The following is a 54,801-nucleotide window of genomic DNA, read 5'->3' on the forward strand; positions in this document are numbered from 1 at the left end:
AGTATTTGCATCTGCATTTGAAGTTGTAATAAATCAACCAATTTCAATTATCTGTTCATTTTCTTAGTTATCGAAAATGTCAATTTTAGTCTATCGCCTTTACGTGTTGGCTCTGTTTCAAAGAAGCTTGCTTATTCAGATTTATCAAAAACATAACCCCCAACCATTTAAACCTAAATTTTGCTTCACTGTATATTCAAAAGATGTAACTTCATTTAACTTTTATAGAGTCTCAATCCAAGAACAGGTCTTCCAAACGGCTGCTTGTGTTGGTTATATTTTGCCGATTCGTGGTAGCAAAACATAACGTGAGCCAGCAGTTTTTACCCGTTTCCCTGAACTTTCTACAGTTTTAGAGCCATGTTAATGTGAGACGCCTCCAGAATAACAATACAGACTTGAATTTAAGGCTCTATTTATTCTCTGTAAGTCTCTCAACGGTCATGGCCCAGAAAATAGTAGATATGTTTACTGAGTGCAAGCCAGTTAGGCCTCTCTTGTGGAAATATTGGAGGGCTGTATATTGTGCAAAGGGTTCACGCTCAGAATTTAGATAGTTCAGTATGTGGTAAAAAAAAAGTGAGGAAAATTAACTTAGCTCATTGTTATGTTACAGTGATTAGCAGAAGTTCACACACAGTTCAAGCAAGTGATGTATGAATTCGGATTTAACTGTTTAAATTGAGCACCTGGTTTAGGACCACTCATGGAAGTGGCACACATTAGAACTGAAAAGTCCATTTAAAAGTTGTGCTGTTCGCACTGTTGTGAGAAAACTATCGAGCCAATGTCACGGAAAGTCAGAGAAACACAGCAGGCCAGGATAAAAGAGAATAAACTTTATTGGTACAATAGTATAAGCAGGGAAGGAGGATGAGGGCCGGAGAGGGAAGTAGAAGTAGGAATGATTGGGACTACACTGGGGAGCAAGGGACACAGCGACCAAGAGTAATCACAGAAACTATGGAAGCCTATGAGGCACAATTGAGGTAGGGCAGGGGTGTCCAATCCTGGTCCTCGAGAGCCCCTATCTAGCATGTTTTAGATGTTTCCTTCTTCCAACACACCTGATTCAAATGATCAGGATGGTTATCAGGCTTCTGCAGGGCTTGATGATGATCATTTGAATCAGGTGTGTTGGAAGAGGGAAACATCTAAAACATGCAGGATTGTGGCTCTCAAGGACCAGGATTGGACACCCCTGAGGTAGGGTTTAGAAGACAGTTCAGACTTTATCCTAAGAATAAAATTTGAGTACAAGACAGAGGAACTAAACAGAACCAAGCAGTACAAGAAAGATTACAGTGAACCAGGGACTGATTACAATTGAATGACCGTCACATACCAGCAAAACCAAATCTGGTGCAATACTGTATTTAAATTGAGACACTACAAGGTTTTGAGCCAATTTGCCAAGTTTTTATGATTTTTTTAAACATGTTTTCTATTGGAAATATATGCAAATATGTGCTTTTTTAAAAATTATCATGTCACGTATTTAACTTGTCCGATTTTTGTTATTTATTTATTTGTCATTTTATTGTTATTTATTATTATTATTATTTTATTTTTATTTATTATATTTATTTTTTTATTTTTTTATTTTTTTAATTGAATTTCCCTTCTGGGATAAACAAAGTATTTTTCATTTCATTTCATTTTAGTTGACAAATTTACAAAGTCAAGGTTGTTCCAGGACTGACCTGAAGTTATTAAGATATCAAGCTAATTTTATGAAGTGACAACATCTTGGATTTAGTTTAAAATTACACACAATGTTAAGTTGATGCAACATTATTGTGTCGCCAAAGAAGGTTTTATCTAAACATTTGAATTAGAATTTTTTAGTTAGCAACCATGCATTTATTTAGGAAGTGGAAATAGACGCCTTGAATGATCTGGTGTGTCGAGTGTGCTACAATGAAAACACGTGCCATTTCTTCTTTTTCTGCTCCAGACACTGGCAGCACCGCTACAAGGATGAAAGAGTGCTGTACAGGTGTAAACTATCCAACCTTAGTGGGTGCAATAAAGCTAATGGGACATAGAGGGAGCAAACAAACACACACACTCATCAGCCAGAATCAGTGAAAGCATCTGTTTGGGTGAGCCATGCTGTGTAAAGAAGTATTCTTTAGGAAACAACAGAAAAAGTCATAAATTTTGGGCCAATATAGTAATTAGCAGTTACATTTACGATCCATTTTGGACCACGAGGGAGGGGAGAGAGAGGAAAAAAAAAATCCTTGACAGGCTGAGGCCCACCAGGGATGTTCATCGGTCACTGATGAGTGCTCGCCACAGGACTGGAGCAACAGCCACTGAATTATTGAACATAGCGGCGTCCCTAAGGTGAGACGCCACATGGAAGTCTTCAGTCTTTGGCCCTGACAAAGAGAGAAGAAGGCTTGATGAAACATGGTGGGATGCTTACAAGCCATCCGTCACGGTACCACCCCGGTCACACGGAGGCGGGATTGGATTTCCGGCCGGGGGGATTTGTCGTGTCAGGCAGGGGAGCGGGGATTGAGCAATACTTCAGCGAGATGGCGCGATACGAGGGGGGGCCGTGATTGTTTCTAGAGTTTTTGGAAATCTTCATGAATTATTTTTTTCAGGAAAAGACGCGTGTCAGTTTTCCTCTTCTGGTGGAATAGAGCTCACACAGTGTCTGTTTCTGTGGATCAGCATCTATATTATGACATGCACACGTGGGTAAGTTATGCGTCTGAGCCTGCGAGGCTTATGCCTGACCCAGCGCACCAGTCGTAATACTATCAGAACTCTCCCACTGTGCTCCTATTTTATTACATTACATACCCCAGATCCTCAAGCTGCATATGAAAGCTGACAAGCCGCAGCCTTTTGATTTAACAGCCGATTCTTATCGCGCTCAGTGTGTATAGGGTGATTTGAATTAGCCGCCACAGGTTAAACCTACACATCTGTTTATTGTGATTTTGTGTCTTTACAAAAAAAAAAAAAAAGCTAGGAGGAGATCAGCTGAAACCAATTCACACGTTTTTTTTCTTTTACGCTCCCTGAAGTTGTCGTTTCCCGAGCAGACACCGATCACCGCGGTTTATAGCAAACAAGGTGCTCTCGCAACATTAACAGCCCAGAAAATGTTCCTGGTAATGGAAAGTGAAAGGAGAAATGAGGGGAAGGCACAAAAGAACGGCCGATTATATGTCTGAGACCCTTTTAGTGTTGCAAAAAAAAAAAAAAAGAAGAAGAAATGGTTTTACTATTTGTAGCAATCATGAGTTGTATTTTTAAAACCCAGTCGTCATAATACAGATCATTTTGATAAACAGACAGTATTGAAGTTTTGTAGTGATTTTCTGACATGATATCATATTTATAGCTTTGCATGGGGCTACTACAACTTCCGAAAGGGGAATGTTGAGATTCAGATGTTTTACTTTAAGGTTGAACAGTTGTCGTTTTAAACCTGGGAACCATCTATTTGCCTACATTTTCTCCTGTTACATGGATCTTGTCATGCATCCTCCTGCTCTTCTTCCTCCTGGAGTGAAACTTCTTCCATGGTCGTGGTGTGGACCCATACTGATCAGCATCTTGAATCTCAATGTTTCTCTTCTAGCGTTGATTCTAATATCCAAAGATGAGTATCTAAAGTCAGTAATTTGGGGTAAATGTGTTCTTGTTACTGAGCTTTACAGATATTGATTTATCTAGACATTTGTTATAGTTGCCCCTTGATGAGGGGTAATCGATCCCAGTCTTTACTTCGAGTGCTGATGTCGAACAAGCTGATATTTTACACGTGGACTAGGAATGGCCTCTCCTCGAAATGACTAGATTTTGGGGTCAATCGGTGGAAAAACAGCTCTGCTAGAGGTCAAACGTCACCTTTACAGAAATGCCACATACCTTCAAAAGGGTGCAAAGTAGAGTTATGGTATTTGGTGCAGATGAGCAGCCATGTTGGGGCTTTCCATTGGTGATGTCGCATTTGACCTTGGATTATATTTCAAGGTCATACATTTTGACTGCATTGTAACTTGAAAACAGTGCACGATGGACGTTTGTATTGGAAACCATATATAGGAGGTTAAAAAAAATGTGTTCGCGGTGTGCCACGATCAGCCAGTTGTACTTGTTTAGACCCCAAAAAATAATTTTTATACAACGGCAGAAGCTCCTGTGACATCACCAGTTGGTTTTTGGACCACTGTTAAAACCTTGAATTTGGCCATTGCCATGTTGCACTCATACGGTAGCAATCTGTCAATTATAAATGAACCCTGCCCTGAAGAACACCCAACTCGATCATATCGAATACTTTTTTAAAAAGACCATAACTTGGAAATTGAATAGGATGCTGTGTTGAGCGAGACTTAAAACTTGCGATTAAACCCAGTAACTCTTTGGGAAAATTTCACTGAGGTGATAATTTAAGTCAGAAGTAGGGGCATTCTATGCAATTGGATGCATCTTTGCAACCAGAGGAGTCGCCCCCTGCTGGCTACTTGAAAAAATGCAGGTTTTCTTCACTTTTGATGAAGTGGCTTCACTTTTCAGACCCCGAAAGGTTCTATTTATCTTTTATAGTCTGTGAAAATGGTGGACTTTAACCCAAACTGTGCCATTTATTTATTTATTTAACCATAGCCATGTAGTTTTGGCACCTAAATATAACGAAATAGCCAGTGAAAATAAAACCATGCTCTGTTGGGTAAAAAAAAAGTCATATCCAACTCCAACTTCCAATCAAAGAATTTAGTTTAATATATGAAAGGAGCATAATTTCTGCCAGACAGGGTTGTTGTATTTGTAATTTCTGTTGATTGTGCAAGAAAAGCAACACAAGAACTTTGGCAAATTATATTTTTGTGTCCCTTCTCCTGATCACAAAAACTGCTATCGAGGACACCAGCCTGCATTCTACTCTGATCGGATGGCGTCGCACATATGTATATAGTGCCAGGATGCTGCCTATTCTTCAGCCTTAACAGATGCATGCACCCACGCACACATTCATACCTCCTGGTACACACTTAGCACAGAGAAACAGACAAAAAAAAAACCCCTCCTGTTCACACATGCAAACACCTTCCCCAGCTCCCCCTTGTACTCGTGTCCCGTGTGAGTTGTTGCATCAGCAGCGGGGCCTCTGACTGTTGTCATGGTGTGAAACATCCCCGTAGCCCCAGCGGATTAAACCAACCTTTCCTCTGCCCGCGCATGTGATGCAAAGCACCCCGCTATCCAGCCAGCTGCTTTCCACAGGTGTTGTCAACAGATACAGGAATACGAGCAGGAGGAGGAGGATGGGGAGGAGGAGGAAGCAGGGAAACAAACACTCGCTGACCTCCTCTTACCTGTGGCTCACTGGAGCTTACAGATCGCCGCAATGGTGTGTATTTTTCAGCAGCCCATCTCTACCTGCTCGCTCTTGCAGGCTTTGCAGTCGGCTGCGTCACGAGTCGCCTAGCAACCGCACCTGGCGTCATCATCGTGACCCATAGGAGAGGATTGGGCTGTGAACAAACACCGGCTAAATAGATATATAACCAGCAGGGCTGGAAACACGGAGATATAACCGGGGTGGGGGAAAAAAAAGGGTCGAGTTAGTAGATCAAATCAGTCGTTTGGTGAAGTAGGTGGGCTTGATGATGCAGAAATGATCCTCAGATATGATAAATTTGTTGGAGGAAGTGCAGCAAAGTAACTTCTTGCGGCGTTGAGAAAAGCCCTGATCTGCACAAAGCCTTCTGATTGGCGGATGAAGGGAGGGGGGGGAGAAAACTGCATTGTGTGCAAGCGAACAAAAGAGCGAGGTTAGGAAAAATAGATGTAGATAGAGACAGAGCAGGAATCAGCTAATGGTCAAAATGGGGGCTGGCTGCTTCCTGAATTGTTAATAAACCCTCTCAGAGACCCTGATGAGTGTGATTGATTGGTACTGGCCTGTAACAATGTGAGCCTCTTCAGTGCACTCAAACTCATTTACCTTTCACCAGCTCTGCCTTTCAATTCCTCTTTGTCTGACTGCTGCTTTATCAGCGCCGATCCTCAATAAGCCTTTATGCATCACACTTTTGAATATTGCAGCGCAGCTATGCGGCCCGAACGCGACATTCATCACCGCGTGCTCGCCCAGAAGAGTCACTTAAGCGCCTTCGCGAAAATGGTCAGTCATGGTACGAGCGCGGCGAGATCGCTATCGGAGGCTGCGGGTAGGATAACCATCGCCGTGGCGTGTTCTCGTATGTGCTAAACGGACGTCCGCCGCGTGTACTGTTAACTTAAGGGTTTCCCAGACAGACAGGTAAACATCATCCTCCCCCCCTTCCTCCTCCGCTCGGATGCCGTCTCTCATCTTGTTGACTTCACCTAAGCCCCCCAGATTGTATTTTGACAGCGCCGATCATCTCGCGCCGCTTCCTGGCATCCAACACCAGACACGATGCCGCCGCCGCCGCCGCCGCCAAGATCTTATTAAAACAGAGATGGAGACAGAGAGGAGGAAGTGGTGCAGAATGAAAATGGGAACAGACTTCCACATCAGCATGGAACACGAGGAGGAGATGGGAGCGGATTTTTAATAAAATAATAAAAAAAAAAAGAGATGCCCCTTTGGTGGAGTTTTTTGTTGTGGGGGGAGGTCAGTTTTGCTTAAAGGAAGAGAGGGAAAAGCAAAGAAAGAGAGGCATGTTCGGCAGCAAAGTGCGGGCTAATGTGTTGTCAAGGCTGAAGCGACACGCCTCAGACTGAGGAGATAAGATAGGAAGCCCTGGCAGCATTGTGAATGCGGTTGCCAGGGGAGCCTCGCGAAATAATCTATGCATACCGGAGACCGGGGCGGATGAAGCAAACATTATTCAAACACAGGTGAGGAAATGAAAACGGTCAGTAAGAAAAGGAGGAGTGTATCCTTTTGTAATATATTCTTGATTTATTCAGCCGCTCGCTGGAAAGCGAGTCAGAAAATGACCCATTTGGCAGCCTCTTATCAAAGTGAAGACTTTTTTTTCTTACTTTTCCGTAATGCAACCACTCGACTAGCCTAGCATCTTTTTTTCTCCCCTCCTCCTCCTCCTCTACCTGAAGTCTTTACCTGCCTTCCACTACCCCTTTCTCATTTCTTTTCTGCTGCCTCTTAGGTGTACTAAAGCCGAGGCCAATCTGTCCCCCTCGCCATCCATCCACTTCATCCCGCATCTTCACTCGTTCTTCACTCCTCAGCTCCTATCACTCCTCCATCTCATCTTCTTCTCCCCCCCTCCTCCTCGCCTCTTTCACTCTTGCCTTGCCATCTCATTCCTTCCCCCTCCTCCTCCTCCTTTCTCCCTCTTTGAAATGCCTGTTGCTGATCCATCAGGCTCGCTAGCGGAGTATGTTCCCACTCGTTTCTCACAGTGAGTAAAGTCTCTCTCGGAGGACTCGGCGGCGGCGGCGCTGGAAGGTAGCCTCCACTCCAGTCGGGTACCAGCCAGTTATTAATTACTCCCCGATTCCTCATCTGTCTGCCGAGGGAAGTAATTACGTCTCTCTGCCCGTTTCTCCCCCTCATCGGCATCAGAAATGACGCGATAACCAGAAACCCAAATTACTCCCGCTGATGAGACAATCATTGAGCGAGAGAGAGGGAGGCGAAGATTTTTCAGCCCCATCGTTGCCTCACCCACCGGGGGTAATGGCACCTTGATTTGGTTTGGGATGTCTCCCCAAATGCATTCGCGGGGCGTTTCCAATTTCCACCTCGCAAAACACTAGAAGATGGGTAGAGAGAGATAGGCAGAATGAATTACATGAGGATTTTTTTTTCTTTCTGTTTTTTTTTTTTTTTACCCTTGCTCTCAATAAGAGTGCAATCACGAGGAGGTTCCAGCTCCAATCAGCATTTTGCAGCTGGAGAGGAGCGATGATGGAAGAGGGACATTAGTACCGGATACTCATCTGCCACAGAAGACAGAGGGAAAGAAAAGGGTGGAAAAACAATTAAGGATGCTTTTCTTTTTCTGTTTCTGTTTTTTTTTTCCCCCCCCCACCAACCCTCTATTCGGAAAACTTGGTAGCAACCAGGTGTCCTCACAGGTGTAAGCAAATGTATTTTGGCACAGTTTCCAGAACAGCCAGTGTGTGCCGTGCACTTCCTCTACAAGGGCTCTTCTTAACCCCTTTCCCCTGCACACCTGTTTTGGTTTTTCCTGAAAAATCAACAGATTTGAGCATCTTATCAGCCATGTGAAGCAGATTTCCTGCGATGAAATACCAAAAAAGAGTTTCAGAAAAGCCTGCAAACATGTTTCTCTTTTATGGGATTAGGTTAAAATCAACTTTGGGACCAAAACTAACTTGTTGTTGCAGCCTCCTCTATAGGAGCCCTGTGTCAGGACCAATCAAGACATCTCCAAATGCACCTCCACCCCACTCTGCTCCCCTCCTCACCTGTCAAACTGCAGTTTAAATGGAGCAGAAGAACCAGCAGGCTAGTGCAGCTCTCTATATTGTATTTCAGTACCTGTCAAGTGCTTATTGATTGGCTGCGGTGGATTAGGATGGCTACATTGCTGCAGAGACTGCGAGTGTGCAGCGTATATAAATATGGGAGAGTTCATGTGCGCTGTAGGTCCTCCCAACTCGCATCCTCAACAAAAAAAAAAATCACCGCCGCTGCCGCCGCTCTCTCCGGCTCCATTTCTTCCCCCCCTTCGCTAACTTTCTCTTAGCCTCGTTGTCGTCGGTCCAGAATGATTTGGATCCTAATAGTCTTTTTACAGCCGCCGGCTAATGTTGCCACGGGGGAGTGTAACGGGGGGCCATAACGAGACAATCCCAACCCCATATGCAGAGGATATGAGGGGGGAATTTGTCTGCTTCAACGGTGACAGGAGCAATCTGTACTGTGGGGCAGTTCCAATGAAGAGCCCATCGAATGAAAGAAAGAAAGAAAAAAAAAACTCAGTGTATTCAGGATTATGGTGTAGGAGCCCATTGAAAATCTAATGGACTAGTCACATCAAATAGACTCGGTCGGAGCATGCTCAGATGAATACATGTATGCCAGCGTGCACGGACGCTCACACACAGAAGGAGAAGCCATTACCACCATGGGTTGGACCATTACTCTCTGTCCAGTATGCCAGTGCGAGTGTGTGTGTGTGTGTGTGTGAGCCATAATGTGTGCAGTCCCAGAGGGGTCTCAGTACAGTATGGCCCTCCTGAATAATTACAACGGGCCTCTTTGTATAAAAGGCAATAAAGAGACCTACGATATTGCATTGTGCACGCGACGCCGATACCGCCTGAAAACATGTCAGGTGGTAAATTTAATAGGCCTCCGCTGAACACAGTTTTTGCAGCGCTGCACTGTCACACGCTCCTTTTTTTTTGAAGGGTCTCCGAAAGAAAGTGATTCAGCGTCTTCAAAGTAACAAAAGGAATCCCGGAAACTAGAAGAGGCATGCGTGCAGGGTTTTGGTTTTGAACCTCCGACATCCACAAGAAGACGTGCCGTCGAAAAATTATTACATCGCTAATTAGAGCCAGACACTGTAGGATTGTCGCTCTTGAAAATCCTAAAATGTCATACAAATCACTTTATTTAACATTTGGCAAACCAAATTCTGCAAAAAAGGGAAAAAAAAAAATACAATTCTGCCATGAAACCAAGAAGTAACTCAGCTGCAACCAACAATCAAATGAGTGTAATTAGCTAAACTGCATTTAAACAGAGCAGATTGAAGAATGGAAACAGTACCGTAATTTCCAGACTACAAGCCGCTACTTTTTTTATTTTACATGCTTTAAACACTGAGGCTTAAACAATAATGCGGCTAATTTATGGATTTTTTAAACTTTTATTTATACCAACTCCAACGCTGAAGACTTTAATGGTCTTCGTGCAGGAGGAAGATGAAGATAGCGAGCAATGATTTTATCTGGTCGGCTAACCAGCCATGTGACCGGCAGTGTTTTTGTGTATTTTACCGGTACGTATTTAATTAAAGGTTAAAAATCTCATGTTGCAACGTGGACACCTGCAGCCTGTATATGTCCATCCATCCATCCATCCATCCATCCATCCATCTTCTCCCGCTTATCCGGAGTCGGGTCGCGGAGGCAGCAGCCTTAGCCTGTATATGTACAAATTTTTATATTCTTATATTCATGTGCGCTCAATCGTCCGAAAATTACGGCACTAAAATTCCACCATGTTGAGTTCCCCCTACTTCTACCCACAGCTGAGGTGCATTACTTTATATTGCGGTGAAAAACGAGCCCTTGGTAACGCTCCAGGTGTGTCACGCGATTGCTCAGCAGCCCCGTTTACTCTGAAGATATCCCAATTTGCACGACCCTCATGCCCTCATGTGAACATTCCTTTATTTGTTTTGCTGTATATTGTCCATAAACTGCCTTTACACACCAATAATCCACCTCCCTCCACCACCACCACCACCACAAGTGTTTCGATTCATCCACTTGATTAGAACTCCTCTCAGGAATGTGTGTGCACCTGCAAAGATTTATTGCAGCTCAATCTTCCCCCCCCTCCTTTCCTTTTTTTTTTTTGTGTGTTTTTGCACCTGTTGACGTGCGACAAATTGCACCTTTGTCGCGCCGATCCAACGAACCGTGCTCCAAATTCTTACTTATCCGAGAGTCTGGAACCCTGACGATTTTGTTCAATTTGCGCTTGAAGGGAAAGACAATTAATTTTCAGCCCGCTGATTAATCAGTTCATCAAACAGTTGCTCCAGCTCTACCTCATTGACTCTGGTGACCTAACATTACTTTTTTTTTCCCCCTCCTCCCTTCTCCTCTCACAGCTCAAAAGCGTTGCTCTATAGCAGGACACGCGGAGGTATTACTAATAACATTAACGACGCCTCTGTTTTGTCTGAGCGCCCCGGGAAGCCGTGGCAGTGTGACAGCGAGCCAGCATGTGCAATTTAAACCTTTTCTTCACAGCAGACAGTCTGTCATTTCATCGCAAGGAGAAAAGCACAGGTGTAACTGATAATATTAAAAACAAGTGCGTTTCATTTGGGCGAGTTAGTTCCGGGGTGCATGCTGGGTCACTGGCATCGCTTAGCGGGACAGCTGATGGAACTGAGCCATTGTTGATGATTTTTTTTTTTTCTTTCTGCGATGACAAGTGCGAAAAAAGGAGCTGCGTCACCCAATTACAACCTGTTTAAATGTTCGACTGCAAAGGCAGCTGATGCAGCTTTCAGGGTTTTTTTTTTTTCTTCTAGTTTTAGTGATTTGTGTGTCCAGAAACGAAATAAAAGTGGCTGAAACTTTCATGGGACAATCAGGAAGGGAAGGCAACACTCAGATTTATACACTCAGAGCTGATTGGGGGAGACGAGACACAGGTGATCAACAAGACGCAGGTGAAAATCATCAGGGCAATCTCAAAGGAGGGCAAGAAACACACAGTCAGACAGTCATTAAACACAAAAAAAACACAAAACCATGATGCAAATGAGGCTAAATTTTAATTTTAATGACTGTATGTCACTTTGACCCGCTATTCAGTGGTGTTAAAAGAAATACAGATGTCTAAAAATGCTTTCATTTTCAGTATATCATGGTAAACGTCATTTTATATAACAGAATAATGCATTGAAATCAATTGTGATATGCATAGATGCACTGATAATGCAGGGTAATGGTCTCATCTCTGTTGTTTAGTGGCATGCTTTTGCTATTGTGCATGATTTTGAGATTAGAGATGAGGCAAAAGCCAAATAAGATCCAAATAAATAGTCATTTGGTCCACTGCCGACCACATCCACACTCTATAGGAGCGTCCTCAGAGCGGTTTCAGTCAGCAGCTGTGTCCAGACAAGAGAACTGACAACATCACAAATGGACCTCCTTCCTTTTCATTCTCTTGTGTTGCATCGATTCCGTAACTCATTTGTCAAAAAAATCTGATATGTTGATGTCTAACAAAAGTGTTTCTCAGGTTTGCAGAAACCTTACTTGACCTACTGAAGTCCTCATTGTTGCCTTCAGCCACTTTAAATTTAACAAATACCTGCAGAAACAATAAGTAATTCTTTAGATTGAAAGTGACACAAGCATTTATGCACATGGACACACCAGGAGTAACTTACTTAGCACAATATCTGATGGGAAAGAACGTTAGGTGGTCATCTGATGGTGGATTAGGTTCAGCTGTTTGTACTAAAGTGAACCAAGATGAATCCTGAGCTCCATCAGAGTGTGCAAAAATACATTTTTTTAATTGTAAACTTTTTAGCAGTTCAGATAAACCTGGATCTCCCTCCTAGCCTCCACAACATTATGTTCCTACTCAACTTAAATGCATTCTCAATTAAGTTTTGGTAGAACAAATGTGTTTCTAATCAACATTGCCAATAATTGTATTTCTTTATTATCGCTTCTTCTCAGCCAGCCAATAAAATATTAGCTACAGGGGGGATTTGTCACATTGGTAATGCAGAAAATAAAGAAAAAAAACACAGACATGTCGCGAAAGGGTTTATTTTAACCAAAACTATACTACTTTTTACTAAATCTAGCTGAGTAATTTTAACCTTAACCATGCTTTAAACATGTACTTATTGTTGAGGAACTGTCAACCAAAGCGTGGTATTTTTTTTGTATGGTGCCTAAAACTAGTCCTGTATTGCTGCAAACTGGTTTGGCTGCACCTCATTATCATTAAAAAAAAAAAACGCTCAATCTTGCTTGTGTTTATTTTCTAACCAATCAGAATTGTCTTGGGTGGAGCTAAGCCCAGGATGTAGTGAGGTTGTCCCCTTAAAAGGGTGATGGGGGAATTGTATTAATGGAAAAAACCAACTAACATGCGTGAAGGGTTTTTGAAAACTGTTATGTCTAGATAGTAGAAGAGGAGGAGATAGCCATGTGAAAAGCATTCTCATCCCTGCAGTCTACATTCAGAGACAAACCCGACGAACGAAAACCAAAAGTGAGCAATAAGTGAGAAGGAAATAGAAACCTATGACGAATGGTTCATCATGGAACGCATCATCCCCTCTTATCTTCTTACATGAACGGAAGGACATCCCCCAAAACGCAGAGAGAATGTAGTTTACTTGAGACAGGGTGGTCCTGGAAGTATATTCAGAGGGTCTTTATTCGGAAAGTTGTAACTGTCCAGGTGAAGAACAGTTTCGGAAACTGTTGCGTCCATATTAATTAGATGGGTTTTCTATCCAAAATATGGTAACCACGAATTACTAAGTGTCCCCAACCCTCATGTCTGAATGACGATAACCCCTAACCCTAGTTTTGGAAACATCCCCAAAACTAAACACCTCATCCTGACCCAAACCCTAATCAATCCCTAAATATTCTAAAAAGTAAAAATAAAATATTACAATAATAAAATAAAATATCTAGAACCCACCGCTACCTATTTTCCCATAACAACCCCTCCCCACCTCCATCCCTTAATTAACTTACCCCTTTCCATCTCTCTCCCCCACCTCCCCCACACCTTCAACACCAACTACCAGAACCTACCAAAACCAGTTCCTGAAAACAACCCACGCACACAAGAAAAACCAACCCACCTTTTCTCCTCAATCATCTTCACCTATGCAGAAGAGAAAGCATACCTATTTAGAATCAAGAAGAAAAATCTTCATTCCAAAAACCAAAAGTCAGAAAACTAACACCCAAGGGTGAACAAGATGACACTATCCTACAACAAGGTGAACGGAGAGCTTTGACGACGTGCGACGGCCAGTGCCTTGCCTTTACTTCCTACCCCAAACTGCTTTGTCGTCGGACACGGCAGGGGAAGTTATCGAGACAGATTTGAAAAACCTAACTAAGCTAAATTTAGTCCCGTTTTTTTTATTTTTTTATCTGAACCAACCTTAGAAAGCTGTCCAATATGAACTAATACAATGTTTTAGAGCTCAACCAACCTCATGTGTGAAATTATATATTTGGAAGAAATGTGATAGTGTCATATTCTTACTGAAAGTGTTGTTATTTTGTTTGCTTAACCAGCCAGACAAGGACAGACAATCAATTATGAACACACATTTCCTTCAGTGCTGAGGTTAATGAAGTGATCTGCTTCATTTCGGCACATCTGAGTTTCTCGGAATCAAATCGAGCATCGCGTATCATTTCCAAAGTTTTCTAAAAAAAATGCTCACAATCGTACGGAAGCAGAAGACGGACGCTCCTCAGCAGCACATGTCTCAAAACGTCAGGCCTCGACGTAGCTTTAAACATCCATGCCAAGTCTCCAGGCCACATTGGGAGGAGAGATACGTGCCTGCCGGCGTGGCGCATAGGCTGTCTGTTCTTTCAGATTCCTCCCCCCACCAGTCATAATCTGCGTAAGTCATCCTTGATTAACCCCTGCTGAATGACTCTAATTAGAGCCAATTAGCCTGGGCTAGAACGAGACGCTCTCCATGCAGATGAACACGATGGAGAGGTTGGAAGGATGGATGGAGGGATGGAGCGGGGTCGAAGTGGAGGTGTGGAGAGGGATGGAGGTGCTAGAGGGGTCTAGAGAGAGCCGGGATACGTGGTGGGAGGTTGAGAGGAAAAAAATAATGAGGGGATGAAAGAAGAGGTAGAAGCTAAAGAAGCCGTTCGATGACTACCCAGTCTAGCAGTCACCAATAAACACTTGTAGGGGGGCGGATTAGCGGTTAATGAATCAATCGCTAATATCCTCGAGATCATATTCAGGTTGCCATCAAAAAATCTGATTAATGAAAGTTGTCCAGATCGGCAGGCGAGATGACGAACGCCGCGGTCGTAGCTAAGAGAGCGTCTTAAGGTTAAATATTACCTTCAGGCTGAGTTCAGGTTTGTTTGCTGTTGGTTCCACGCAGCACTTTAATAGAAAGATTAGTGCAATTCAATTACTACATATCAATTCGCCAGTGTTGGGGGGCAACTCATTACTGTAATTGCATTACATGTGTCTGTAATGCTGTAATGTCATGCATTACTGTTCCTGAATCCAATAATGACGCTACAGTTACTTAGAGGCAGCGTAGCCAACTTGTGTTCATACGTTAAAGAAGGATCTCGTCTATGTCGTCCATATTCGCATGTGTTTTGCTATCATGCGGACACATTGTTAAGTGGGAGGTATGTTAAGATGCAATGCTTCAAACTTTTTACATCCTGTGATCTCAGATGTTCCTGTTCACAGTCTTTGGTGGGCGGTTTTGGCCATCGGTTGGCCATGAAGTAGCCCTTCCGCTGCCTTCATCCACTTCCTGTTTTCTGTTGCTCTTCATTTGTTTCTGTTTGTAAACAGAGTCTGGTCATCTAGTTTCTGTGGTTTTTGTTCGTTAGGTTCGGGTAAACTGTCTCGATATCGCCCCCTGCGTTTGTCCGTCGACTCGGCAGTTGGACTGGGGAGCCAACTCAGTTTCCAACTCAGTGTCATGGTTGGTGCCGTATTGTTTCCTCGAGGGGGTTTGGTTTCTCACTTTTTCCATTTTGTTTGGGTTTGTTCTGGTTTGTGCTCTTGAGTAAAGATCGTGATCTCCTTTTGGGCATCTGCCTTTAAACTTGGTCTCGTTTTCTTTAGTGGTTGATTGATACCCTTCTCTGGTCGCGTTGTCATGGTGAGTGTCGTATATTGTTAGCGTTAGTTGGTGCCCTTTTTTTTGTTGGGTCATGTGGCCTTGTTCTTTCTAGACTCCACATGGACACAGGTTTACGTGGAAACTTGCAGTTGATTTATAAGTTGGGTGGCCGTAATGTATTTGGTAATGGTTGTTAGGGTTAGGGTTAGGGTTTAGGGTTTAGGGTTAGGGTAGGTAGTTTGTCTCGTTTCAGGCTTGTGTTAAACATAGTGTGCTGCCTATAATAGAGTGAACGAAGGGCGGTGAGGCTTCTTGGGGTTTTAGTCCTCACTCATTTCATTTGTATTACCACTTAAAGTTATGCATAAGTAAGTGCATGGCTGCTCTGAGTGACATGTGAATTAGCTGTGAGTTCAAAGGAGTCAGGCGCTGCCAAGACGGTGACGGCCGGAACCACCGCGCCGAGCTTCAAACCAAAGGGGTGGCGTCGCAGAGGGTTTGCTCACCTTCTGCTTCTCTACTTGAACGTTTGACTGCTTTTCCAAACCAGATGTTGAGTCTTGAGTCATGCATTTAAGTCCTGCATCTGTTGTTACCCGTGTTTGAGGTGCAGAGGAACAATGGGGGTGTGTTTGTGGAGATTCTTAGTCATCCAGGTAATTCTAGAAGCCTCAGCAAAAAGTGGCTGGATTTTTTTTTTTTTAAAGATGTTTCACCTCTCCTCTAAGAGGCCACTTCATTATTCAGTTAGAACTGAAGAAGCCCGGATGAGCGGGTAAAGCATCTTCAAAAACCTAAAAGAGAAGTCTGGTTGGTTTTTGCTGAATTTCCTCGAAGGATGGACGTATTTCCAATGAAAGGAGTCGCAATTTACCAATGAAAGCATCTAGAAATGGATTAAAACTAGAAGTCAGGACATCTCAGTCACTGCTTTTCCAATTTCGATTGTTCTCGTTTCTTGTTTCCGCTGTGACAACCCCTTCAAATCCCATCGGAGGAAGTTCCTTCGCTCCTGAAATTTGTCAGTTTGGATACAGTAGAGGATTTACATCGGACAGCAGCCAAATACATAATACAATAATAAGATTAGCTCTCAGATTTGGTTGTTAATCCTGCTCTGGTTGTGTGAGAATACAAAAAAAAAGGAAATTACAAAGAACTTTCTGTCAGAACCCAGTGTTGACTTCTACAAATATGCCCCAAAGAAACTAACTTTAATAATAAATATACTGTCTTCCAGCCACAGTAATTTTCCTTTATTTTTTTGGTTACCTTTACCCTTCATGTGTATCCGTTCTTGTCTGCCAGCAAGGCAGCTCGGAGGCCTACCTACCAGATACCAGTGCCAGCCTCCCTAGGCCCTCCCCTGCTATCAACCAGCAGCAGGGGTGGAGAGGCCAGACTGAAGAGCCCACTCAGCCTGCCCAGTGATTGCCTCAGTCTATCATCAGCCAGAAGATTTCTATTATTGCAGATGGATGATTGGTCTGGCTGGCTGCCGGCCTGGCAAAGCAAGCTCATTTTCGAGCAGTTTGAAGTGCGAGCTCCAGTGTACTGAGGCAAGCGGGAGGTGGTGGTTTGGGTGGGTTGTGTATGGGGGGGGTTGGGACGGCAAATCGAAAAGGGGGATTTGGTGATTTGGTGTTGAAATAATGGAGCAGAAATGGTCGTAATGACAAGGCACGCTGATGCTGGGAGCATTATGCACAGAGTACGAGGTTGTTAATGTGGACTGCCTCTATTTCCGACAACAATTTAGACGCTAATGGGGAATGCTTTCCCGCTAAATAAATAGACGCCCCGCTCTTAGAACAAGGAGTTTGTTTACTGTTTGTATGGCGATGCTGCATCAACCCCCCCCGTGACAAATTCATCGCAGCTGCGGAAGCGTCATGCTTTCCCCTCGTCGTTTGCTCACTTCGAGGATGAAAGGTGCTTCGATGAAATGAGTTTAAGGAACAACGCCAACAAAAAACACCATTGTGTCCCTCTATGAAGTGAGCTATTTGTTTGTTAGAAAAGAAACATCCTCTCCTTCGAAGCATCGTACAAAAGATGCAGTCTTCTCCTCCGCTAACGGCCACGAGGCTCATATTTTAGTGCAACCTCGAGATCATATGACTGCGCCCCGCTCCCGTCCTTTCGCTTTGTTGTTCTGCGGCAAATCAGATTACCACATTTAAACTATGAATATGACTATTTAAAGCGCTCCGCGGCCCAACTTGGCTTTGCTTTACTGTCTGCCCGGAGGTCAGTTTGCTCTGTTGTTGAAGCGCCGGACTCTGCAACCTGCAACCCCAATCGATAGTCTTAAGGGAATTTACAGTATCTGACTACATGGCCTCTGCACTTGGGAGATTGGAGAAGTACAGAGGAAATGCAACCCTACATGGTTTTTTTTTTTTTTTTTATTGATCTCTGCATCCAGAGCTTTAAAACAGTGTTTTACAAAACAGGGGTAAATATATGGCGCTCTTTGTAAGTTAAAAGCTCTCCCGTCAGACTAAAGAGGTTTGATTACGAGGCTGGAATGAATGTCATTATGTAAAAGCAGCTGTTTTAGGATACTTTGGAACAAAATGTGGACATGTAGGATTTCAGAGCCATCCATTGCTCTACTCTTTGCTTTTTTTTCCGCCTCTCTGCCTGTGACTTTACTTCGTTTCATCTGTTTACGTAGCTAAGGAGCTTTGAACCTCAGTGCATCGCCGGCTCTGCTGCTGCTGCTGTCACCTGCTAATGTCACCGGTAATGATGTGAGGCTGTTTTTTTTTTTTTTTCTCTCTCTCTCTCTTCCTTGAAACGGCGTCACAGAGCCAGGACTCAATCATTTCATTTAAGCAAAACAAAGTGCGACAGCGACAACTGTGAACCAGCCAAGAGAGAGGAGCGGCGGGCGCTTTCGTCTGCAAATCATTTCGCTAACACCTTTGAAGTGGTGACATGCCTCTGGAATATACAGCGAGAAGCTCCCGGTTTTGCGGGATGAAAGGGGAGTCAGCTTCGTGTCAACTTTTGACCTCCGAGAGATCAGTTGGGGTTTTGGGCCAGCTGCTGCTCCAGACGCTGCTGCTGCGTTTGATAAACGACAGTGAGACTTTTTCCCTCCGACTTTATTGAATTGGAGATGAACTGCAGACAAAAGGAAAAGTAAACTGAGTTAAAATGAAATCCAACGAACTGAATCACATCAGAACCCGAAATTCACTTACTAGGGGAGGGGGGGGATGAGTTGTTCGTTTCCTCTGGGTCACCGGGGCCTTGTCCCGATGCAGGAAGGTTGATTAAGGGTACACGGATCCGGCTCTTCCCCGTGAATGAAGACGCCACTCCTTGAAGATGAGGAAATTAGAGGGCTTGACCCTGCTAGAGATGCTTGGTTATCTATCCCGGTGGTAGAGGTGAAGTAAATATTTCAGATTTATTCCACAAAACTGCTGACCTCCTCCCAGCTTAAGTGACCTAATCCTGGTTAACCCCTCAGAGCTGTCAGAGCAGTTTAGTATGGATGACGGCTCATTTTAAAGTGGCTTCAAGACACGGCGAAGTGCTAAATTGAAGATTTCTCGCAAATCCTATCACTCAGAGAATATCTGCTGGTTCCAATTAACACATATAAAGATTCCTGGTTTGAGAAGAGGATGGAGTATTGCAAAAATGTGTGTGTTTATTTGGTTGAATGAGTTCATACTGTCTTCTGCACCAAGTAAAATCCATCTTCAAATTAGAAATCCCAAATATTTCAAGAATTTTGTGACAACTATTGGATGGTGCGTTAGCTTTGGCTAACTGTGACTATATGTTGACATATTCTGTCCACATATGGTGATAAATTAGGAATTTGGAGAGTTTATTGTAGCTGAAAGTCAAATCAGTAAGTCCTTGGGGGTGCAAACAGTTGTTTGGTTGTTCTCAGAACAGTGAATGACCATCATCGGTTGGCATCACCATCCTAGATATGGCCAGAAACCACCGTCCTAGTAAGCGTAGATGGTGTTTATCACCTTATTAAGCTGTGATGATCGGACACATGAGATTTTTTTCTGAAACAGCGCCTAAATCTGCTGCTTGCCAAACTCTTACCCAGACGACAGTAGTTCCTATTTGGTAGATTCTTTCATTTCGCTGTTGTCTGTTGCAGTGTTGTTAGACTTAAGTACCAAAAGTGTGGGTGACACGACTGAAAAAGTTGTGATTTAGGGTTACATCTGTCAGCAGTAACGTGGTCTTTTATCAATGATCAGAATGGATGGTAACGCACCATCAGGTGTACTGGTAGGTACAGTGGAACCATCTGAACCATAACTATGGATAATCGATAAAGGGCGTCGTTGTCAGTCAGACCTCTGAGGTGTCATCCATCCATCATCCTGGAGAGAACCCAAGGTGAACAGGGAGAACATGCAAACTCCACACAGAAACATCCAGGGTGTCCTCACTGGGACGCAAACCGTCAACTTGCTTGCCTCGAGGCAACGATGCTAACCACTGAGCCACCCCGCAGCCCGTCATAGGCTCAAATATTTAAATATCAATTGGAATTAGCAAGAAAAATTCAATGGAAAGATCCCTTCACATCTCTTTTAAAGGCTTCATTGAGAGCCACACGGGTCTCCTTCAACAAATTAGTGTTTTAACTCGTCACAGTTAAGTCATTGTTGTACCAAAAGTGTAAAATAGAATTTCGGCATATAGCTTTAATGCTATGCAAATTAGCCCTAAAAGCATGTTTTGCAAGAAAATACAATACAGTGCAAATCAGCAGCACGCGGACGCCACATCCGTCACCAGCCCCTACTGTTAAATTATCACTCCTGACAGTCTGAGAGCAACATTTAGCATTTGCATAGATTCCCTGTGAGGATTGTTTTCCAACACGTCGCCCTCCTCATTGAATTCAGCTTCAAAACCTGTGAATCTAGTGCGCGCTAAGCCCTAACACTGATCGCTGATGCGGTGGGCGTGCTGTCAATATTGGCCCATTCACTGTGAGTGAGCAAATCTCCCTTTGACATGGCCAGCCATGCGAGTAATAGCTAGGATTAAGATAGGAGAGTACACACATGAATATACAAAACGCGGTATGGCGCGGGCGGATCTGAGGCGGCAGCCGGGGGGAAATTACTTAGGGCCTCAGATGTGCGGCGCGCATAGAAACAAGATTGACTGGGAGCTCGGACATGAAAAGACTCATTCATTGTCAGTGACCCTGATGACGAACGACACTTTTTACATGCGAGTAATTTAGCCCGTTTTGTAGAATTTCATGTGAAAGGACAGAAAATCACGCGTCTCGATCCGAGCCTGTGTTTGCACCTGTAGGTGTTGAATTAAGATAATGTAAATGCCTTCTTTTGCTGCTAACAAGGTCAGCTGCGTCATTATAACCACAGTTGCCATAGCTCCCCGCGGAAGAGGTGTGTGTTATTCCTTATCGTCGCTGCTTTCCTGCCAAATCTCCACTTGAAAACATATGTGCTCGTGGTTAGTTTTGAATCGGTTCTTTGGCAGTGTTTCACCTCCATAAGACAGAGCTGCAGTTTTTTTATCTCCTCTTTTGAATATTTCGAGATTTAATTGGACTTTATCTTGTTTCAGAGTTGCAATGCAAACACTTGCACCTATGTGGGGTAGGTATACATAAGAATCAGCACCATGAGGATGAAAGAACACTTGAAGCAACCTTGTGGAAAGGTGGAAAGGTCAGAAGTCAGGGGGATGGATGCAAGAAAACTTTTAGTACAGTTAGTAAGAGAGGCCACCAAGACACTAGGACTCCACCAATGGACCCCAAATGGGAGAGACTTGGTACAACTGCCTTTGATCGATTGAATATTGGCTGGAGTTCACCAAAGGGCACTCTGAAGTCAACTGGAACAAGGTTGTCCCGTCTGATGACGCCACAGCTGAACTTTTTGGCCAAGTTGCCTCATTTACATGTGATATTTTTTAATTAATTGGCATTACTCTGCAGATATCTGCTTTCACTTTGACATGAAAGGCTGTTTTATTGTAAATTCTTGACAAAAAAAAAGAGGAATTACACCGACCATGACTCAATAGCCATTATATACAACCATGACTGTGATGCTTCCCTTTGCGAGAACAGCTCATCCATCAGTCCAAAAAAAAAAAAACCCCTCAAAGCGGCTCCAATTTTCCCCCCCTCATCCCACCTTATCATTTTGTGTGTCATGAACCAAATACGTGGGTGCATTCGCTCGCTAATTGGACGGCTGACAAGTTGCATTGTCCTTTGGCATAATGTGACAAGCGCTTACAAAATGTTTCTTTCAGTGGCCTTCAGAGGAGGCCAAGGCCAGACGGAGACGACGCTAAACGGAACGGCGAATCATAAACCGGCTGACGTTACCTAACAGGCGGGAGGGGGGAGATATAGAGGGCGAGAGCAAACTGACAGGGATTAGGCCCTATTTGTTTCACTTTTTTGACTGCTCCTCCCTGCTTTCTTGCAGGAGCGCGCGATCAAATGGGTATTTCCGTCTCCCACTCAACATCGCCTAATTGGCACTTAACAGCTGCCCCTCATGGCCTCCTCATCGCCTGTGTTTCCGCTCGCTTTTTCTTTTTTTTTTTTTCTCCTTTCCCCGGCGTAGAAAGCACCATCAAACGTCGCCCAGCTGAGAGGGCACTTTCTCCTGCACCCTTTCAATCCCCACCGCCCTCCCGTCTCCGTCCTCTTTCCCTCGCAGCTATCTCGTGCGGGGAAGGAGTTTGCAACCCCCAGACAGCCCCGAGCGCTCATTATCGCTTTTCTCAGTCCGCCTGTCGCTCTGAAATCCACCCCTTCTTTTCCCCTCCCTGCTCATCACCCTTCTCCACCTTCTCCCTTTTTTTTCCCCCCCTCACCCCAGTGGAGGAGCAGCAGCGAAGAAGACGTCAAGATATTGAAGATGTTCTGCAGCCAGGCTCTGAGCCAAAAGGCAGACATATGGCCACGTTTTCAAAATCTTATCTTTATTTAACCAGGCCCATCAATCACGGGCAAATTTAGTTTCCCCCGCGTTGATCGCTGGGCAAAAAGCATCGGGGACAGATGTTAGAAGAAAATTTGTTTTTTGTATTTCCTCCAAAAGGTTATCAAAATATTACACGGAGGCAGGAGTAAAAAGAAAGCACCAGATTTGTGTAAATGTTATGTTCAAACACATCAGGGCATGTGGATGTCATATTACACCAAATGAGGCAAAATGAAGCAAAACACAGACACTCAAGGTCCCTCGGTTGCAGGAGACTAATGGATACCGGGGCCAGCTGGGGAGTGTGTTGCCGCAAACATCGGGCGCAATTTTCAATGCAAATTGACTTGTTTTAAGAAATTTTGGTGGCGGTGGAGTCAGATGATAGAGTAGAAACAGGGTAAATAATGCTAGAATTATCCTGTTTTGTTTTTTTTGGGGGGATGCAACCTAAATGGCATCCTGCGAGTCAAAAAAAAAAATAAAAAATCGGAAAGTCGCGGCGAAGCGAATATTACAATAACACGGGCGATATGAAGTTTTAACCCCAGCAATGTCAGCTAACCATATTAGCATTCCCACATGGGGGAAGGCTGTGAGTTGGAATAGAAATGGGCTGGTTCAGTGAGCAGGGGGAGTAGAGGTCCCATTCGTCTTGTCCTGTTTAAATACACTGGTTAACTCCTGCCAACAGGGAAGCCATTCAGCAAAAGGCCAAGGGCATCTGTCATGTGTTCAGCACATTGATATTGTCCCCTTCCATCTCCTTCTTCTCTCCCCCCTCTCCACCCCATCTCTCTCTTTTTTCCTCCATCATTACCCCACTCTTTGTTACTCTCTGCTTCACTCTCCGGCTTTTCCTCCTTTTCCCCTTCCTCCTCTCCCACCACCTCTCCTCCTCTTCTGATGAAAGGAGTGAATATGCAGGGAGCTGACATGATTAGCAGCCTCATATCCCCATGATGGATGGTGCCTGCTCCATTATTAATATAGTAAAAGCACCAACTGCCAGGTAAGAGCAATGTCAGCATCCACAATATAACGCTGTGTGCCCACGGATAATGGTGAGCACTTATTTTTTATCTATGATATGCATGGACTTCGGAGCGGCGGCGGCGGCGGAGGAGGAAGAGGAGTCTGAGCGGCTGAGATCGGGCGAGGCTTTCAGCTCGGCTAATTTCCGGGCGACGCCGTTGGAGGAAGGCGGGGGGTGTTGTTCGCTGCAAAACCAATAATTTTAGCAGAAACAAGTGTGAAATGACTGCATTTGTTTCAGCGGAGTTCCTTAAATTTTGGTGATTTGTGTGGGGAAAAGTGTAAAACAGGTTGATGAAATAAAAAAAAGATATAAAAATGAATATTGCTATGTATAGAGAGTGAAGGTCATGAGGACTGGTGGTTTTATGTGCTTTAAATGGAAGAATAATAAAGTTTTTAGTGTCACGAAACACAAAAATTTGATCGTTTACGTCTAGTTTATGTCACCAAAACACACATATGTGGTCAGGCTGATGGTTTCACTGCAAATCAACGACACAATCGAGAAGACAAAACTTTATTCAGTGGAAAACCACACACAAGGTGCTGTTTGGCATCGCTGTGAAATGTGTCAATATTTGATTTTTGAGTTTACAAGAGTTATAAAGAGGTTGAAGGGCTGTTTGGAGGTTTGTGCTCCAATTTGGACTGTTGTTTGTTCAGTTAGTTTTGGTTTTTCTTTGGGATTTAGGTTTCGTTTTTATCAACACGACTTGGATAAGTTGAGGCAAATATCACGGTTTGGGTTAAAATACACCCAAGAAGAGGCGCATGTGACAAGACAAACTTCTTTTTGCTCGTGAACACATTTGTAAAGCCTGTAACGACCCCGCTGGATGAAAAAAATACAATTGAAATTGGGGCGATACTCTGTTTTCAAGGGTGCATAACAGGAAAGTATTTAGCAACAAGCGCCTATCGAGTTTTACCAATGTCGTCATAGCTGCTAACGCTGCTATTCGCGAGCGTATTCGCCGCTAACCATGATCCTGGTGAGGACCCTGGTTTAAAAAAAGCATCATCTCTGTCAGGACCTTTCCACTTTCACAGTTGCACTTTACACAAGATGACTTTTAAACCGAAAAAGAACCGGATTTGGCTCAAATAAGGGTTCAGATTATTAGTTTATTAAGGTTAGGGGACTTTGGTCATCATGGTTACAGTAAAAAAAATAATACACAGTTAAGGTCATGGTTCAAAAAACAAAAACTACACCGGCTGTGACGGCTGATGTTTTGTCGACCCATCCACTCGCCCCGACCTCCTCTCTCCAAGGCCTCTACCGCAATGTCACACGGAGCAGAAACGTTCTGTATGTTTGCAGGTCAACGACTTGTTTGGGATCATTTTACGTCAGCAGTGTTTTACTACCAGATAACACGACTTTATTCAGCAGAGTGCAACACAAGGAAAACTCAAGCCGGGAATTAAACGGAGCCAATCCTTGTGATTTCACTATTAGCTTGTTTGTTTTGCTTTGGTCTTGAACACATTATTGGATTACTCTTGTGAGAAATTTGTGAGAATGCACCCAACTTAGCAGCAGAATCAAACTGCAGACAACATAAACAGCAAAACACCAAGAATATTACATGAAGCTGTGCCATACATCAAGATACTGCAGAGAGCAACCCCAAAGCTGCAGGACATCTTCTTTGACTGATTATAATTCCTGGTATTTTCGCTTTTCTTTGAAGATTTGGCACATGAGCAACCTCATCTCATGAAAAATGTTAACGTCACACGGGATCATTCAGAACAAATTCATCAAACGGTGTGTTTTCGAGGAGAGCAAAAGAGTTTTCGGCACTTTCTGCCTCTTCTGTGATCCAAGATATGACATGAACTGTGCAAAAAAAAGGACAGAATTTATCCATTTAATATTTTACAGTCAAGTCAACCATGCGCAGATCATGAGGTGTGCTCAATTGTTGCTTCCTGTGTATCTCTTATCCCTTCTTGCTGAGCACAATCCCGGTAGCGATATTCAGAGTAGGGTTGCAGAGGAAGGAGACGAGCAGAAAGAAAGATGGGAAATAAAAAGGGGCAGGTGTAAAGAGCAAGAGGAGGGGGAAAAAAAATGAAAACGAGTGACGGAGTGTGAGAGAGAGAGAGAGAGAGAGGCGGGAAAAGGAAAGAGACAGAGTGAGTTGTGTCAAATGGATAAATGTCAGCAGGAGCTTCATCGTCCGTCTGAGCTGAGCTCTCCCTCCCAAAATGCCATGTGTAAATCGCGTAGCCGGGGCCCTCGGCCAGCCTCCCTGAGCACTGTAATGAGATTACAGACCTCTACAGCACTCTGTGTATGAGCCTGAGCGAGCCTGTGTGTGTGTGGAAGTGTACAATTTCGATGGCTTACACGGGGGCCAGCGAATAAGCGGCATTACTCACACGACCAAATAAGACGTATCGAGGAAGATTTGGGTGCTAATTTGTCATTCCACACACACGCTGTGGAGCTTTTTTTTCTTTTCTTCCCACACCCTTTTTTTTTTTTTTTACTTACAGCACATGAGCTGCATGAAAAAAATAAAAGGACAGAGGCTGATTTTTATCAATGTGGGTCACTGTTGCCGGTCACATGAACCACTTTTAACCTCTGCAACCAACTTCTGAAGATGGATGATAACGCTGCTATGGCAGTAAAATGAGAAAATAAACACACAAGAGCTTCAGAATGGCACATTATATTTAAGAGGAACAGTGCAGCAGCAAAAAGAATAAGTTTGCACTCAACCCTATGTATTATTTCTACACTGCCTCCCCCCCTGCATCTCAATATAATGAAACACTTGGAACAATATAGCATCCCCGTTAATACTGTTCCCAGCTCCTGTTTGTGAGCACATGATGTTTGCACCACGGCTTCTCCTCTCAGACTAGCCTTTCAGACCTTCTTCCAAATCTAATATACCCATCCATAAATAGCTCACCTATCGAGCCCATATTTGGCCTGAGCGACGTGGCGCCGGAGCCAATCCCGCCCGCTGAATCTGCCTCGCCCCGCCTCTCCACGCTCCATCGCCTCTCTAAACACTCCGCAACCGCCCATTCGCCTAAAATGGACAAGCAAGGGGGGAGTTGATTGACAGAAAATCACGCCCCTTCGTTTACCAAGCCCCTCCCCTCCTTTGGCTCCCTATCAGTGTCTATTTTGGCAACACGGATACGCATGGAGCCTCCATCACCTCCAGTCCCTTTTACGCACCGAGTCCGATAATGCGCGCAGGTACAAGGACCCTGATCGCCACATTTTTAGCCGCTTTGCTGAGCTACTAATCACCTCTTTACGGACTAATATGAAAGAAGTGGATGTAGAGGTCTGACAAAGCCAAGAGAGGAGGCACATTTTTCTGTGGATCGTTCTTGTTTTCCATCCCCGAGCGTCAGCATGGATGTCTTGGCGAACCACAGTATCTTTCAGGAACTTCAGCTCGTTCACGACACCGGCTACTTCTCTGCCATGCCTTCGCTGGAGGAAAACTGGCAGCAGGTACGTCTCAACTTTCAAATCCAGCCGCTGCACATCCCTCCTCACCCCGGCTTTCACCTAACGCGGTCCGCTCGCTGATTTGTAGTCACATGCGCTCGGGATGCAGGCGTCAACTTTTCCTCCCCCCCCCCCAAAAGCGTGGCTCTGTGTAGTTCGGGCAGAAACGAGGAGGCGAAAAGCTTCCTATCACTCATATATCTGACAATTTTCCGAGAGATGGCAAAGTGGATATGATGCGAACGCACGCCGGTGCGTAATAAAGCTGTCAAATGCGATTTGGGGAAGATGGAGATCCGAATCTCATAATAGAGACTGAACTGGTCGTGAATAATACATATGCATCCCTGAGATTATTGAGTTGTGAACCCCCCTGCATGCAGAGAAGTCCCCTCTCTTATTCATTATACATATCCTAACATGTCTGGCTTTGTTCCATCTTTAAATGCAGGAGTAAGAAAAAAATATGTACGAGGGAAGAGCAGGAAGAGAAAAACTGTCATGTGCATATTCGCATCCACATTCCACCCCCTCCCCACCTCTTCCTTCATCCAAGTTCAGTGGAGGAGATATAAAGCACGGGGATCCACGCGGCCACATGGCGATGGATGCATGGGGAGGGAGATGCGCCGGCACTTGACAGAATCGCTCCTGCTCTTAGATATTCCTAAATCCCATTTGTCTTTTCTGGTGTTTAACTAAATGGTTTTGTTTAAGCTGGATGTGGCATTTTAAACTGCAAATGTGATACTTTTTGTAGAAGAAATGCTCCATTTTGTCATTTTTCTGGCGTAAAAATGCGTAAAAGCTGCAGTTTTATATAAGAAACACGGATTTCTCATTATTATTCCTCCACTGTGTCAGTATAGTTTCACCTGTCATGCACAGGACCAGCATCTTCCCCTCAAAACAACCCTCCTACTTTCCTCTTTCGTGTCCAAATAAGGACCACGCAGCCATTGGACCACCTGCATTGCTGCTGCTGCTGCTGGAAATGATGCTTTCCATGCTGCACTTGACTGACCGGAGGAGGGGGGGGAGAGAGAGGAGGGGGAAAAAAATCATTGCATGGAAATTTGATGCTGGTATTGTTCATGAAATAGGAGCTTTTTCCCCACTTCTCTGCTCCATGCGTAAGAGAAGGGGGGAGGAGGAGGAATAGGAGTGACAGGGGGAGAAAGAGAGAGAGAGAGAGAGAGAGAGAGAGAGAGAAACCGGTGCGTGACCGTGGATCCATTCGTTGTGGCCAAGCAGCCTAATTGGCATCCTACTGTTAGCCACCGACGCATCTTTTCATAACAAGTCTCCAACTCCCTGCCTTGACTGTCAGTGGATTTTAAATTGCATGGGCCTACGTGTACCATATGCAGCGCGTGTCTCTCTGCTGTTTCTCACCCACAGCCTGCATATCAAAATCAATACCTAATGCAAATGTAAGAGAGGGAGAGAGAGCTGCATGTGTAGGCAAAAAGGCTGGGAAAGCTCAGTTTTTTTCTTACACTGGGATGATTGTTTGCAGCCACCAAGACAGCAGCATCCATTTTGGAATTAAAGAAAAGCTTGGAAGTTAAATGTTGGAGGCTTTAGTTTGCCGAGCAGACATGTGGTGTCATGTAGCAGCTGCACAGAGTGCAACCTGGGCACCGTTTAATGTAATTCTTACATGATTTTGCAGATAAAGTCTTGGAAGAAACGTCACAGGTTTCTTGCCTGATGACATCTGCATCCCTGAACATGCAAGCTGACATGCACCTTCAGTCACTTTTTTAAAAACAGGAATCAAAAATAAGGTCCTAATTCAAAAGCACTCCCTCCACCAGCTCACTGCGTTACAAATCACCGGAGTAAACAACTGCATCCTTTATGAGCACATGGATTATGACTTGCCACACACTTTTGAAAGCCCCTCTCCGTCCACGCGGCGCAGAGATGTTCTTGGCAAAAAGCAATCCTTGTGTTCATTGTAGCGGCATGAAGACGCCACCGAAACGCTCCTGAATACAGGAATTATGAGCTGTGGCTCGCCTTAAAAGCTTTGTCTCCAGCCGAGGACCCGCGGTTTGAGCAGTCCCCTCTGTATTCCAGGCACAATTTAGAATTTGATGCTTTTATGGGGTCTGATGGCGAGATAGGAGGCTGTTGTAGTCGGCCCCTAAATGGGTCCCTGAGATGCGATGGCAAGAATGATGACTGTGTCCCCTGTTGGTGTCTGCGAGGCATGATTCAGGCGGGTTATAGGGGGATGGGGAGAAGAAAAAGGAGTAAAGTGTTTTGGAGGTCTGCAGATGGTACATTTGAGGCCGCTATTTGTTCCATTATTGAACCTAATAGTGCCAAACTGAACTGTGCTGTCTCGCTTCCAAATCCCAGTACAGTCGGTTGCTCAGAGTTGGAACAAGCAGCCGGGCTGAGCTGGATTTGGAACAAGCAACGCTGGTCAAAACTTACTCATTATTTGTGGAACCCAGTTTCGCTCAAAGACTTACACGTGTTGTGTTTTTTTTTTTTTGCATCTTCCCCACCAACAAATATGGCTCGTTATCTTGGCTGCAAACGCTTGTTATGGTCGTGCTTGTTATGCTCTTTTTGTAAACTGGCTCAGGGAAAGAAGCTCGTTTGGCTTTATCGTGGAATATTTTATCGGTGTCTTCGCGAGTGAAATGCAAAAGACAAAACATCTGGATCGAGTTTCACGGCTGATGTGATGCCTTCGGCTGATGACGCGCTCCTCATCCACAGCACTTGACCCTGATGGGGAGGATGTAACGGGACACCACCGATGGCTGTCTGTCATTGACCTCCATACCCTCCAGCACATATATTATCCCAGAGGGGGTTTGCACACATGTAGACTGAGTGCCTGATGCCTACCCAAGCGAAATGTCTGTATGTTGTCGCACGGTGCATTAAGGGTTTCTATATGTGGACTCACTGCACAAGGTCTTTCTAAATGCGGAAAGAGCGGCATGGCACTCCGAATGCAAGCCCTCAGATGCATCCACTTACATCCCGCTCCCGACTCAATAACACGCACATTTCTTAGGTGGCGGCGGCGGCGGCATCGGCGGCAACTCCGTCTGGAGGGTCGAGGCGGGGGGAAGGTGGAGGAAGTTGCCGAGCACGCACATTCTCCCCACTGCAGGGTTTTGCATTTCACAGTCCGGCGGGTTTGAACCTCCTCCCAGGAGTGACACACAGAGATTGTAGGGTGTCCTCGTGAGGAAGAAGTAGCAGATAGATGGGAGTCATTTTGCATTTTGACCGAGAGGCCTCCGAGGGAAAGACCAGGGGAACGTACGTCTTCTCTAGAGACAACACGATTGAGAGACTTTGCAGGAGAGCGGCGAACATCCATATTGCGTCTATATGCAGCCCCGGTGCATGTCTGCGTATGTGCACACCGGTGCATATGTGTCTCAGTATGTTATGTAATCCTCAGTAGGCCACAGCTGCTTTCTCACACACACAGAAGGCATGCTGGGGAGCGCAGCCAACCGGCCCCCTCCTTCCTGTCTTCCTCCATCTCCATCCCTTGTTCCTCCCTTTTTTTTTTTTTTCTCGCTTTCCTCCTGCCTCCTTCTTATAGAATTAGCACAGTATGGATTTTTGATCTCTGCAGGGTTTGGTTGTGTAAGCTCAGGACTTGTGTGCGTTTTCCTCTCCCCCACTTCCCGCTGCCAGGTAGCAACGCTTCCCCCAAGTTTTGCCCGACTTTGCTTCGCCGGAGATGTTAAGAGTCACGTATTCGCTGTCTTGGTAGGAAGCAGAAGTACACTAACCAGTTTTAAAACACATCTGTTCCCTGCGACCTTTTACTGGCTGCTGCTTGGATGTAATTTTATGCAAATTAAAATTAAATCAATCCTGTAACGGGCGCAGTTTAGCATTCGGCGAGCAGGCGGAGGAAGGACAAACTGGGGCTTAATCTTATTTGTCTCCAAAGAGGTCCTGGTGGCGTTTGCGTCGCAGGCATGTTGCTTTATTAAAATGTCACATCAGCTTTTAAGTATGAGATGTGTGGGATTCCTGAAGTTTCTCCAAAGGAAGTAAACCCTCCCCCTCCACATGTGTTAATTGTCTTTTAGCTTAGGTGACATCTTAGACCTGTTTGAACGAAACCTTTTCCCTCGCCTCATGACGCTCAGATGTCTCGGCGTGGAATTGATTCTTCACGGTGCTGTTTTGCTCGCCTCTAACCCGATAGCGGTCAGAACATCTTGAAGATGGATGCCACGTAGAATGTATTTGACATGGCCTGGCCTGTGACGCACCGAGGCATGAAAGGAAGGCTTTGTGCGTCGCTGCACGATTCCGCGTCTCTGCCGGACTCCTTTAAAGTGTTCGCAGCCACAAGGTTATTACTCGATTCCGAGAATGGGGTCTGTTTATCGGTATTAAAAAAAAAAGTTCGGCTAATTAGTACAAACAGATAAATGAGCCGGAGCAGCAAAAAAAAACTCAATTTGGAGCAGAAGCAGTTATGTTAACAAGGCGGTGCTTGCTGTTTTCTAGGAATGCATGTGTTTAATTTGAGATTCTACCTTTATTTCAGCCTCCAGAGGTTGTGATGCACGTTGGAGGCTGGGAATTTCATTACATATAGGACGCTCTCTCTCTGGAGATCACGGGATGTGTTTTCTGCACGCGCCGTCGCGAGCCGGCGGTTCGTGTGTACGTTGTGTAATGAGATGTGCGAGCGACCCCCTGACCCAGTAACATCCATTCTGTTATAAGAGCGCTTAGTGAACTCTGCCACCTCCGTCTCATCACTCAGGGAGCCGAGAGGCGATCGGCGGTGATAGGTGTCGGCTACTGCTTTATGGGCATTGATGAAAAGGTTGGGAAGCGCTGATGAAAGAGAGGACGGCCGAGGAAGTATTCATTTGTCTGACGCTCCGGTGACTGGCCCATCGGAGAGGCAGAGGAGGTGGTGTAGGAGAGGAGAGAGGAAAAAAAAAAAAAAGAAAAGGCAGTGAGGACAGGAGGGGGAGGGAGAGTGGTGAACAAGCACATCTTTATGTATGGCTTCCGTCTGTGAAACGCTCTGCCACCCCAGGTTTGATTAACAGTGAGAAGAGGAGCCAGTCATTTTTTTCGCCTCACGCCAGCACACATGGCTTGGCAATGACTTTCACATCATTTGAGGCGAAATCGGGAAGCCGTTACAGCACCTTACAGTGATCCGACATGCTTCGCTGCTGCCATCCGGCTTGGCAACCGCGGGGGGAGAAAAGAGAAAGGCGGAGAAGGAAGAGAAGTCTCAGACACTTGTTTTATGCTTTGGAATCACCACCCTCTCTCTCTCTCTCTCTCTTTATCTCATGACTGTTGCTCTCTCTCTCGAATTCTGGAGGTTTGGACGAGTCGCCTCGCTTGATTCGCCCTGCTCTAACCCTGGTTTAAAGTCGGTTTCTCTTCAACAAAAAAAAGTTGAATTCAGGAGAGTTATGCAATCAAAATCTTAAGCTTAATAAAGGAGCCACAAAGCACGTCGTGACTAAAAGGCAAAAAAGATACAAAAAGCAGCATTTATTTTATTTTTAATAAAGTTTGCTCCACATTTGAGAGGAGCTGAAATGAATCTACCGGAGATTTTAGCACATCTGACTATTTATCACATCTGTAATCGGTTTAACTGGATAGTTTTGTGAAGGGTTTGACGATAGTGTGAAACCTGAAGCAGTTAGCTGAGCTTAGCATAAAGACCTGAAGACTTTTCAAATACCGCAAAAAAGCCTAAAAAAATGACAAGGACCGCTTGTTATCATCGGCTGTTTGATTCTCATTTTGCTGCTACCTGCGTCTGAAGTGCCGCTTTTATATCAGCTGCATCAAAAATAATGCCAGCTGTTGTTGGAAATAAGTGATCCATCATTGTTGCTAATGCTGCCATGTAGCTGTTGGCACATTTGACATTGTTGTAATTAGCTGAACCCGATGAGAGTGAAATTTCACCTTGTGTTTGACGTGTTTAACTCGACGCAAGAAGGCCCCGAACACGCAAAGGCTCCGAGTCGTGCTCTTGATTATTGGCCGGCGTATCTGGACGTCCATTGGCTTCAACGACGACCGCACATTCACACTATGTCCAGGCATTTTGCAGCCATAATTGACTGTGACATACGAAGCGTTGCATCCCATCTTCCTGCCTACCTGTTGCTAGGCAGCCTTGGCAAGCAGGAAGAGCAGCTTTGGCCTATTTGTTTGTTTAGCTGTCAGTCTGGAAGGCTAATCCCACCCCGAGGGACTCCTAGCCATCCAGAAACCACAGATCCAGCCATGTGGACCATCTCTCTCCAAAGACCGAGAGACAGTTGGGGCGGGGGGGGAAAGAGATGGAAAGGGGAGAGAGACAAGGGCAATTTGCCCTGAGTAAACACCGCTGCTTGTTGTTGTCATCGAAGCCAGTCATCAATCACGGCCCTAAGCTCTCGGCGGTGACAGCCGCAAGGACGTGACGCTGCCTGAAACCGGTTGGATAGTTTATAAAGCCAGACAGTCACTGGTGGAGATCGGGCCTTGTTGACTTTTTTTAGGAGTTCGTAAAACTCCTTTTAAAGGATGCTCGAGGTGGGGCGTCCGGTTATCGGCTCTCGGCTGTGTTGCGTAAGCTCCGGAGATTTCAGTGTCTCCTTGTAAGTCAGTCACATGTGTGTCGGTGGTCCAACACGCAAAGCCAGTTTGTGTTGCGTTTCCACCTGCCACGGCTCACCGCTCCAAAGCTGTCGGGCTGGTCGGCCACAGCGTTTCATCTGTCACTATCTCCCTCTCTGCATCTACTCATCTACCTTTCCTCCAAAGATTGCTCGCTTTCTTCTTTCATCACTCTTTCTTACCTTCATCTCCCTTTTATTGTATTTCTGTCTCATCCTGCTCCGTCTTTTATCGTTCTCATCTCTTTTATGAGATTAAGCTTCAATCTACCCCCCCCTCCACCTCCACCAACCCTCCCCGATTGTATTTGTTTCTCTGTTATCCACCCTTTTCAGCAATCCACTTTCTCAAAGCTGCTAAATTTTTAGAGTTGCGGTCTTGGCAGCTCGAGAACCAGGGGTGAGGACTCAGATGGGTGGTCAGAAATAGATAAAGACTGTTTTCCATTGTCAGCAGCTGATGCTAAATTCGCTGGAAGATTAAACCGAGTCCCAAATTACCCTAAAGACACTGATATGTGGAGCCAACTGGGTGCGTCATGTAGTTTCAGTCATTCCAAGCCCCTGCAGGGTTGAGTTGTCTGAAAAAGATACGACTTGTATCCTCGAAACCAGACAGATTCAGCTTGAATTGGGATTAGCCTACATGTCAAAGCCTGAAAGCGCAGTTTTTCCACGACGAAAAATATTATTTTAACATGTCTGCTTAGTAAAAAAAAAAAAAAAAAAATGCTGTATAAATGTCAAAGAAGACAGGCAGAGGGGGTGAGAAGATTTTTGCACCCTGCTTAACTCTTCCAACGGCCTGGGAAGTGCCCTTCTGTGATTTAATGAGACCTGTGGGAAGAGCCATTCATCAGCATGACAGCGTACCTCTGTTTCCCATTGTTCTGTTCTGGTATGTGAGGGGAGCAGTGTGTGTTTTAGCCTTAATGATGGGCTGGCAACCCTTTGATTAGATGAATCTCCTGGTGCTAATTAAGATTTAGGCTGCCAAAAGACATCTGTGTTTATGCCTTCCGCCCTTTCCCCCTCATTCCTCCCGTAAGCGCTCGCATGTGAGCGTCTTACGGTGATGTTGGACTAAACTTTTGACGGGTCATTTCAAACGGGCCTGAGTTGCAGAAATAGTTTGTTTTTCTTCCTTGAATGTGAAGTTTATGGGAGTAGAATATGGAAAAGCTCATTTAGTCTGTATTGGAGCGCTAAAAAGTAGACATTAGCTTCCCAAACAAGTGGAAACGTCCCGGCGGAGTACACATTTTTTAATTGGATTCCCATTTATAACTAGAATGACACTTGGAGGGACCTCTTGCTAATGCATCCTACAAATACCTCTTGAATCAAACTGAGCGTTCGTTTGTCCGCGTTGCACCTCAAAATCCGCCGGGTAGTTTTTGTGCAATCCTGCTGACAAACAGGCAAACAAACCGGCGATGATGCTAACTAGAAGAGGTTAATGCAATAATTTGAATACACTGAGAACAAATTAAACTAACGTTGTTTTGCATTGAAGAATCATCAGTATTTTTTTTAGATGTGTGTTGATTTGTGTTACTCCTTAAGGGCTTTGCGACAAAACGAGGAACACCTCATGCTGTTACTTCATTTAATATGCTTCCGTCTCCTCTCGCTAAACGCAGGAAATTCAAATATTCAATGCTAAATCAATAAAAAACAAATAATCCACACGAGGGGGATCTGTTGTACAAATCGACTTAAAAGCATCCTGCTGTCGATGTACCCCGTCCCGGTTTAACTATGGTGTCACATAAATGTTTCACTCCCCAATACCCCCCTCGTGCCTATTTTCAGGGAAGAGAATTTGATAACTTATGCTAACAAGAAGGCATCCCCACCCTCCGCCCAACCCTCGCTCCCCTCCCAGACATCCTCCTGCTTTCCAGTTTACCGCTATGTGTTATTCAGTCTATTGCCCCAGATATTATTTCATTGTAAAATGATGCCAATTAGTAAAGCCAGTCGCCGGTGGCTGTGGTCTGGCTCCGTCTTCGTTCCGGCGGGGGAAGTTATTTGGGTCGGCAGCTATTTTCGGCCTGTGATGTTGCCAGGAATACTTTAGGGAGCAGCCACTGTTTTATAAGAGAGCACATCAATAATTTTCATCGGTGTGTGTGCGTGCGTGTCAGCAAGAAAGAGAAGAGTTTATGTGTGTTTGTAATTGGAAGAAGAAGAATATTCAGCAGAGCAGGTGGTGCACATAAACACACGCTGTAACTGTCGCGACCTCCCATTAATTTAAAGCGCGTTAATTTGCCAGCCTCCTAAACTTTGACCCCGAATCTTACGGCGGCTCTTATTCGGGGGCTTTCCCCTTTGCCCTGTAATCGCCCACTTTTCCGAACCGTAAGCCCTATTTGTGGGACGCGAGTCGAGACCCGAAGGCCAGAGTCGATGAGTTCCTAACACCTTTCTTAAAGCGTCTAAGCGCCCTCCTCCCGTCTCCCCTGAGCAGCCGCGCATTGTCAGGATGAAATTGGGGTGAAAAGTCCTCGCGCGTCCCGCTGAAAAGCCAACTGCTCTGCACCGCGGGGTGAATGGGTTCAGCCTGCTGCGCTTGCCTCCGCCCATCACCATACAACTCGCTGTCTCCCCTCGCTCTCTCTCTCCACGCTATCTCTTGGAGGAGAGCCCACAGCAGCAGCAGTAGTGGCGGCAGCGGCGGCGGCGAGGAGACGTCTTTCAATATTTTAAGCAGCTTGTGCTAATCTTTGTCGCTCAGGTTTGTTTTGAAAGCATCGCCGCGGAAAATAAAGACAGAACGACAGCGCCCCACCTCCTGTTTGCGCATGTGAAGTCACCGGCGTGTACACGCTCTTGCGTAACTGCACAGATTCCCAACGCAACCCTGGAGCTTAATCCACCTCGGCCTTGTGAGAACGTACCACTGACCTGCATCCGTGCTTGTTTTCTTGACTTCTTCGCTAACCCCGGTGACAAAGCCTGAAACTGTTTCCCCGATTGTTACACAAGAAGAAGGGTAAACACAGACAATTATAAAAAAAAGGTGGCTTCTTATTCAGAAGCATGTATGAATGAACCGGGTCTTATCAGTGTGGGCACGGCGCCACTTCATGGTTTGCGGACGTGATTGGGGTGCCGAGCGGCCCTTTCTGACTGGCACTGTATGAGGAGGAAGCAGAGTTTTTCCGCTTCACTGTTCCCTTTATCTCTCCCCTCTCTCTCTCTCTCTCTCTCCTATCCCCTCTGTTATTCTCGGCCCTCCTCCTCCTCCCCTCTCGTTCTCTTTCGCTGCTCGCCGCTCTTTTGTTTCTCCGTGCCTTTTCCAGCCAAGGCCCCATTCTCTTGCCCCGTCATTGTGTGCGGTAATGAAGATTAGCCAGGCTGCCGCACACAATGGGGTCCCAACATCCGGAGCCGCAGACTCCCCAAATCCTGCTGCAAGCTGCTAACCCCGGTGTAAAACCACTGTTGTTGCCGACCCCCTCCATCCACGAACCCCCACACACACACATATATATATGTTCATCCGCACACATGAGCGCGCCAACATGCGCTCTGCCGTGTTGATAGGAAATGGCTGAAATGTCTCCTGATTAGATTAGGATGGTTTTGACAGCTGAGAGGGAGCGCTTGGCGACTCATACGCCGATAAACAGCAGCTCACCCAAATCCAGTTAAAGAGAGACAGAGTTCCCCTCCCCGGCGAGTGCAACACGGCTCTAGTCACTGGGATTATACCTCCCTCCCCATCCTCCATGCCCCGCTATTCTCCTCTTTCCATCTCATCCTCTTCTCCATCATTCATCTTCTTCAGTCTCGAGATGCCTCTTCTCTTCTCTTCTCTTCTCTTCTCTTCTCTTCTCTTCTCTTCTCTTCTCTTCTCTTCTCTTCTCTCCGTCTGTATCCTGTTTCACCCTCACCTCTTCTATCCCCGACTTAATACCAGAACAAAGACATTTTCCACACTTTGTCACAAGCTATTTAGATGGAGCAGCAGAGGTCTTTATGTGCGGTACACTTGTTGTATCCCCGAGCCTAAGACCTCTTAATAACGCCCGTATCGCTCTCAAGGTCGGCGGATCGTCGCGAGTTCGATCTTGTTTACTTGTCGAGCTACTTTCAGCGATTCGAGGACGCTCGCGTCGCTTTGTCTGCGCGGAAAAGAAGGATTATCCGAATGTGAAGGCAGTTGTTTATTGTAGAAATACTGGAGGAAAAAAAAAAGAATGTTGTTTTGAGCAGGTTGTCTCGCTTACATCTTGAATCTGATGTGGTTTTCATGGCAGGAGTAGCCACGCGTTGTGGTAATTGCTAGCTACCTCGTCACTGTGTGTCTACATTTTATGGCAGGTTGCAACCTTCGTTAAGGTGCAATACTTACTGCCAGAATTGGAATCTTTCCAATATCATCATATGTGTATCAATGAGCATGATATATATTAACATCCATGCATTATCTATACACCGCTTAATCCTCACGAGGGTCGCGGGGGGGCTGGAGTCTATCCCGACTTAGGGCGAAGGCAGGGGACACCCTGGACAGGTCGCCAGTCCATCGCAAGGCCACACTTAGAGACAGACTATATATTAACATGATTTTTTTGTTTTTTTTTAAGTTTCACAATCATCGTCAATTGTGACACTTCTATTATTTGTACAAAAATGTGTAAAGGAAGTACAAAAATGGCAAGTTGTGTTTTTATAGTTGAATGATTTGAACCAAAATTGCAGTTCCTCGAACGGCCACTAGAGGCTGACTCTAAAAGCGAGTCAATCCCCATTAACCCCCATGTTAAAATACCCAACTTTACGCCTGAAATAAACAAGCTGACAGCCTGATATTAAAAATATTTTGGTCTCTGTGGCTAATTTATCCATGTTTAAACTGTATTGAGGTTCAGAGTTGTGCATCATTAAGGATTGTGGATTAACCTGAAGTTCAGATGGGTGACGCTTCAACACCTCTCTTTAGAAAACCGATGAGTAATGAAGGGTTCGTCCATCTTTATTGACGGTCCACTGTAATGAGTTCAGATCCTGCAGTGATTTGGAGAATACAAAACTCACAAAAAAACAACAAAAAAGGCAGATATTTCCCCAAACTGTTGTCAGAAATCTAAGGCTGCAGCTACTTCATTATCATTTCATAGTTGTGTGTATTGGGATTACTTGTCCAATTTAGAAGTAGAATTAGTGGGAAATTGCCCAACTCCAGTTCTTAGAACTCAAAACAACTTCTTCAAATTGCGTCCAACTGAAAAAAAAACAATTTGCAAGAAAAAAAACGCAGCATCTCATTTGGGAAGCCGGTGAATACGTGCGTTTACATCCCTTACCTCGGTGCCAGTTAACAAAATGAGCATTTAAATTCTTTTGTTGCCATGGAGACGTCAGATTTCCTATTTTTGAGCATCCTTGCTGGCGAGTGGACCCGTCGCCACCGGTTGGTCGTGTCCGTGTTGTGGTGTGAAACCAGAAGGGGGAGGTTCCCGGTGCCTTTCTGTTGTGTCTGCTCAGAGAAAGCAACGGGGGAAAACGTCTTTCTGCTCCATTAAGCAGAGGTCACCAGGTTTTTTTTTTTTTTTTCTCGCGCGCTGAGTGCTCCATCATTGTGGTTTTCCTTGCTAGATGAAAGGTGCTTTGAAGATCACACGCAAACTCGCAGGCGTGTCGTGTAAACCTCCAGTAACTGAGGGCTTATGTGTTGGGGAGGAAGGAAGGTGTCTTGCCTGGAAAACAAGCCTCATCCACGTGTAACTTTATTAACGTTGACCATTGAAATGAAGCGATCAGAGTTGAACGCAGTGTCTATTAGCGCGGCCATCCAAACAAAAAAAACTGACTGCGCATAAAAAGGAGGTGTCAGGTTTACAATCAAACGCGCATTATTCCCTCAAACACTGTCAGCAAATTGTGATTTAACAACTGGCAGTGTCTGTTATCAGCTTGAAGCCCGCGCTGTGTAAAACTGCCTCAAGGTGCTGCGTTGCCAGGCTTTGACGGAGAGGCTGACGGCGCCTCTGATTGTTACTGTGAGGCTAATGTCGCCTGATAAGGCTGTGTGTGTAATTAAGCTGTTTCCGTGGCGCGTTATCTGAAGCTAGGTGAGGCTTGGCTGCCTGGAGAGATGGAGCTGTTAGTCAATGAGCAGGAGGACTCCTGTCTGCTGTCTGTGACATTTCAAGCTTCATATCTTTCTTTCTTTTCCCCCGCTCTAATCTGCAATGTAATGTTTTTTTTTTTTTTGCTTATGCATGTGCAGGTGGCGAGATGCTTCATCCGTCATCCTCCCCTCCACCCGAATTCCTTGCACAGTTGAGGCCTGTTTGTTCATCTTTCACCTGTCTGTCTCCTCCTCTCCGGGAAAGGCAGATAGATTAGCTTTGTTTCTCCCCTTTAGCCTCTTTCTCTTTGTGCTCCCGCTCCCCTCCGTCACTCCCTCGCGTCGCTGCTTCGAATCCCTGTCGGGGCATAAGGAGCTCTAAGATCCCTCCTGGCCAAACCCGGCGCCCCCTGCCGCGCTCTCCATTGAGAATAACAGCGACGTGGGGGCGTTTCGACTATTCAGATCAGCGCTGAGGAAAAACGAGGCGCTATCTCCCCGCCCTTCCCCTCTATCTTGGCCCCTGTAGGCAGGTTTCCCGCTCATGATGATGCTGCTGCTCTCCAAGGAGTCTGGAAATCTGGGGGCCCCGGCTTTCTTAGCGAGGGAAGGAGCAGAAACCCCCCGAAGGGGAGCTTAGAGGCGAGGGTGTGCTTATTTTTTTTTTTTGGAGGTTTTGTATGGGCAAGCCGGGGCGGGCGAGTGTCGTGTAAGTATTGCTCAGTGAAGCTATAGATTACCGTCTCTGTCAGCTGCGACGGCCACTGCTGATGAGCTCCTGCGCGGTATCATTTCGTATCGATTAGGCGCCGCGATGCAAACACACACACAAACACACAAAGGCTGTTGGCGAGATGGCCGCTGCCTAGGGCTACTGGTCATTTAGCTGTCACCTCAAAGTGATGGCTTGGCCCGGCTCCCCCAGATCAATGAGAAACCCTATAACACACCGTGGCGGGATGAAACACACACACATATGTGCGTACACAGGAAAAAGCCCGCCCAAACTTTTGCTGCAATAAAACTGCCAAATGTGTTGCTGAATTACAAACACCAATAACAAAAAAAAAATGACAATAAACAAAGTCGGTGAGGTAAAGCAGTGTGTCATCGAAATGAAATCAGAAGGGGATAAGACAATTTGGTTCTTTTGCCGGCGAGACTTCATATTGATGCGAGGCCTGATATGATTGTTACGTACCTGTGGGGTAAAGCTCTGATTAATTTCTCAGAGGGATTTTAATCAGAGCTGATATCGCGGTGGTATTGCGTTCACACGGCGCCAATGGAAACCAAAGCCATCTTATTTTCTGTGACCAATGGCGTTGCTTAAATAAAAAAAGCATTGCAACAAGCAATACACAGACTGTCGGCTGAATGCGAAACAACAAAAGAAGCTGCGGAGAAGCTTGTGTTAATTCATCCATGGCATGAACGTTACTCACTTTCTACAAAAAAAATGAGTAATCAAACCGCTGCTACGTATGAAAAATGGCCAAAACAAATAATTAATGTGTCATGTCGGTGACAATAGGGTTTGACAGTCGAGCTGTTTTGCATCAAAAGTCAGTGCAAACTACAAAATAGTGTGGCTACAATATGCATAATGAAGAAAGGCGAATGGGAATTGTGCTTATTCAGTTACTGGAAGTTAGAGGAGACAAAACGATGCTGCAGTTCCTCAGATGACCACTTGGGGCCAGCGCAAAAAGTGACTCAAACACTATAGACCCCCATATAAAAATGCCCAACTTAACAGCAAGAATTGGTACAATTGGAGGTTAATTTTTACACAAATCAGCTGTTCTGTGCAATTAACTGGCTTAAGTGACAGATAAGATAAAGATAAAGATAACTTTATTGATCCCACAGTGGGGAAAGTTCACTGTTACAACAGCTCCAAAACAGATGGGTGCCTTCGACATTTGCACGGCCAACGTCAGCTCCGCTCAACTTCTTTGATCAAACCTCGAAAACGGGAACAATGAGCTTCAAAACCACTCTTCAGGGAAACCTGTGGGTGACATTGTAAAGGGCCGTCTTTAAGCTAAGCTTAGTTTCCCAGCTGCTGGCTCCAGCTTACGAGCAAATATGATAGGGGATCAATCTTCTCACATAACCGAATGGTGCACACATGGCCACAGTAGAGTCAGGAGTTGGTTTGTGGATGGTCGTTTTGGGGGCTGGAGTTTGGTATTTGGTCATGGACGTTTAGTTTTTTGGAATGTTACAGAGAACTTTGAAGATTTGTGCGGCGCAAGGTAGCCATATAGATGGGACCTAAATGGCTACCATGCTGTATTGAACATCGATTAACATCATGAACCCTTTGGGAAAATGTTGGGAATAACTTCACATACACTTCTACACAATCAGATATCTCTTTCCAAATGAAGCGCCCCCTGCTGGCCATTAAAAAGAAAGCAGGTTTCAGTATGAGCTGCGAGGCTACATTGATCTCTAATCAATGTATTTAATTTAATCAAGTATATTGATTTTAAATTGGGAGTCATGTTATATAACTCCAAAAGTCGATTGAACATAAACTGTGTGCCTAACAAAGATTAATTATCCGAGATTTAGTTCTAAGCAAAAAAAAAAAAGGGGGGACAAAAAAAAAGGTCCTGCAGGGAATCATGGTTCATCTCTGAAAAGATGTGACAACATTCACCCCCAAACCCAACACATGTAACAATAGTGTTGCATCGCCCCCTCCAGCTCAGGGCCCCCTTATAGCCCTGCCCTTTTCAACCCGGCTAGCATCAGCTCCGAATATTATTCACGGCACCTTGTCTCTATCACGGCATCTGTAAAAACTAAACACGATCATCCTAAAATTAATGAGCCGTATCCACCCCATTACATTTATCTGTTTAGTGGTGTTTTGGGCCTTCCTTTAGGGCATTATGCATGCTCTTCTGTTCATATTTATAACCCAGGCTTTTTATTAGCGACGTAGTGGGGTGCTAACAGTTGGGAGGCAGCATGCACTTTGATGGTGATGGCAGGCGGCTTGGCGCGGGCCAAATGTGGAGAGAGGTGATGGAGGGAGAGGATCAGCTGCCAGGCCAAAGGGGCCCCATTGGAAGAGGGGAGGAGGAGGAGATTTATCTTCCTTTTTTTTTTTTTTTTTTAACTTAAAAGTGGAAGCGAGTGAATCAGGGTCTGGTTCACAGCTCTCAGCCTGCTTGACTTTGTGAGAAGCGTGTCTTGTGATCAGCGAATATTTGTCACACCTGCTGTATTTTAAGCCTCACTAACTTGAGGTGTGTTCTGCATGCGTGATTCGCTGTGTGTGTGGGTCTTTGTGCGCGAGCTGCTCTTTTTCTTTTCTTTTTTTTTGTTGGTCTACGTGCAGAAAAACACAAAATGCATTTGTCCACAGGTCGCTTTTCATTTTTATTGGCTTTTTTTTTTTGCTGCTGTTGTTGAAATATTTATTGGTTTTTACAAAAGGAGAGAGAGGAGGGGAAAGATGACTACATTCAAGCAACATAAGGTTCGCTAAAGAAATGAGAAGACGCTTTTGTGGCAGGTTTAATTGTTAAAATGTTCTCTCATGAATCCCCCTGCAAATCGGATGCACATTTAGTTTATTTAATTGCAAGAAACACACAATGAATAGAGAAAGAACGTGCACGCTTGATACCAGGGAGATCTAAAAGCAGATTTCAATCTATGTCTTGCTGTTATTTGCATTGTCGACTGAAGCTACAGCTGAAAATCATCTCAGTAATGAGCTGAATGCTTTTAATAAGCTCCTGCTTTTGCGAGAAAACCGCAGTAACATAAACCAGAGTCGCACTTTAGCCTAACTATTTTGATATCGATAATTAATTCGGTCACTCGCAGCCTTTTATAAAATTTGATGCAACAAAAAACCAAACAGACGTTGCTTTATAGGCCTCGCTCCTGCACTTCAATCAGCATCAATTTGTTTTAGTGGTCAATCCAATTACATGACATAACATATGGTCAAAAAGGTCAGAGTAGGTTTTATGCACCCCCTGCGTCCTAATTAAGCTGATCGACCTTTTTTCCATCTTTGAAAATTTGTCAGAAAAACTTGGTTATTGGTGCATTTATATAGAATAATGTTTGGATTCTTTTGCTGTGAGCAGTTCTCATGAATCAGTCGTGTGTGAACAGGCCTTAGTCATTGGAAATGTGATTATACGAGGAAAAAAAAGAGCTTCAGGTGATGACTTCTGCAGCTCGAGAGAGGAGCAAAGTGGCCGTTACACTCAGGAGATATGGAAGCATGAAGCACTTGTCACCCCACCAGCCTACGCCACCACAGCGATTCCCTCCGGTTCGGAAGGAGGAGGAGGAGGTGGCGATGCTGCCGGAACAGCCATTGGATTGTCTCAGCTTATCTTGGCTCGCATGAAGGAATCATCCCGAAAGCCTTTTAGGAAATGGACCCTGGCTTTGTGCGGAGCCAATTGATGTTGGCTCTCCAGATCGGCGTTTGTCCAAATGGAGTTGAAGCAGGGCCGTGAGCATTCCTTTATCTTGGCTATTGTGCTTTTGGCTCTTGATTCCCTTTTTTTGCCTACACACACACAAACACGGCGTTCACTTCAGGCCGGCGAGTGGATGAGTTTATGCACGTGCGTAGGTGTTTCGCACAAACACGCATACAAGAGGCGCATAATTACACACGGAGTGGCGTAATTATGCATACGTGCACTCGCAAAATTATCTGCATGCACACATGCAAAGTGGCATAATTACGCCACATACAGTACGTACACCCACACACACACACACATACACAGAGGAACTGCTGATCAACTGCATGACCTTCTCTCTAACAATGTTAATGTCACCACCTGGGGGAGGAGGAGGGAGGAGGTGATGGAGTGATGGGAGAGAAGGAGAAAGATGGAAAGAAAGAAGCGCATGATAAGCCTCCTCCCTCCTCACCTGGAGCCTCTTTCATCCTCCTTACCTCGTCTTTCCATTCGGGAATGCTCGCACGCGTTGCCCCGCTACATCACCGTGGGTCGCAACCTAACATTTAGCGTGCACGAACCCCTTCAACTGTGTGTGTGCGTGAGGCCCGTGGCTCGCCCGCTGACAGGATCCTGTTACGCCAAATGTCACACTTCCAAAAAGGATTCGGCCCCCCACAGAGAAAATGAAGTCAAGACCTTCCTTCGCTCCGTCTCCCTCTCTCTCTCTCCTGCCTCCTTCACCTTGTCCCTCCATCGCTCACCTCCTCCTCCTCCTCCTCCTCCTCCTTTACCTTCCACTCAGACCCCACTCTCGCTTATCCGTTTCTATCCTCTTTTCCGCTCCCTTGAACTATCGCTACCTCGCACACGCTCACCTAAGGTTTGCAGGCCTCAGCGTTTTGCTGAATAAAGTCCCCTTTAACTGGCTGGTTTTAGGGTATAATTAGTCCTCACCTTGGGAGAAGAGGAGAATGAAGGAGGGGGAAGGGGGAGAGAAAAAAAAAAAGGTTGATTTTAAGCAATTGATAGGGGCAGAAGGAGGGTGGTAATTGTGAAAATGAGTGGCGGAGGAGTTAAAAGAACAGTTTGTTTTTTTTCTGCAGCTCATCGACTTGCTTCATCATGTCTCGGCGGCTTCAATATTTAATTGTGCTCTGAAAGAAGGAATAAAGGGGAGGAGAGAAGAAAAAAAAATCCTTTAATTCACAACTCATTGGCCGCAGTCATCAAGGAAACAGTAAAGACCTCTTAGATAGAAGTTCTTTTTGAAAGCAGAAAAGAAGAAAAAATCGTAGGCGTGCAGTGGAGAGAGGAGACATTATCTTCACTCCTCTGTTTAGATGTGGTCTCGGGCAGCTTTTTAATTTGATGTCAGTATGCAAATAGTGTAAACAGTCACAAAAAAAAACTCCAAATCCTCTGAGTTTTTTTTTTTTTTTTTTAATTCCTGGAAGAAAATGACTTAGAGGAGAAATCGCACTCCCTTAGCAACAGACACCCCTCCTCCAAAAAAGAAAAAGGTTTTATTTTTAGAAGGTGCAAACAAGAAAAAGGGGGGAGTTCTAAGATTGTAAATGTCTCTGATGTGTTCAGTCTGTACAACCTTATTCCTGATAATGGAACTAGCTACTCTGTCTGTCAGTGCCTATTTACACACAAATGAAGTGGCGAGTAGCACGCGCCCAGTGGAGCTGCTAGCCTCCATCTCAGCTGTCAAAACGGGTTAGTGGCTACAAGCGAAACACAACGATCCCTGGGATCAAACTGGCGCCGTCCATTCAAACATAATAGCTTCATCCTTGGACATGGAGCGTCTCTTTTTTTTTCCCCCCCCTTCTCTCCTCGCTCTTTCCTTTAGAACCTCACCAGCTTGCTGCAAAGTAATAGACTTCTCAGGATGCCAGTTCACACAAATCGGGGATGCAGCCTTTTATTTGCCCTCCGCGGGGAGAGGTGTTTGGAGTATTAGGGATGAAGCAGACCATAACTACAGCTGAATAAATCTTCCTATCTTGGCTCCGCGGAAGCCGGTGCACACATGGCTTGTCAAAGCTCTATAAAATGTTGTTTGATAGGAGTTCTGTACAGTTTAGGACTTCTCCTCCTGCTATCCACTCGCCTCGCTTTCGTTCCGCGCTGCAGCGGTTTGCAATCAGTCAGAGTTTAATCAGCCGTCTTGCCGCCGTTGCCAGGTAATCCTGGCTGTCTCGGCGGCTATCTGTGCGTGTGTGCATGTGACAGCTGGCAGAGCTGCGAAGTTGCCTGACTGGGTGAGTGGATGGCACCATGCAGATTTCCTCTCCGCGGCGTGTAAAGGCATATTGGATGATCTGATGGCTGTTGAAATTGTCAAGTGGGATTTGAGGCTGAGGACGGGCATCTTCAGTGCAGATGTCCAAATGTGTAAACTTGAATGAATTGAATCTAAATTGAGTGTTTTCTCTCTCGCAGACCTGCCTAGAACTGGAGCGTTATCTGCAGACGGAGCCCAAGCGTCTGTCTGAGCTCTTCGACCAAGACTTGGACGGCCTCCTAACTCCAGCCTATCTGAAGGAGGACGGAGAAGAGGAGCTGTCAGACGCCCTTCTACCCAGCCTGCCGAGCCTCCCGGAACCTCCCAGCCCACCTCCAGTGATACTCTGCCCCACACGGAAGCACTTCCCCACCGCCGGCGCGATAAGAAGAGAACTCAAATCCAAAGGACAGGGTTTGGAAAACGTGGAAGGGATGGAAGGGGTCCACCAGGCTCAGCTGAGCGCCGTGACCTCCCTGACGCCGCCGTCGTCGCCAGAACTGGGCCGGCACCTCGTCAAACCCAACCAGACGCTGACGGCCTCGGCCGACGGGACGCTCACCTTGAAGCTGGTGGCCAGGAAGGTGGGGCTCAGCGCGGCCCGGCTGGTGGCGGGTCACGCGCTTCCCGTCCGGATGAAGGACGAGGAAGAGGGGGCCGCGTGCGTGATCGGGGTCGGAGAGCTACCGGAGAACAAGAAGAGGATCCACCGCTGCCAATTCAACGGCTGCAGGAAGGTGTACACCAAGAGCTCCCACCTAAAAGCCCATCAGAGGACGCACACAGGTGAGGATGAGCCAGAAGCTCGTTGATAAAAGGGTTGTTTTTCGGTTTGTGTTTCTTCCCACTGTTAGTGGTGGAAGAAGGTGGCAGATGGAGCAGATGGAATGCAAAAAAAATCTGTAATCAGCAGTTTGGAAAGAAAGTTGATCAGATATTTTAGGTTTGCAAAGCACAAGAGGATTTGCTCACGGAGTCGATCAGAATTTAGTTTTTTTATTTTGCAGTTTGCACGTTCAGGGATTAAAAGGGTTTTTCTGCACGGCTTAGTCGGTAAATGCTGTCGTCTCACGTGAGCTACATTAATTGTTGTAAATGCATACATGGTTGCATAATGTGAATATGATTTGTGGATGCAAGCATGTTAGTTTTTAGATGTAAGTGATCATTTCCATTTCTGAGGACACCTCTCTCACCAGAGGTAGCAACTTGATACACCTGCCGGTAATGAAAGTGATTGACGCTCATTGCTGGTGACAGGTTAAAAAGGCTCGATGCTGAAGCTAAACGGCTGCTGAGCAAGACATAGGTAGCATGTCTGTGTTGCAGAACCGAATCAAAATCTTTTTTCATATTAAACCCAATCCGGCTCTTGTCTTTTCTTTGGATTAGCACCACGTTTTTTTTTTTTTCCTTCTACCAGTTCTATCGGCGGTGATCTCTCTGTGGTTTATGTTCACACTGCACCCGTCCCTCCAACCAGTCAGTGCTCCTGAGTTCTTTGATAACCCGACTTGAGATAATTGAGGAAAATCCACCTGCTTCACATTCTTGGACACACGTACAAAATGCACAGGAGGTGATAAGGAAGCGGCTTCTGTAATCACAGAACAGGCCTCTGTGAAATATGGAAATATCACAGATAAAAATGTGATGATTTAAGAAAAGCCCACTTCTCTTATCCCTCTCTTCCTACCTAAGTACTTCTCTGTGCCAAACCAGGGCAGGTCCTCCTTGTCAAGGTTCTTCTCAAGAAGGAAGGAGGAAGGAGGAGGCGGGGGAGGGTTCAGGAGCTATAACTCTCCCGCTCCTCCATCTCAATCCCAAACCACTCAGACCTCTGTCAGGGAGCTGTCCTCCGTCTGAGTAACTGCACAGTGATGGATGGATTGACCTGGATAGGCCGCCATTTCCCCACTTTATTTCAGGCCCTGCCGTCCGTCCTCTGTAAGTCTAGGTCAGTGTTTCTGAGGTTTGATTTTGCAGGAACCGGTTTTAAAATCAGGGAAAATATGCTTGAATTAAAGCGCGTCATAATCTCAGGGAGGCCATCGGCGGGCTCGGTCCGGTAATAAAGCACCGCTGAAGTGTTTAGCTCCTGAGTAGTTTGGCAAGGTGTGAACAGTGTTCTGCTGGAAATAATTGGGCTCAGTCTCTACCCCCACCCCCACCCCTCGAAGAAAAGCTTTCAGGGGTGGAACGAGATGAATATTGACATCTGACGTGTGGCCACGAGTCTTTACTTAACCGGAGGAAATACAGCAAAGAGCGTCCATCACGCTAAACCAAGTTACAGCGACTCATATTAGATTTGTGCGCTCCCCGGCATCTAAATCCATCCACTGTTTGGTTGACAGATCGCCAAAGCTGTGCAACAAAGACATGCGACTTGTTTACCAGCTCTGGCTCGCTTGTATTTTTTTTTTTTGTGCGGGGTGTGAATTTGGAAAAAAAAAAAAGTCAACTTGTCAATTTCTGCATGTTAAGGATAATGAAAACATGCCGGACGTGTGATCACACCCTCCGTGGTGCGCAGGCATCAGCCTGACTGGAACAAAGGGCACAGACATGCCATCATTGATTTCCCCAGTGTGGCGTGTCTACAGCCCCTGTGATTAAACTCCACGCCAACTGGGCCAGCTTCATGGGAGAACGGTGCCATCGGTGCTGTCCGCTCACAAAATCCATACAAGCAAAAAAAAAAAAAAAGCTGGGCATGAGGTCTTAAACAAACTAGAGATGAATCATCTTGAGTGTCCAGATGAGAACCAGAACATGATGCTGGTGTTTGGTGCTCTGTAAGACGTGGACTCTACTTAGAAGGGAGATTCATTTGACTTGCGTGACGAGCAAAACGAGCAGCAAATAGGGAAAAGTATCAAGGAAGCAACTTGTTAGCTAGAATGGTTGTGCAGATGGTGATGTAGGTCGGCTGGTTACATGCTTTCTTTCTGCGTTTTTATTTCTTGGTTGCTTTTATTAGTCTATTCAAGTAGTCAGTTACAGCCCTATCTCCTGAAAACAACACCCCCATTCAACAACAATCCAGTAGTAAACGTATTTACTCCTGGATTCTGTTTGTTAAGTATCTCAAATATGGTTCTCGTCATTACATCTTTGCCATTTATCTTGTTGCTTTACTGAAGAAAAATGAAGAAGAAGCTTCAAACACGTTTTGAAATATTCTAACTAAAACTGTGCTGTTTGGCTAAACCTACCCGCTTAGTTTTGGAGCCTAAACTTAACCAGTAAACTGAGAAGTAAACAAATAAAAACAGAAGACTGATGGCCCAACATGTGATGCAACACCTGGTCTGTTTGGCAAAAGGACTTTAGCTGATGTACCTATCTTGCCTTTCAGGGAGCAAAAACACTTTTTTCAAAACATGCGTGAAACTGCAGTTTAGTTGAATACGAATGTAGTTTTTGGGCAACAAGGGCGTCATTTGGACAATCACAGCTAGTTCTTCAGAGCCCAAGGTCACATTGTTAGATTGCTGTTTATTTAAATATACACTAATTGGTAGATCAGGTGTATAAAACTATGATGTTTTGCTGGAAAACTTCAGAAAGCATCAGTATTTCCTCATCACACCACAAAAACTACTCAGGAATAACAAGAAAAGCACAACAAAGAGCCTAAAGTGGTAATCGGGCCTCCCAGTTCCTTAGATCTCAACCTGATCGAGCGTTCCCAAGATGGAACCCAACAATCTAGTGCCAGCATCCTGGTGGTGGACCCAACAGGACACCCCCTGAGGTTTAAATGGTGGATGGATCCGAGCTGTTTTGTTGCCCTGAGGGTGACCTACACAATATTAGATTAGCTTTAACGCTAACTGTGCTGTTTTCCGAAACCTACCCTACTAGGTTTTAAAGTTGGGGCTGATCCATATATATTTAATACTAAACAGAGACACATTCTCGAATTTTAGAAGCTAACATTGTCTTGATAACCAACATTCACTATAATATGACACCACCTGGTAAAAACAAGGACGATCCCTGTCAGATCAAAATGTCATTTCCCAGCTAATGTGGCGTGCCCTTTCTTTTCCCCCCCTCTTCAGTAAATTGTTTAAAAATTATAGCGATTTAATGATGGCACTATATGCTCCATACAGCATCTTAAAGTGCACGGTTCCTCGAGGAACCCCTCCCCACCCCCACCTCGAGCCTATCAGTGTCACTTAAGGTGCGAGAAGGAACATCTGTCTTGTTATTTAAACCAGGAAGGTAGAGCGACGAAGGGCGGGGGGGGGGAGATGTCGACGTAAGATGACAAAAGGAAACACAAAAGCTAAGAAGAGGAGAGAGAGAGAGAGTGACATGGAGTGAAACAAAGAGTAGATGAAGACAGAAGACAGGGATGTGGAGGGGGGGAGGAGGAGGTACAGTAGAGCGACCCTCTTCAGAAAAAAAAAGACAGCAGTGCCACAGGCTCCCCCATTCACTGAGCCATTATCCTGACAAGTTTAAAGATGTCATTACTCAAATCCTCTTTTTCTTAGTTGTTATTTCCATAAATTACCGACGGAGAAAAGGCTGCGATTTAATCTGGAATTAGACGAGCTGAGTTGAAATGACAGTGCCCTGTAGAGCTTTTTGGTGAATAGGCTTATGGCAGATAAGGAGTGGTACAATTAGATTTTGGGCAGGGTAAAACACGACGGCTGTTGGGTTCTTCTTCTTCTCTCTCTCTCTCTCTGGCTCTTCTTTCCTTTCCCTCTGTGCCTCGGCGGTGTTGCACATATTCCCCATAGCTGCTACTTTGTCGGTTAGTTGCTGCGATATTGACGAAGTGACACCAAATGCTTCCATCGACTGGGTTTTTTTTTTTTTTTAAGCAAACACCCTAAAACAGTGATATGATGATGTGCTTAACCACGCACACACTTAACTCTTATTTTTACTCCACCAGAATTCATGAACCGCATTTGACTAAACCTCCCTACAAAATCTCCCGCTCTGATCGCCCGTCCCTCATCACTCTTCACCCAACATGCCTCTCTCCTCCCCGTCTCTAAGCCCGCAGTGCTAGAAGCCTATAAAACGTTCTCCGAGAGCCGCTGTAATGACCTCTGAGACCCAGATGCCCTGCTTCGGCTCCAGCTAATGGAGGGAATGTAATTAACTTCCAACGCTGGCACCTGAGAGGCTGGAGAGGGCGCGTGCGTTTGCGTTCGGAAGTAACAGATTACATATAATGGGATTACAGTGACTCAGGAAACACCCAGTTATCAGATTACGGATGAGAAATATGTGATTTGATTATTTGGGAAAAACATCAAAAGCAGAGGAGGAGGGAGAGAGAAAAAAAGAAGCATTTTTACTTTTTTTTTTCTCCCTCTGAGTGGCAGTAAATTAGGCTCTTATTAAATAATGCAGAATAAATAATTGCACTGTCCACAGTCGGGATTCTTTTTAAAATCGGAACAAATAATCCACTTAGCTTCATAATCGACATTATATGTTTTACAGGCAAAGTAATCCAAAAGTAACAGAGCATAATCAGATTATGCTGCTGAGTTCAGGCTAATCCAGTGGATTAGGGCCGCTGATTGCCATTTAAACCTGTCAGTCAGATTGTATTTTAAAAGTGGCCTTTCTAGTCAAGTGTGCGCGAGAGAGAGAGAAAGTGTGTGTTTGCAAAATAGTGTGTACTTGCTCTACTTGCCTGTTTGTACGAGGGCATCTTGAGGGAGAGGAGAGCGGATGGAATGGGGGGGGGGATCTGTTGCTAGGCAACGGGGGCAGTGTATCGTTGGAGGAGTCAGTAGCTGAGTGGTTATGTACTGCTGCAGGCTCTGGTCTCTTAGTGCCCCCTCCCCTCCCCTCCTCCTCCTCTCCTCCTCCTCCTCCTCCTCCTGCACCACCACCACTACTACCATCGCCACCCCAGCCCCACTTCTCCCTCCTCCCCGCCTCTTGCCCTGTACAGCTCTACGGTTACCGTCGCTAGGCAACTGCCTCCGTGCTCTGCCAGCGTGCTCGGTAATTGGCCGGTGGCATGGCGGCGTGCCGTTGCCAGATCCAGCCAGCTGCACTGACTACTGCCTCCTCATGTTTCACCGCTACACCCCCTACCACCACCACCACCACCACCACCACCTTCTCACATACACACACAGATACACCCCGCCCCCTTGCTTCCATTGCTAGGCAACACATTCAGGCATCCCTGCCTCCCGGGAATTTCATTGGACAGAGCCGGATGGCCCAAACCTGCTGCTTTGGGTGCTTCTGGGAAGTGAGGCAGTATGTAGGGATGCATGGCCACAATGGGGACACGCATGCATGGATGGATGGAAGATAATATAGTGTGCAATTTATCTGACATAAATTAATTTCATCTATGATAGTGGAGGATTTTTTCTTTTAATACAAATCAGTCAAAACGAACCCATGGTGGTGTTTTTATTTTTTTTTTGTCAGTTTCATGAGACTGGAGGTCACTCTTTTTCTCACTTGTTTATTTATCACCTCATCACTGCTGTAACCCAACGCCCCTCCGTTTCTCACCACCCAAACTCACATCATTCCCGCTAATGGAGTTTTTTCCCGTAACACGCCCGCCCCGCCGTATATTTAATAGAAAGTGCTCGAGCGGGTCAGATGTTAAGAGATTTGTATTGTTTTTCTGATTTGCTTTTTTTTGCCTTGTGCATTTTTAGTGTCAACTGCATTTTTTTTTTTGACATTTAACACCAGTGGGGGGCAAAAAAAGGCCTTTAATTAGAAATACAGGACACAGTGATGATTTTTTTAAACTTGTTTTTACAACAGCTGGTACAGATAATGCCACTAACTGTCTTTACGCTCGTCTTGACTTCACAAAGCAGCATTGATTTCTTTCTTCTTCTTTTTTTAATTCAATGGATATATGTGCCAGAGCCACTCAGCTGGTCAGCGCGTCTGTATTCAACCGTGAGCACCGGTCCAGATGGGATGTGACTGATGCAGGTGACATCTTTTGGAGGTGGACGCAGCTGGCAGATTGTGGCTTCCTTGCCATTATGTGACTGGCCTAATTATCACCACCACCACCACCACCACCACCACCACCCTCCCTCCTCTCTCTCCCCTGCCGGCATATCTGCAGCCTCCTCTGCCTTAATCCACTTCTGCAACACTTCTCTCCTACTCCACTTTTTTCCCCCCCTCTCCTGGTCTCTTCTCACCTCCTCTCTCTCTCATCCACCTTGCCTCTAATCCTCCCCTCCTTCCTCCTCCTCCTCTCTCGCTTCACTTCTCTCAACCCTCTTCTTGCGTGTTCAGCAAAGATGGGAGACCGGTGGGAGCTTCTCCATCTCCGTGTTAAACATTGCTCTCTTTTCGGTCAAGTAAAAAAAAAAGTGCAGGATGCATTTACCTAATCTACAGCATTAAAAGAAATTTAGGGTCTACAATCCAGAGTGCAAAACAACAAACAAGCCTGTGATTGGTGCACCAGCGATCAAACAGGTGCTTATGTGTTTTTCATCCCCCAGGTGAGAAGCCGTACAAGTGCTCGTGGGAGGGCTGCGAGTGGCGATTCGCCCGGAGCGACGAGCTGACGAGGCACTACCGCAAACACACCGGCGCCAAGCCTTTTAAGTGCAACCACTGTGACAGGTCTGTCAAAACACAACTCTCCCTCCCTTCCCTTTTCCGTCTCATGTGTTTTTTTTTTTTTCTTCCATTTTCCAAAAGGGTTATTTGAAGTACTTCCACGAGCGCAGCGGGCTGTGTTTTACCATTGTGTTTTGTACACAGTTTGGTGTAGTAAGAGAGCGCTACAAGATGCTGGTAACACACCCAAAATGTGTTTGGTACTGACCCAGTTTAAAAGTGTGCTGGCAGGATTACTAATGTGCTTTTTTTTTTTTTTTTTTTCTCGCAACCAGACTCTCCGCTTGTTCAGTCTTTCAGTAAGAATCCAAAGAGTGCTCATTCTGCTCTAAACCCACATTAGGCCTGGTGCAGAATATTAATAGTGAATCTTCTCACATGGTGATACATGGCCTTGATTTGGAGGCTGCTTTCAGACGGGGACAGAGGTGTGAAATGAATGTAGAAGCCATTAGCATAGTCGCACCTAACTGTGTGGAATATTAATTTGAACTTAGGTTTTTTTTTGTTTTTTTTTTCGAGTAATGGTTTAAATAATTTGTTCAAGCAGAATATCTCGGCAACAAATCACGATTCCTCAAAACGCTGCTTCATGGTTTAAAAGACAGGTTGTCTTTTTTTAAAAATGACAAAATTA

The 54,801-nt window shown here is 45.2% G+C and overlaps 1 protein-coding gene across 1 annotated transcript; it reads left to right on the forward strand.

Moving 5' to 3' along the window:
• Positions 1-26,960: 26,960 nt before the first annotated feature.
• LOC103373401 (Krueppel-like factor 7) lies at positions 26,961-54,167 on the forward strand (the record flags this gene model as incomplete). The annotated part of the gene is made up of 3 exons (XM_008303279.1): positions 26,961-27,062; positions 46,712-47,339; positions 54,044-54,167. Coding segments are annotated over exons 1-3 (854 nt in total), but the record flags the coding sequence as incomplete, so codon positions are not given.
• Between the last annotated feature and the right edge of the window lie 634 nt (positions 54,168-54,801).

This window comes from Stegastes partitus, unplaced genomic scaffold, assembly GCF_000690725.1.
Source record: "Stegastes partitus isolate 25-593 unplaced genomic scaffold, Stegastes_partitus-1.0.2 Scaffold1970, whole genome shotgun sequence".
Lineage (NCBI taxonomy): Eukaryota > Metazoa > Chordata > Actinopteri > Pomacentridae > Stegastes > Stegastes partitus.